Below are 72,089 nucleotides of genomic sequence, written 5' to 3' on the forward strand. Positions count from 1 at the left end.
TGCGGTGCCGGAAAGATGCAGACTCCGATCGATCTGGAGAGCAAGCCGGTTGTGTATTCCAACTTGGGTCCGATTCGCAAGTACTACATCACAGATATTGCAACTCTTCAAAATCGTGGCTATGATATGATGGTATATATATATATATATTATATATTTATTTTATCTTAATTTAAGTTCGTCAGACAATGAACTTGTGACTTTAAGATCATAAGTTTAACTCTCAGTTGGTGATTTGTTGCCAATTGACCTGCAGTTGTACGTGGCAATTATCGGCCATAACTAGTTAAAGCTGATTTACCTTCTTGGAGTCATTTGTTCACTAGAAGCATGGGCAGGTTTCACTCCATAGGCACCCTTGGTACTTGGTAGTGTCGTATTGGTTGTGGCCTTGTGGGCCTAACTTGATTTTGAAAAATCTCACAATCACTACACAAATGTGTGCTCTGGGTAAAATTCGCCTTATAGCAGTAGCCAACAAATTAAAGGGTAAATCAGCTTAGGTTGTCCCTATGTTATGTCTAACCAGCTCAAATAAAAAAGGTTAATAGGCAATTCTTCCAATGGCTAAACTTGTATTTTTATAATTACCAAGTAAACCGTGGACGAATGAGGTTAATTTTTCTTTCTTAAAATTTAATTAAGTTATTTATAATTTAATTCTTTAATAAACAGTGTTGATTTTATTTTATTTTTTAATTTGCTGTTATAAATGCAGTTAAGTTGGCCGCTTGGTCGTCAACGGTATATAAGTATAGATGGTATCAGATATTCTTTCAGACTGGTCCACTGGCACTCTCCCTCTGAACACGTTATCAATGGAACAAGGTGATACTATACGATGATCATATATTATCATATTACAACGTTATTAATTAAATAATTACATCTTACTTATTGGTTTTTGCGGTGGTCTAAGTACAGGTATGATTTGGAGGCTCATCTGGTTCATGTGAGCAATGATGGGCGGATTGCAGTGCTTGCAGTGCTGTATCAGATTGGAGAAACTCCTGACCGTATCTTGTCTCTGGTAAATTCATAAATGTTTTGATGTAATAATATATGATAGTATCAAATTAAAACTCGCTAACTTATTTAACGAGTATCTAAATTATAGATGACAATTTCTCCTAACTTTAAAGAATCTCTATTTCCTACCCCAATTGAAATGACAACTAAAATTCGAAGAACAAGGATTAAAATAGAGTTGTATCTATTGTCTGTCGGAACCAAAATATTTATCCCCGCCTCGCCTCTATATGTGTGTGTGAGGTTATAAATAATTAAAAACATAATACATATACTAATATTTAAATTTGACAGTTTAAAGTCAAAATTTTATATTTAAATATTAAACTAATAGTTTAACTATATAATTTACCATGATAGAAATTTTTCATCCCCAAATTTAGGGGCGGAGCTACAGTGAAGGCAGTTGGTAGGTAGCTGCCCCCATCCCTCATCCCCATATATAGTACCCCATGGGTCAAATTTTTCAAGAGGAACGAACACATGAACATGGTTAAATTTCGGGAATAGAGAAAGTATACTCTCCTCCCGGCCAGTTACTATCCTGAAGTCAATTGACTCCAAAACGTAACATTTCTTAATATTTGCATAGATTGAGGATGATCTTAAAGAACTTGCTGCGACACTAGGGGTAAAGAAAGATGTAGGGTATATTGACCCAAACCTACTTCAGGCCAGAGGCAGAAGGTACTATAGGTATATGGGCTCTCTTACAACGCCGCCATGCACGGAGGGTGTTGTCTGGACAGTTATGGGAACGGTAAAATTATAATTTTAATCAATTAATTACTTGTTTAGTTGTTTAGTTAACTAATTAATTAGCAATCAATTTATCTAATTAGCACATTATTATACTTTCTTTAATTACCAGATTAGATCTGTTACAAAGGAACAAGTGGCACTCATCCGCAACGCCATTCATGATGTGAGTTTCAATCTTCCTTTTATTTTTTGAATAACTAAGAAAAATTTCACAACTATTATTACTAAATAAACCTAGTATGAAAATCCTTTGTAATAGGTTCGATCTAAATGGTGCTAACAAAAAATGGACTTGTGACTTTTTAATATGAAAATCATGTTCTACCATTTTGATGACAAGCAAGTTTCAATATTTTTGACGTAATATTGTGATAAAATTCTTATTTATTTATTGGATTTACAGGACACAAAAACTAATGCTAGACCACTCCAGCCAGCCAATAAATGATCGTTGTGTGGAAGTTGATAGACCAGGAGAACACAGCGAAGATTGAAGAGAGATACTCCGATCCGCCTACTATTATATATCAAATTATGTTAACTCGCTAAAAATAAGTTACACGTCTAAAAACGTCAATTGATTTTTAGGAGTCATACATGAAATAAATAATGTCGACGTGTTGTATGTGTTGAAAATAATGTAAGTGTTTCACTGGGTGTGGCATATTGACCATCAATGATTTAAGTATGTTAGTTATGAGCAACTTAGGCTAAATAAAATCATAAGGTGGATTCATCTGATTCATACTTTCAGATAGTGATTACGGATTTCCTTTGTCATCCAAAATAATTTAAGTGTGTCGTACGTAATAATTAATGTAAGAGTGTTGTATGTATTTCAACGTAATGTGCAATGTATATCATTTGTTATATGGATTTTTGATTAGTTGTAATTTACATGGATCGTATTGAGTTTTCTTTATATACTTTTATAAATTTTACGAGAATTAAAATTAGAAATTATATATATATATATATATAGAGGAAGGGGTTCATGTGCATAATATCCCATAGGTGAGAAGTGAGATGCAATTACAGTCACAGATCTAATTCAATCCAACGTATAAAATTATCTTTTAGTTTCTAAAAGACATGCATCATTAAGAATAGTATCGTAATTACACTAGCATATATAGACCGTAATTTGTTAACTGACATATCCAATCAAATGCAAAACTTTCCTACATTCGATCAAATCAATTCTCGATCAACCTAATTCGCATAATCAATCTGCACATTCTTTACGCATAATCAGAGAAAACATAGTCGATCGATCAACACAATGGATGAAGGTAAACTCAATTCTAATTTCAATCGTTGATATGAAAATCAGAACTATATTGATGCATTCTTGCACAGTCTTTGCACATTCGTTGTTATGAATATAACAATTATAATGTTGAATCTTTTCGCATTCTTTATAAACATTCTTTACACATTTGATGACATGAAATAGCAATTTCATAATTTAGTTGATTAGCCACAAGAATGTGCACTGGTAGGCATAGACTTTTGCTCTGTATGGCATAAAAGCATGCACTACATAGCATAAAACTAACATAAAAGATGGATGATAGCCTGAACTCTACGACTGAACAACGTGCACTGTTAGTTAAGAAAATGTGCACTACTAGGCACAAAAATTTGCACTATACGGTTTAAAATTATGCACTGCAAGTATTTATGAAAAAATAGTGTGGTTTGTGCAATTTTATTTGATTAACCATAAGAATGTGCACTGGTAGGCAAAAACTTGTGCTTTGTATAACACAAAAACATGCACTACATAGCATAAAACTAAGCTATAAGATGGATGATAGCATGAACTCTACGACTGAACAACGTGCACTGTTAGTTGAGAAAATGTGCACTACTAGGCACAAACATTTGCACTATACGATTAAAAATTATGCACTGCAAGTATGTTTTTTTTTTTTGAATATAACTACTTTCTCAACCTACTGAAGTACAACGAGTCAACAGTTGCCTCCACTGAGGCTCGAACGCACTCCCATCATCCATGTAGGAGTGTTAATTAGGACACCGGATGCCACTTGACCACAAGGTCTTTGGCACTGGTAGGCACTGCAAGTATTTATGAAAAAATAGTATGTTTTGTGTAATTTTATTTAATTAACTATAAGAATGTGCACTGGTAGGCACAAACTTGTGCTCTGTATGGCACAAAAACATGCACTGTAGAGCATAAAACTAAGCTAAAAGATGGATGATAGACTGAACTTTACGATTGAACAACGTGCACTGTTAGTTGAGAAAATGTGCACTACTAGGCACAAATATTTGCACCATACGGTTGAAAAGTATGCACTGCATGTATTTATGAAAAAATAGTGTGTTTTGTGCAATTTTATTTGATTAACTATAAGAATGAGCACTGGTAAGCACCAACTTTTGCTCTGTATGGCACAACAACATGCATAACAGAGTATAAAAGTATTTTTATATCTTTGACTTTTTTCATTTTGCACTTACACCATATTTTATATCTTCCAGTTCTAGCATCATCTCTAAATGACGTCACATCAAGCACAAATTTGAATACTTCTGATGCAAATTCCAGTAACATTGAAGGTGGTTATAGTTTGGGTATATCTCCAGGGATGACTGAATATTGGATTCCTAATTCTGAATATGGGAGAAAACCTAAGATTGGTATGACATTCAGTAGTTTAGAGGCTGCTATATCCTTTTAGAAGAACTATGCTGCTAAAGTTGGCTTTGATATAAGGTCTAGTTCTATTATGAAGTCTAAGGATGGAGTGATTCTGACAAAGTGCATTCTTTGTAGTAGACAAGGGTATAAGAATGTTGCTGGTAGTTCTACATTGAATGTAGATGAAGCATCAAGTTCTTCAATTACAAAGATGAGACGAGTCTCAAATAGGATAGGTTGCAAAGCCAGAATTGTGTTTAAATTCATAAGAAGTCTTGGTTATGTTGTTAAACAATTTGAGGTAAGACATAACCACTGTATGTCATCTGTCCTAGCAAAACAGTTTCTAAGGTCAATAGGAACATTGATGTGGAACATCAAAAGTTCATTGCAAATTGTGCACGAACAAATATTGGGCCAACAAAATCATTTAATTTGTACAAGGAGATGGTGAGGGATTTTTCCAATATAGGTGCAACAAATGTTGACTTTAAGAACTTCAATAGGGATATTAGAGCATATATAATAGATGTTGATGGACAAATGATTGTGAATAATTTTTTTTAACAAAAATGAGGTGTGTGAAGCATTTTATTTTGCATATGACATTGATGAAGATGAGCACTTGTGCAAGCTTTTCTGGGCAGATCCAGTTTCAAGAAAGAATTTTGGCTGTTTTGGGGATGTAGTATCTTTTGATGCAACGCATCAAACTAACAGGTTAGTTTAACATCCTGCACATACATTGAATGTAATTATCCAACCTTCGGGCTCTAGATGAATGGAACAACGTCATCCTTTTGCTATCTCTTGCATGCATTTAATAACCAGGTCGACCCTTCTTTAGAATCACTCCTCCGACCCCTAGAGGCCTTTAGAGATCTTTCGACGCGTTCAAACTTCGGACAGGTCGACCCCAGGACCCAAGTTTGGTGGAGCCAAGTTCGACCCTTCCAGCTTCGCACCTTAATATGCTCTTCCAACCATGCTTCTAGTCCTTCAGACTCTTAGTCAGAAAACTCTACCCAACTCAAATTTAATACGGTCCAACCTTCAGATCGCATCAGGTCCGACATATCACGTGAAATCTCCCTTAGTCCCTCAGACCTTCAGTTTGGGGACTAGGCCAGGTTCTGCCTGATCCTCCCTTTTTCAAGGGATACTCGTAGCTCAGCCTTTGAGGTCCAACACATAATCTCTATATGGCTCACCTCTGTAGGTCGACTCGCGCCCACCTGTCATGACTGCGTAGAATCCTCCATTTTCGCCTTTTTCGTTTTTTTAATCTTTTTCATGATTACCGCCCTCATCATTACCTTTTCTGAACTGCCATGCGTGCATTAAATGCTTTCCCATACTAACGTATGCTAACCATTCCATCAGCATCGCATCGCTCGCCCGTCCGTCCGATCCAGTCCATGCGTCCTCATCTCCTTCTTCCTCCGACTCTATAAACAACTTGCCCACTCTCCTTCATCCTCTTTCGCTTTCTTCTTCCACAGTCCAGTTCCCTCTACTCCGGTCGTTTTGCAATTTTTCCACCGCTGTCGCCTGCCCCACATTGCATTTTTCCTCTCCAATTTAAAATTACTAATCGTAATATATAATACAATACATATATTTCTCTGCAACTTAATCTATACTATTAATTAAAAAAAAATCCTCCATTTTAACTTCCTGCCTAAAACACTCATATACTATTAAGGTTTGCGTAATATTGTAAATATGGTAATACAATCCCTATTCGTATTACAACTGTACATTAAAATGTAATAATACAATTCCTGGTAAAATATATTATTCCCTACTTTCCTATCCGTAATACAATTCTAGATTAAAATTACTAATCGTAATATATAATACATTACATATATTTCTCTACAATTTAATCTATACTATCAATAAAAATAAAATCCTCCATCTTATCTTCCCGCCCAAAACACTCATATACTATTAAGGTTTGCGTAATATTGTAAAATATGGTAATACAATTTCTAGCGTAATATTGTAAAATATGGTAATACAATTTCTATTCGTACTACAATTATACATAAAAATATGGAAATACAATTACCGATAAACTACTTTCTATTAAAATTACTAATCCTAACTACCGTATATCAAAAACCTGGCACCAATTTTCTTTTCTGAACGACATTCGTGCCCGTAGGTGCCAGCACACACCACGAGTTAAGCCTCTTCAGGCTCGTTTTAGGATTTGATTAGCACCCCCTCTTGTGCGCGAGAGAGAGCCTCTATGTTATACAATTCAATAAGTCTTAAAAAGTCTCTTGTATAAATAATAGTGTAAACCCACTTCCTAAACCAATGTGGGACAAAAGCTTCTTGAAAGCATTTTAACTCTATTTTTTCCAATTCAAATGGGTCAACTTTGAGAAACAATTTCTCATTCACCCATTATCTGCTTTGAGCGTACAATATATCAATCTCTTCGTCTAATTACGAAAAACCCGAATCCACTTTGACCCGACCCAAATCAGAAGTGGACCCCACATATATTTGTATCACAAAATAGCCACTAAAATGTCATTTATGCTATTTTTCCAATAGTTATTTGTCTAGAGAATATCAACGCTCTACTATCAACCAACAATCACTCAAGTGCTTATTCCATTACTTCCAGGTGAATTTTTCATTAATATAGTTATACTTACTGAATATCGAAATATAAGTGTACCTCAAGATCTTGCAATAACTGAACAATAAGTAATTAAATTAATGATATATAATGCAATGCAGATTATCTATATATTGCATTTATACACTTATTTTAGAACACTGAATTTTTGTGATATTTGTTGCATGCAAGGAAGACCCATACTATAGTTTATTTGTCGATTCTTATATGTTATAAATCATAATATCATAATAAATGGATACTTTGATGAAATATGAAGCATGAGCGCGCGGTCTGCAAATCAACGGTTATGGACATCGCATTTCAACAGTTTGGATGGGCATCATCCCAAAAAGCCATACACTCCATTTGGTAATCTGGAGTGAAGTTTGGATTAACAGTTTAAATATATGATTCATACATTCTGATATATTTTTGTTTCCCTGATGCCAATATGATGATTTCAATTTTGAAAGCATAGAAACAAGTTCGAAACATGCATATATGCTTGAATGGTCTTACCTCAAAGTTAACTACACACTATCACACAATGCTTTATGTTGTATGTTAGACTCAAGGTTACTAACTTCTCACAATGGCCAAAGACTTACTTTATATGTCTGAAATATTGACAAAAAAATTAGGTTTTAGAGGTGAGTTTTACTTATATATACCTGTGAATCTGAGTTATAGAGAACAAACATATTTGCCCAATTTATAAAAATAATAAACAATGATATATAAAATCTCTAAAGTTTCAGCACCACTTGCGTACATGCATCTACACATTAGCTATTAATTAAGCAATTATTTGCTCAAATTAAAACAAGAATAACATTAGAAAACATAATCGATCCAAAATATATCTTCAATTGCACTATATAATATTTGATCTTATAATTTATATAATTGTATATCGATACAAATATTTTTAGTATATTATAACAAATCCATTACGTGCATCGCACGGGTAAAAATACTAGTTTTTCATAATAAGTAAATGTTGACAAGTGTCCATTACTTATAAAGGAAAATATAATACTTTTGAGGAAAAATATAATATTTTTAAATCGAAATGTAAAAATATTGTATTTTCCGTTAAAAATATTACATTTACACTTTACAACGTAGTATCTATTCTGAGACTCAAACCTACTTTTTTTATGTAAGAGTGTAGATCAGGTGCCACTAGATCACAAGATCTTTGACATTTGAATAAAGTTTAATTAAATATATTAGAAGGAAAGGGAGTGTATTGTGTTGAAATATTCAAAGATATTAATCATCTTGTGTGGTGTTTCCATATGTCTCTTTGTTTTTCCAAAAGCATATATTTATTATCTCATAGTTTCAATATCTTAACCCAGTGGGGTAGCTCAAGTGGCAAGTGAGCTTTCTTTGTGGGGAGGAATTTCGGGAGAACCTGGGTTCAATTCTCATAAGTGACAATGGCCCTTGGGCCAGCTCCCCTCCCGGAGCGAACGTACCCCGGACCGTTGAACAAAAATAGTTTCAATATCTTGATGGCACTATATATGCAATACTTGTATTGAGATTTGCCAAGAATCATGGTGATTAAGAATTAAAATATTCCAAAGACACGAAGAAATGACAAAATTTGAAACCATCCAATATTCCAATTCATTCCAGACATCGTCCTGTCATTGTCGCCCCCCTCCCCACCCATCTAAATCTTATCAACAATCATTTCTTAGAGAATGTGCATCATGCGACGATGTTTATTTTATTTACCTCTTTTTAAATTAAGGAAACAACAAAGGTTTTAGGTACGTTGTTGATAAGATTGCATTCGTATATAATATAATCATGTTAACCACGAGGAGTTAATACCTCCATTTTCCTCCGAACATTAGGGTTTTACCAGTTGTGATCCTCCGAATTTAAAATGACTTTTGATGGTCCTCCAAGTTTTTAAAAAATGACCACCGGTAGTCCTTTTTAGGACATCTCGTTATCATTTTAAACTCGGGTTATTTTAAAAATTAGGACCACAGGTAGTTAATTTTTAAAACTCGAAAGACCATTGAAGGTCATTTTAAACTCAGAAGACCACAACTGGTAAAACCTTAATACTCGGAGAATCATTGGGGTATTTATATTACTCTAACCACGAGATTTTCCGTCTGCATATTAGCCACCAGTGCATGAATTTCATCGTCGTCAAACATACCAATTCTTGAAACCGTGGTTGAAAAATTATGTAATCACCTTTTTACTTGTAACCTGCTAATAGTTACAGGAAAAAAAGACTTAATTGTACAATCTCACTGAGTTTAAATATTTTAATTGCAACTTTTAAAATTTATGTATCTAATTACTTTTTCGTATAAAGTTCAGATGCCTATTGAACATTTATTTTCCTTTGATTTAAACATAATTTATATATAATTTGATTTTTTTTTATATCACTCTCACCAAAATTGTCCTAATCTCATTATCATCGCGTTAACTACATACTCCAACCTTATTATTCTCACAAATACACCTAAAAAAGGCTGCTTGTTTAATTTGAAGCTAAAACATTATAATATAGAACAAAATTGATGTTATGATACAAGTAACGTCATTTAACAAGAACTATACTCCGTATTAAATAAATACTAAATAGTATCTATCTTCTGTACGTGTAGTAAATTCATGTATATATTATATGGACAAAGGAAATGAATCAAATGAAAAAAGGCAAAACTATAGCTGTTAACATTTTTAAAACGATGGAAAAAATATCCCCATTTTATTTAAATGATTCACGTGACCAAAATTATGAGATAAATTTCATTTATTAAAAAAAAAAAAAAAAAAAAAAGACGTAACATAGCGAAACTCTTTCTTTCCTCTTCTATATAATACGGTCCAAGGCCTTACCAATTTGATTGCACAAGTGTAGAAGACATGGACATGCTTAGCAGCAGAGCTAAACTGTTCTCCATTGCCTTTCTTCTCCTTTCAGTTACACATGTCATCAAGTCTCAAGAAGTTGGTACGTCAATACGGAAATTCTTATTAAATATCATATGATATAATGCATGCATTATTATTATTATTATTATTTTTATATTTGGAATATGGTTTAAATTATTTCTTTGTTTTTTGGGAATTTATATATGCAAGATTGGGGGTTTAGTTACGACGAAAACAGCGAGAGAGGGCCGTCTCACTGGGGAGAGCTGCGGCCGGAGTGGTGGCAGTGCGGTGCCGGAAAGATGCAGACTCCGATCGATCTAGAGAGCAAGCCGGTTGTGTATTCCAACTTGGGTCCCATTCACAACTACTACACGACACATGTTGCTATTCTTGAAAATCGTGGCTATGATATGATGGTATATATATACATACATACATACATCATTCTATCTATCTATTTTCCTTTAATTTAAGTTAGTCAGATAATAAACTTATGACCATGAGATCACAATTAAGTTTAACTCTCAGTTAGTGGGGCCAATTGACCTCGCAGTTGAGATGATTGTCAAAACATATTAAGGTTGATTTACGTTCTTGAAGTCATTTGCCCACTAAGAGCTCATGGCCGGACAGGTTTCACTCCATAGGCACCCTGGGTGCTTGGTAGTGTCGTATTGGTTGTGGGCTCAACTTGATTTTTAAAAAATCTCACAGTGCGAATGTGCATTCTGAGTAAAGTTTGCCTGATAACGGTAACCAGCAAAAATCATAAAAAGGTAAATCAATTTAGATTGTCCATTCATATTTAACCAGCTCAAACCAAAAAGTTAATAGACAACTCCTAGAATAGCTAAACTTGAATCTTATAATTACCAAGTAAACTGTTTGGACCGACAAAGTTAATTTTTCTTTCTTAAAATTTAGTTAAGTTATTTATAATTTAATTCTTTAATGAACAGTGTTGATTTTATTATTATTATTATTTTTTTTTAATTTGCTGTTATAAATGCAGTTAAGTTGGCCGCTTGGTCGAGGGTTTCTGAGCATAAATGGTGTCTCATATTCTTTTAGACAGGTCCACTGGCACTCTCCCTCTGAACACGTTATCAATGGAACAAGGTGATACTATAAGATGATCATATATTATCATATTACAACGTTATTAATTAAATAATTACATCTTACTTATTGGTTTTTGCGATGGTCTATGGTCAGCTATGATTTGGAGGCTCATCTGGTTCATGTGAGCAATGATGGGCAGATTGCAGTGCTTGCAGTGCTGTATCAGATTGGAGAAACTCCTGATCCTATTTTGTCTGTGGTAAATTCATAAATGTTTTGTTGTAATAATATATGATGGTATCGAAACACGCTAACTTATTTAATGAATCTTTAAATTATAGACAACAATTTCTCTTAACTCTACCAAAATCTTCAATTCCTACTCCAATTGAAATGACAACTAAAATTCGAAGAACGAGGATCAAGATAGGGAGTTATATCTATTGTCTGTCGGAACCAAAATACCTATTCCCGCCCCTATATGTGTGTGTGAAGTTATAAATAATTAAAAACATAATATATATACTAATATTTAAATTTGACAGTTAAAAGTCAAAATTTTATATTTAAATATTAAAAATGGTATTAAACTAAGTAGTTTAACTAACTATATAATTGACAATGATAGAGATTTTTTATCCCCAAATTTAAGGGTGGAGCTACAGGAGGGAACAGTGGGACAGCTGCCCCCATCCCCACCCCCATATATAATACCCCTTTGGTCAAATTTTTCAAGAGGACAAGAGTAAAAAAAAAAAATTTGACGAAAACATTAACATGGTTAAATTTCGAGAGTAGAGACATAAATTAAAGTATATTCCCCTCCCCCCGTTACTATCTTGAACTCAATTGACTCCAAAATGTAACATTTCTTAATTTTTTTATAGATTGAGAATGATCTTAAAGAACTTGCTGAGACACTGGGTGTAGTGAAATATGTAGGGTATCTTGACCCAAACCTACTCCAGGCCAGAGGCAGAAGGTACTATAGGTACATGGGCTCTCTTACAACGCCGCCATGCACGGAGGGTGCTGTCTGGACAGTTATGGGAACGGTAAAATTATAACTCTAATCAATTAATTAATTGTTTAGTTAACTAACTAATTAGCAATCAATTTATCTAATTAGCACATTATTATACTTTCTTTAATTACCAGATTAGATCTGTTACAAAGGAACAAGTGGCACTCATCCGCAACGCCATTCATGATGTGAGTTTCAATCTTCCTTTTATTTTTTGAATAACTAAGAAAAATTTCACAACTATTATTACTAAATAAACCTAGTATGAAAATCCTTTGTAATAGGTTCCATCTAAATGGTGCTAACAAAAAATGGACTTGTGACTTTTTAGTATGAGAATCATGCTCTAGCATTTTGGTGACAAGTTTCAATATTTTTGACGTAATATTGTGATAAAATTCTTATTTATTTATTTGATTTACAGGACACAAAAACTAATGCTAGACCACTCCAGCCAATAAATGATCGTTTTGTGGAAGTTGATAGACCAGGAGAACACAGCGAAGATTGAAGAGAGATACTCCGCCTACTATTATATATCAAATTATGTTAACTCGTTAAAAATAAGTTACACGTCTAAAAATGTCATTTGATTTTTAGGCTGTACATGAAATAAATAATGTTGACATGTTGTATGTGTTGAAAATAATGTAAGTGTTTCAGTGGGAATGACCTATTGATCATCAATAATTCGAGTCAATACAAGATGGGTTCATCCAGTTCATATTTTCAAATAATGATTACGGATTTATTTTTTCATCCAAAATAATTGAAGTGTGTCGTACCTAATAATTAATGTAAGTGTGTTATATGTATTTCAACGTAATGTGCAATGTATATCGTCTGTTCTATGGATTTTTAGTTATAATTTACATGGATCGTATTGAGATTTCTATATACTTTTATAAATTTTTACGAGAATTAAAATTAGAGTTCGTCCAAATCAAGCATTTAGATTGAAAAGTTCTTTTATTTTTTTTTTATTTTATAAACGCGGTGACATTATGATAATTTTGTGTAAGTAAGTTCAGCTTTTTTTTTTTCGACGGGTGCATTATTTTTCTCTTCGAGTGCATATTGTTCCTTCTATGAGTGCATATTGTTTCTTAAGTTAATTACAGTTTTGGTCCCTCGACTATAGCGAAAGTACCACATTGGTCCTCGGCTTTCATTTTTCGTCGATTAAATCCTCAAGTATTGAATTTTTGACCGATGTGGTCCTCCGTCTGTTGGGGTGTTAAGTGATGATTGTCCACTTTGAGGGCATAAAAGTCATTTCAGTCTCCACATTCCAACTGGTCGTTAGTTATATACGCTTTCTTCCCGGTTTCTTCCCACCGCATCTCCCATCGCTAACCCTAATTTAATTTACCCATTTCGTGCAATCGATCTAGTCTTCAACAAAGAGAAGGAGTTATCATGCAATCTGTGGTGAATACCGATAGCGAGTGGAGTTAGAATTCATCAAGAAGTTATTCAACGACGATTCTCATTTGTCAATGAAGCCAATCGTTGCAGCTTTGAATGTCGTGGACAAACGACAACCCAGGCAGGAGGTTTTGGGTTTGTACGAAGGATAGGTTTAGTACCTCTCCCTTGTAATTATTTGATTTTTTTTTTGTTTGTTTTTATTATGAAGCGATTTTTGGTTCAGGGAATGAGTGCTGGTGGGTGTGGATTTGTAAGATGGTATGACCCACCAATGTGTTCAAGATCAAAGGCAATAATTCCCGGATTGTTACGGAGGTTAAATCGGAACGATGAAGAAATTGAAAGGCTTCAAACAAAATTAAGAGCTATTGCTACTAGGGATAAGAAATCTAAATTGAATTGTCTATGTAGAGTTGTAATGGTTTGGTTTCTGTTATCAATGATGGTTGTGATTTTGTATTATTTCAATTGTACATGTGTTGGCAGTGTAAAATTGGAAAAAAGGCTCCCTATTGCTTAGACAATTTCTGAAAAGAGCTAAAAATGTACTGCAATGGTGTTTGTAATGACAAATTATGTAATGGTGTTTGCTCGTTTAATGAAATGGTGTTTGGTTTTATTCATTTGATAGATTATATGCAAATAGCATAAAGAAAAGCAAATTCATTCACAAATAAACAAAGTAAATAAAACATTCTTGATTCCCAAATGACCACCAAAATTTGGCTATTAGGTTTTGTTTGTTTGCCACAAAATTAAAGCATTTGGTACCAAAAAATAAAAAACCAAAAATCATTGTTCACAAGATCTGTCAATCTAACTCAATTGCAGAGGACTTGTCATTTTTGAATTAACTTCATAATGTTGGAAGATCTTGTCATGTAAGTCTTTGCCACCGTAGTTCTTGACTTAGTGAGTCCAAGTGAGTTTTGTTCCTTTGATTTGTGCTTTTTTTTTTTTTTACTTTTGTTCCTGCTACTGTGATGTGTTATCAATTTCCTCAAACTGTAATTGACCTATACAAAGTAAATTATCAAATAATTGTAAGTAGGCTAAACAGACAATTCCTAAACATAAATAACCTATATAAATTTTAAACAAGTAACATGAAATACTTGATGGTGTGATCTCCATTTGACTAGTATTAGCTGGCATGTCCTGAACATTGGTTAGAGAATTTCCAATAATATGTTCCAACATTCAATTCAATAATGGATGAATTACACAGGAATACAGGAATCAATTAGTAAATATAATGGAAGTTTGATCACATATTTCCTAGTAAAATAGAACTATGTAATTACCTCAAACAGAATGATAACCTATATTTAGAATTCCTTTTTACAATGCAGTATCTGTTCATAACTACTTTCTCAACCTATTGAAGCACAAGAGTCAGTATTGACTCCACTGAGGCTCGAACCCACCACCTCCCGTATAAAGGGAAGGGTTTGATGCCACTGGACCACAAGGTCCTTGGCTATATTTAGAATTCCTAAGAGTTGACAGTCAAAGAGTCTAAGTAGCTCATCATCTGTAATTTCTTCAAATGGTTGAGTATTCACTGGAATTTCCTCTGCCACAATCTCTCTCTACAATGACATAGTTCAATAGAATGCATTATACATCTCTAACTGAACTTGTAAATCAATAATGAGTTAAGTATATTACCCTGTGCATCCCCAATTGGTTAAGTATTAACTTCAAACTGTTCTGCCACAACCTGTGCTGCCACAGCCTCTCCCTCTCCCTCTCCCTAGTATCACAATGAAAATAAGTAATTATAGATATCTATCTCAATTGCATATCTACATGAAATTATAAAATAATCATTAGTTAATTAAATTACCTGCAATCACTACTACAGAAAACACCTTTAACGTCGGTTTTTTAGCACTTTTAACGTCGGTTAAAAATCGACGTCAATCTGGCAGACGTTGTATATAAATGATACGACGTCGGTTTTAAAAACCGATGCCTTATGTATTTTTTTATTTTTAAAAATAAGATACGACGTCGGTTATTAAGGATAACCGACGTCGTTTATTTATTTTTTTTTTATAAAAGGATAACCGACGTCGTATCTAATTATTTAAAAATAAATAAATAAATAAATAAATGACGTCGGTTTTGCTTAAAAACCGACGTCGTTTGTTATTTAAAAAAATAAAAATACATACGGCGTCGGTTATCTTAAATAACCGACGTCGTATGTGGTTTTTATTTTTTTAAAATAATAAACGATGTCGGTTTTGCTTAAAAACCGACGTCGTTTATTTTATTTCTTTTTAATAATTGAATATATTTTACGAATTCACCTATAACTTATGCACTAATTTTTACAATTCACGTCAAGTTTCAGAACTGTACAGAAAATTAACAATTTATAATCTCACCATTGATCAAAATAATAAATTTCTTAATTAATTAAACTAACAAAAATCACAACTAATCAAACTAATAACTTTTACAATAACTAATAGGACTTTGAAATTAATACAACAGTGTATTACATAACCAATGATAAAACCCAAAGGTACAATAAATTTATTATAATAGACATCTAGGTTCAAATGATAAAAGAACAATATACAATACCCTTATTTCCCTTGATATTATTCTTAACAGTTTAAAGAAAACAGCTTTGATGATTTAAAAACAAATGTTTTGCCCATTTAGTCTCTTTTTTAATAATAAGAGCATCAAAGGAAAATTTTTTAATAATAAGAGCATAACTTACAACATATTTCCTCTTCCATTTCTTGTTGTTTTTGCAGAGAACTTATCGTCATAATACTTCTCTCCAACCTAGATCTCCCAGATTAACTTATAAAAGAAAAAGAACAAAAAAATATAAGAAAAACCAAGTTAAGAATATATATATATATATATATATATATATATACTCTGAACAGAAGTGTTAGCCCTCGATTTTGCGCTTAACTGGTGCGACCTCGCTGCTAAACGTCCATATCTAATCGAGGTTGATTCTTCTCTTTTGGTGAGATACGTCAACTCCGCATTGCCTCATGTTCCTTGGAATGTCCGTAATGCTATCCATCGAATCCAGTCCTTTCTTGCTTCTTGGTCATCTTCATTATCACACATTTATCGAGAAGCGAATCAAGTAGCAGACGCTCTAGCTTCCTCTTGCTTTAGCCAATCCTCTCCATCCTTGTTTTCTATTTTTCATCTTTGCCGGTTGCCGTGCAACTTGCTTTCTTGTATGACTTTAGCGGTTTTGCTTCGCACCGCTCTCTGTTTAATTAATAATACATGTTTTTTCAATATATATATATATATACTCTGAAAAGCATTTAAAAAATTAAAATGAACATAAAAAACTACGAATCATTGAAAACAATAAATCGAATACCCGTGGCCGCCGGCGGTTGGAGGCTCGTTGGAGGCGGAGCGCTGTCGCGGTGGCGATGGCGGAGGGATGCGTGCGGAGGCGGAGGCGGGATCCTTCACGGTGGCTGCGGTTGCGGTTGCGAAGAAGAAGAAGGCGTCGTTCCGTTGGCGTGCGGTGGCTGCGGTTGCGAAGAAGAAGGCGTCATTCTGGTGGCGTCCGGTGGCTTCATTCCAGTGGCGAAGAAGAAGGCTGCGGGAAGAGATCTGAAAGTTTTATGAATACTACTTTCGATCTGAATACTACTGCGTGAAGAGATCGAAGAAGAAGAAGACGACTATGTTGTGCCAAGAAGAAAGACGTAGGTTTATGACTACACGTAATACAGATCTGAAAGTTTAATTACAATTTTATAATGTTTATAAATACCCTAAGGCGTCGGTTGTTCAGACAACCGACGCTGTTGGGTCTTAAATAACTTTTTATTTTTATTTTTTAATGAAAACGGTGATGTATTGTTTATTCTAAAAATAATAATAAATCCTATAGAGCGTCGGTTCGAAAGAGAACCGACGTCGTATATAATATATATTTTTTTAATTTTTAAAATAGATCATTCGGCGTCGGTTATATGAAAAACCGACGCCTTATGATGTATTTAAAAAAAATATAAATACTATACGACGTCGGTTCAGAAGAGAACCGACGTCGTATAGTATTTATATATTTTTAAATTCTTTTATAAATTACATACGACGTCGGTTCAACATCAAACCGACGCCATATGGTTTTCGTAATTTTTTAAAAACTTTTTGACGTCGGTGTTTATCAAAACCGACGTCGTATCCGTTTTTTAAAAAATAAAATTTATAAATAATTTTTTGACGTCGGTTTTTTGAAAAACCGACGTTATTTCGGCGACGTTAAATGTGTTTTCTGTAGTAGTGAATGCATCTGCATTGTGTATTAGCTGAGGACACCTCCTAATATTATGACCTTTTTGTTTGCATTTTGAACAGTGAAGACTGACAAGCTTTATAGACAGATGTGTTTCTTGACTTTTTGATTCATCACCTGATTTCTTCCTAAGCTTCTTTGGCAGTGTATAAAGGTGGAAACGGTGGATGTCTATTACTAATTGGCCAATCATGAGACCCAGCCATTAGGTGAATACAACCAGCATATGTCTTCAAATATGTTTCAATCTTGTAACATGAATCTACATATTCATAAACTGGCAATTTCTTCATCCAAATGGCATATATGACATGCCTACATGGTATGCCTGTCAGTTCCCACTTTCTACAAGAACATGTTTTTGCATTGAGATCCACTTGGTGTTGGTCATCGGGTCCTTTTACCTCAAATAAGTGTTCATCACTTTGATAAGCCCAATATCCTCCTACTTGTTTTTCAAACACTTCTAATTTTTTTGCTATGACTGGACATACCATTCCTGACCAGTTACTAGCTTGACTTATGCACTCAAACAACCTAATCATCACTTGTTTTTTAGAATCTCAAGGCAGGTAATCAGTGGACTATCCCTTGCATCCAATATCATTGCATTGAAACATTCACATATGTTGTTTACAAGCATATCACACCTTGGAGTTGGGGAGAAATGAGACCTACTCCACTTTGTGGGGTGTTTGTCACCTAACCAGCCAAATGCATCAATATCTAATTTTTCAGCTCAATCATTGTTGTAGTGAAGTTGGTAACAATAGTGGTCCTTGATGCTTGCCAAAGTGCATCCTTTATTGCTTGCCCACCAAATCCAGCCACTTTCATGTTACCATGTAGGTGTCTAACACAATACCTATGGCTAACCAGGGTAACACCTCTTCAAAGGCTGTAATAAGCCATTTCTGCTTGTCAGACATGAATGTGTAATCTGTTTCAAAAGCTCCAATAATATCCCTTCTCAACAGCTCTAAAAACCACCACCAAGAGTCTTTAGTTTCTCCTTCTACAATGGCATAGACAATTGGAAATATGCCTTCATTACCATCAACACCTACTACAGTCATTAGCATCCCTTCAGCTTTACCCTTAAGATGAAAAATAACCATCCACCCCAATGATTGGTCTAGAATGCTTAAACCTTCCTTACATGCCTCCCAACATAAGTACATCCTCATGAATCTACTCTTACCCCATTCATAGGTCAAATCAGACAGCTTCACAACACAAGTAGTGTTTGGATTTGTTTTTTCAATTTCCATACAGTAACTCTAAATTTTGTTGAAATTTTCCTCTAACTCCCCCTTGATTTCACTCTTTGCCTTGGTCAATGCTTTGAAAGCTTGTCTTTTACTTAGGCCAATATGTTCTGTAGTGCACACCTTTTCCTAAACTCCCTTAGTGTCCAATTACTGTTCCCACTTACTTCATTTTTCCATCTTTTTGCTATCAAAGAGGAGGTCACAAACTTGTTGTCATGTACCCAAGGACAACCTTCATGGTTGTCATTAGAAGTAGTTATCTGTCAGTTATGTTCATCCTTATCAATTTTACAAGTAACCTGCCACTTGCAACCCTCTTGCATGCACTTAGCAACACACCTCACTTTGCCATTTTTCATGAATTTCAACTCCTTGCCATACTGGATTGCATATACCTTCATTGCATCTTTGAACTTCACTTTTTTACTAAATGTTTTACCCAACCATAGTGGAGATGGTAACTGAGGAATAGTAGTTTGAAATTCAGCCCCATCATTTGACCTAAGAAACTTAGAAAAAGAGATCAAGTAGAGAAGGAAACCAGCAAGTCCACAACAAAATTAGGGAAGAGAGGACAGAAAAAGAGGTGCTCAGTGTGTGCAAAAACAGGCCACAACAAATCCACTTGTAACAAAAACAAAACTTCTACAACATCGGTATAACATTTGTTAAGTTCTCAAACACTTTTTCTAGTGTACAATAAACTGACTTAATCTTTTAATGTTCATGTAGAGTTCTCAACAAGTTCAACAACAAATCAATAGAGATGAGAATTCAATTTCAATGGAAGCTCAACAATTTCATGGATATCAGAATTCAGTTCCAGTGGTAGTTCAGCAAGTTCAACAGCAATTCTATGGAGATTAGAACTTTCCATTGATGTAATATGGTCCCCAACATGAAGTAAGGTTACTTACCATTAGTAGAACTTTCAATATGATAACCTTTAATCTTTAGTTGAATTTGTTAAATATCAAGTTAACAATTTGCAGGTAATTAGTAGCTCTCAACCTCCACCTGTAGATAGCCAATGCAGCTATGCGCGTTCAATATCCGATCTTTGTCAGCAACCAAGGAGAATCAATAGGAAGCAACATAATCTTTCAGAAGTCATTAGAAAATAGAATATCTAATGAATGTATTTCGGATACAACTTTTTGATTGTATTTTGGTCATTTTTTTTGTCTGCACTTCTATTTTATATATTTTGACCTCAACTAGAAGTGCAAAATCAATGATATGCTTAGATGATATTTTGTTGTTATGATAGACAATAATGTGACTTGGAGGTTAGATACAAAGTCATGTAATCTTGGAGAAACTGGTAGTATAAGCAAGTAAATTTAGTAATGAGTTTGGTTTGTATTTATCCTAAATTATTTTTAACAAAAGGGAATGCAAAAATACACAGGTGAAAGAATGGATTATGGGCAAACTGCCTATTTTTTATTCTGTAAAAAAAATGAATACGCAGTGTGTAAAAAAAAAACGACCCTCCATCTCCATTAAATATTACTATTATTATTATTATTATAAGTGAAATGCCATATTTACCCTCATTTTTAACAGGCTAAACATATATTTAACAGAGAGGGGGGGAAATAGTCACTTTAGAAACAATTGAGGGGGATAAAGTGGTTACATAAATAAGATAGGGGGAAAATGTGCTATAAGTAAACAACTCAAGGGGGGAAAGTGTCATTTTCTCTATATTAAAAGTACATTATTTGTATATGTAAATTACATTATTTGAGTATTAAAAGTACATTATTTTATATACTATCAAATAATGTACATTCAATATATAAATAATATATTTTTAATATATTAAAAATATACCTTATATTCATGGTACACACAGTTATGTAAACCATAATTCATGCAATAATTTTGCCATTACTATGATCTTTTAAACTTTAGTAGTTCTATTGATCCATCAGGATTTTGGGTAATAAAACATATGGTGTTTCCTTGTTGAGGTTGAGCTTTTGGAGTGATTATAGAAGGATATTTCCATACTTTCGGTAGAGTAACATCACTCCATTGAATGGTTTTAAGTGCATTAAGGTTGACTTTATTAATTTTGGTATATTTTCCAAAATATGGTTTTGTCAAAAGGTTTATTGTGGTTGATGGCGGAGATAATCTTGTATTCATTACTCTGTAATTAAGCATATAAAAGACTTCATAAATATGTGATCCTATCAACATGCAGTCGTTATACTGTGGACCAATGGACCATGCACAATGGTTGATACAGCAATTGTGTTGAAAGAGAATTGCAGTTGCGCGGAACAGAGGTCGTTTCATTCGTCTAGAATTGCAGTCATGTTGAACTGATACTGCAGTTGTGTTGAATTGATACTGCAGTGTGTTTAACGGATGAAACGACCTCTGTTCCGCGCAATTGCAGTTCCCTTTCAATACAACTGCAATATCAGTTCAACACAACTGCAGTATCCGTTCAACACGCTGAAAATTAGCATAGTGGTCGGAAATGACCTTAATTAGGTCGGAGATGCCTGTAGCGACCACTTTTCCGACCAAATTGGGGGATTGGGAAAATCCTCTTCGCTATTTCCGACCACCGAGAAAGTGGTCGGAAATAGTGACCACTTTTCTAAGTACGTCGGAAAATACAGCCAGCAGAATAGTCTTGGGGTATAAAAACTAAAAAGTGGACACATTCAATAAAAAAAATTCATTTCACTACAGAGAGAATCCCTCTGTAGTGAAATGAGTATATATATATATATATTATATTATTGCAAGTTGGTAAGATATTTGTTGAAAAACATATACACATTTCAAATGTTTGAAGATAATTCATTCATGAATCATTAATATACAATTGAAAATTTAAAACAAGTTAAAATCTGGAATTCTGGAATTTAACTTCGGATTCAATCTCTAATCTCCTGAGCGGCCTGTAATATCTCACATATATAAGAATTGTGAAGAGGAAAGACAAAACATATTTAACTAAGCAATTAAACCACCAAGGGCAGGTGCTTGAAAGTTGAAAATGGAAGTCTGGGTTATCAATTTGGTGGGCACATAATTCTAAATTGTTTCCTATAACACATCCCCTAGAAAAAAGGAAAACAAGGAGGGAGAGAGGGGGCACAAGTTTCCAGAGGTCAGAACCACAACTGTTAAATCAGATCCTGAATTTTTATACCTTTAGACAACTGAAAACCAGACCAGCTGGTGCAATTTTAAACTTGCAGAGTTCTCCAATAAAACGAATATTCCTTATTTTGCTTTCAATGTTCATTTGATCCTGCACACGGCAAAAATATTAAAACATTCAAGATTCCGTGACTCTGGAAAGCAATTCACAACACTTTACCTTCTTATTTATCAAATTGTTGAACTCTTCCTCTAACAACTGTAAAAGCATGGAAGACACATCCTTCATGCAAGTAGAGAGTGTTACAACCATACGTGAATAGTATGGATACAATTCCAGAGAAGTCCTAGGAACATTGAACAGAGCCCTTACAAGCTTCTTCCTGTTAGATTTAGAATTCACGTAGCAAAATTCCACCTGTTAAAATTGAAGATCAATAAAAAATAGTAGTATTGTAAGAAGTTGGATTAAACCATCAAATAAAACCCAAAGATACAATCTACAAACAATAAAATGTGAACAAATTGTAACTTGAAATCATTACCTTGTCATTAGCATTGAGCAATTCTTTTCTAATCATTCTCAATCTCATTAGCCTCCTCTGAAAATCACAGGTTAATATGTAATTGGGAATTATCTAAGAAACAAAAGATCAGATGGAAGAAGTGTTCCGATAACAAGACTCCAACCTGGTTAACAAAAATAATAAGAGTATTAGAATTGCAGAGTTAATAATGAATCTTATTATCTTCTGCTTACTATTTCACATTCCACATTCCCATTTGGCCATTTGGAATCCAAACCACTAGAACATATTCCTATTTTTCCAGTATAGACTTTAGTCTCTCTCTGCATACTGCCTAATAGCTTCCATTATAAATAATGATTTTGATAAAAAAAAAAAATACTAAATGAAAAAGAAATGTTAATGATAGAATAAAGAGCATGCTTCTATTATAAACATAGACTTAATCAAAATACAATTTTAGAGGGGGAAAAAAAATCTGGGCATGAATTCACTCTCTGCAACTTCTCTAGCAAAGCTTAGGTAAGTTTCAGTACATATACAATGTTTGAACTTAACAGAATATATTCATGTCCTAGCATGACTTTAATCAAAGATAAGCCTATTGTCAGAAAAAGGAGTTAACTAAAATTTCACGATATATATAATTTGCGAGAATCAATTTCTTTTGACTAGACTGAAGCAGGGGCAATAATTGGAATTAAATTTTAGTTAGCAAATGATATCGAAAGGAGGTAAGAAAACAATGAAGGCTGGCAGGAATGCAGGATGCATCACAGTGAGTGAAATAAAAAACAAACCAGATTGGGTGGTTCTTGCGAGGGCTACACCAGACCACAGAGATGGTGGAACATAGAAGCAACTCTATCAGGAAAAAGAAAACATACAATAAGACATACTTTGTAAGCAGTGTAAGCACAAGCTTTGAAGTATCATTAGGAGGAAAATGCTTCCTTACAATTTCCCACTTTCGTAGATGGAAACCAATTGTGAAGCCTTCAAACACTCGTTTGCCTGGTTTGTCGCATGGAATGGCAAGTTCTACTATAGTTCTGGTCCAAAATTCATGAATAGAAACATAAGTTGAGAAATTGAACATAGAAAATAATATTTGGTTTTAAACCCCTCAAACTAATCTATCACGATTACAATGTTAGCTTCTTCAATAAGTGAAATCAACAAAAATAGCGCAACACCTTCCAAATCTCCCAGATCTAGGGTTTCATATGTAGAGAGCCTGAGACGTGAGAGAATGAGCGATTGAGACAATGAGTATGAGTCTTTGAAAGTGAGAGATGTCAAAGGGGACTTACCGAGTTACCAGGAGTGAGAGCCTGAGAGGGATGAGACCATTAGAGCCGAGAGCGTGGAGAGCCGCCAGAGTCATAGTCGGAATCGGAGTCCCACGAAGAGCACGAGAGCTGGAGAACAGTGGCTGTCGCCTGTCTGTGAGCGGCAGTATCCAGAGACACGATGGCTAGGTGGAGTCAGGGAGAGTTTGAACCTTTGAGGTGAGGAGTGGGAGAGGTAAGCCGCGCAAATGAGGGTTGAAGGTCTGAACTAACGTAAGCCTGCTGAACTTTACTATATACGTAAAAAACATTTCCGACCACCACTGTGGTCGGAAAAAATAAAAGTTAAAAAAATCAATTGATCTACCAAAAAACTCTCCGACCACTAAGTAAAAGTGGTCGAAAACTCCGACCTATTTCCGTCCACCGCGATTCTTCGACGGAAAATTGAAAAAAAATCATCTTTTCCCATTTGTTTGGGTGGTCGGAAATGTGGTCGGAAAATCTAAAATTTCCAGCAGTGGTAGTATCAGCCATGACCATGGTCCACAGTATAATTTGCGATCAACATGTTATAATTATGGGTTAAGATATCTTAAAATTCTCATAATATGGGGATCTAACAAGGATATTGTAAAATTTGGAGAACAATTAAAATATATTGGTTTGTTAGTTGAACTGGCTTCAATTTATCCAAGCACATAATTATCTTTATATAAATTATGTCTGCAATCTCTTAAAGAAATATGAATACGATAATTAATCCTTACGTGGTTGATTATAGGTTTTAAAACAACTTGTGCCATTCCTGTGTGCAAAAAATTATATCCATGGTTAATATATTTTAATAAGGATTTCTTTAGAAAATAAACTCATATATCGATTTTCTGAAAATAATGGTACTACTTGTTCTTTGGTTTTTATAGCTCTAGCTAATAGATTGAAAAACTAAAATTCCTTATTTATAAACTTCACTATACGCTAAGGATCCTGTGGGAACAATATCATAGGAGAGAAATAAGAATCAATCTTAGTCTTACATTTATAAAAATTTGACGGATCTTATCATATTTTTAAAAAATGCGGTGATATTTTCATAATTATCATCAACTTTACTATGCAAACTTGAACGCTTAAATATACAATCTTAAACAACTAAATATGCAAACCTGATAAATTTTATAAAATCAATGAAAAGGTTAAATTTTGGATCTAAATCTTAAATGCTAAAGCTTAAATAGTAAAACGTGAACTAGTAACCAAATAAAACCAATAACTCAATAATAAACTCTAAAATCAAAACCCTAAGTGCAATGCATTTTCGCATTTTTACAAGTGCAATCTATCTTTTAATACTAAATGTGCAAACCTTGTAGATTTCAGTATTCAAGTTTGCATAGTAAAATTGGTAATAATTATGAAAATGTCACCGCGTTTTTTTTAATTTGATTTGATATGTCCAATTTTTTCAGATGTAAGACTAAGATTGGTTCTTATATTTTTTCCTAAGGACTTGCTTTCATTTGATCCTATATATATATATATATATATATATATATAACCATGTCTATTATTTTCTCTTTATCAAATAATATTAATACTGATTTCAACAACATTTAATACAATGAGACATATTATACATGATTTTATCTGATATAAAAAGTAACACTGCAATAGTTCAACCAAGTCTTTGTTGAGAATGGGCTTAATCACATTGGGCCAATATGTAAACAATAATTGGGTTGGGCTTACATTTCCACTGCCTGCTTTTCTTTTCGAATTGTGGCCCATGACAAAAGCCTTCAATCATTATTACATGGACTAATGGACCATGATCCACATATACTAAAAGTGTATTATTTGTGTACGAAAAATACATTATTTAAAAGTGCATTATTTAAGTACTAAAAGTACGTACTCAAAAGTTTTCAAAAAAAAAAAAAAAGTACGTACTAAAAAAAAAGGACTAAAAGTACATTATCTTATATACTATCAAATAATATACATTCAGTATACAAATAATGTACTTTTAGTATATTAAAAAATATACCTTATATTCATGGTCCACACAGCTATGTCGACCGTGGTCCGTGGTCCATACAATAATTTGTCAAAAGCCTTGTGAGCGATATCAAACATGTAAATTATACCGTGGACCATGGTCCAAACAGTGTTGATTCTTTTAATGAAAAGAAACGGCACCCGTTCGCGCCATTATGTGTAAAGTAGCTCTATTTGTGTAACATATTCAGTTTCATTTCAACACAATCACAAATTCATTTCGATATAACTATAGTTTCATTAGACAATAAACACTCAAATATGTGAAACTGTTATTCAGTTTCATTTTCAACACAACTACGATTTTATTTCAATTCAACTATAATTTCATTTGATAATATAAAAACAAATGTGAAGCAGTTTCGTTTGAGATAAACCGTAGTTTCATTTAAGAGTTTCCGTTAAAATGTGACGACAGTTTTTGAACCATGGTCCACGATATAACAACTACATCAAACATTGCCCAATCAGTAATCACACAGCCCGACCCTTAGTTTCAATTGCTCTTACATAAAAATAACTCGACAAATAATAAGACGAATCATGGTCTACATTATTAATACATATTTATTTTAGTAAACTATAAGTTCATTTATAGTATATTATAAATTCATTTTTAAGTAAAACACTCAAAATAAACATGCAATATACTAAAAACAGACATGCATACATATATACTAAAAATAAACACACACATATATATATTCCACCTTACCATGTGTACTATAGTCTACATATGACAATTTAAATGACTCCTTGCTGAACTGAAAATAATGGTTAAAGTTACATTACCCTCAATCCATTGAAAGTTTGAAGCCCAACTATATCAAAGAGCAAAATACATTTATTACTTGGTCAAACTCGTTATACATAATTTTCTCAGTACGATTAATATCTCATACGTGATTTGTGAGTTATTACAACAATAGAATAATTTGTCTAGTGTATATATTCGTGTAATAATTACAAATTTCCCTCATCATTAAAACATCTTTTTCGACTAAATAAAAAATATTGGTCCAAGACATTAAACTCATTTGAAGAATTAAATATGCCTAACTTCCATTGAGAGAGAGAGATTGGGAGAGAGAGATACCCCTCATTTATGTTCGTTGTTTCCGTTAAGTTTTTTTTCTACATTATGCTATAAAAGTTGTACTACATAATATTTTGGGAAAATATACCCCTACCGTTATAACTTCCGTTATCTTTTCCACTATTGTTACTATTCACATGCATCCACCATATATTTTCTTATCTTCTTCAATAATAATAATAATAATAATATATACACATTAAATATTAGAGTTATATGTTAGTTAATTTTTAAAATATAAATATCCAATTTATAAAAATATTTTACATTATTATTGTTATTATTATTATTTACTATATTAAAATTTAAATAAATTTAAAATTTTAATATAAAATACTAATATTGGGCACCTATTTTTTGCGCATCGCGCATCAAAAAAATTAGTATAAAGAATAAGGGTCAAATAGGCTAACGAACTACACATGATAATGCAATTATATCACTGGACTTAAAAAACCTACAATTGAATCCCTAAAATAAGCAATTTCATGCAATTCGTTCAATTTATAGGTTTCTAATAGGTCGCCCTCAAAGTGAAGTTAGAAATGTGAGTGGTGCGACAATAAGAACCATAGTTAATGCATCATATCATCCGTATTTACAATTTGATTCACTCAAACATCCATACAAGAGAGCTCAGTCCAAACCTTAGTCCCTATATGAATATAACTACTCATACTTTGAATTTGGGGTAAATACTGTAATGGGATTGTTTCCCCAAAAAGTGACAGAAACAAGATGATTTTAAAAGCTTGACAAAAATAGAAAAAAAAAAAAAGCATTTGAGACTTGCGTTTGACATCAGAAACGCAAGTCTCAAATGCGTTTGTTAATTAATTAATTTTTTTTCAAAGGTTGACCACAAATGCAAGTCCAACTTGCGCTCTTAAAAAAAAAAAAGAAGAAAATGTCGCCTTCTCCGGCAATGGAAAAGGAAAAAAAATAAAAATAATAACAAACACATTTGGGACTTGTGTTTCTGACCTCAAACACAATTTCCAAATGCTCTTTTTTCATTTTTGTCCAGCTTTTAAAATCATCTTATTTTTGTCTCTTTTTGAGGAAACCATTCAATTACAGTCTTTAACCCTTGAATTGAAACACAAACACAAATTGAAATGAAAGTCATTACAAGAACAATTGGATAAAATAAAATGTAAATGATGCAAAGTAGACTTAACTTTGACCAAAAGAGAATTTGGAAATGCAATCTTGAAATTTGAAAATCTTCATTAAAGTATTTACATGGACAAATATTGTTCGAGATGTTTCCCCTCAAGTAAATATTAGAGATAGAAAGAAAAAATTGAGAAAGATATGAAAATATAGTATGTAACTTACAAATTTGATGAAATAGAAGTATATATTGCTTTTGAAAGTGAGAACGCTATCAAATTTTAATACAATTTTTTTTAAATTGTTTATTTTTATTTATAATTTACTACAAATTTTACTTATACATAAAAAAGAACAATTTAAGGTGTCATGGTATATACTTTGCCATTAATTGAAATGTATTATCCTTATTGTAAAACATATAATATATTGTATTAGAATATAAAAATATTTAGAGATTTGTAGGATAGGTAAGACATTAACAATTTTTTTTATTATTATCAATTTTCACAACAAAAGCAATAATGAACTTTAAATTTAAGTTCAAACTCATAATATGATTTATTGAAACTTACCTACTAAATCCTAAAAATCTATACTATTAATAAAAACAATATCCTAAGTTTTAACTTCCCGCCCAAAACAGACCTATAATATTATGGTTTGCGTAATATTGTAAAATATGGTAATACAATTCATATCGCTAATACAATTGTAAATTAAAATAGAATTCCTAATAAAATATATTCTTCCCTACGTTCCTATTCGTAATACAATTCTAGACTAGAATTACTAATGGTAATAATTCAGTATATATATTTCTCTGCAATGCAATCTATACTATTAATAAAAACAATATCCTAAGTTTTAACTTCACGCCCAATATTGTAAAAAATATGAAAATTTGGCATAATTCAACCCGCAAGCCCAACCAATTTTCTGAACGACATTCGTGCATGCAGGTGTCGGCGCACGAGTCAAGCCTTTTTAAGTTTATTTTGGGATTTCATTTGCACCCCCCCTGCGCGTGAGAGAGAGCCTCTATGCTATACAATTCAATAAGCCTTAGAAAAAGTCTTATATAAGTAGTGGTGCAAACCACTTCTCAAACCAATGTCGGACAAAAGGTTTTTCTCTATATTTTTCTAACTCAAATGGGTCAACTTTGAGAACCAATTTCTCATTCACCCATTATCAGTTTTGAGCGTACAATATATCAATCTTTTCGTCTAACTACGAAGAACACGAATCCACTTTGACCCGATCCAAATCGAAAGTGGACCACACATATATTTGTACCACAATATTGCCAGTAAAATGTCATTTTATGCTAATTTTTTTCCAACAGTTATTTGTCCAGAGAATATCAACGTGTTGAAAGAAGAAGATGATATATAGTGAAGGGCAATATCATCTTCACTATATATCATCTTCTTCCTCCAACACAACGCTCTACGGTCAACCAACAATTACTCAACTGATTATCCCATTCCTCCCATATAAATTTTTCTCTAATATAGTTATACTTACTGAATATCAAAATATAAGTGTTCCTCAAGATCATGCAATAACTATTCGAAAAGTAATTAAATTAATGAATATGATGCAATAATGTAAAGTATCTACCTATTGCATTTATACACTTATTTTAGAACACTGAATTTTTGTGATATTTGTTGCATGCAAGGAAGACTCATACTATAATTGCATTTATATACTTATTCATACTCATATTCGATGTTATAATTTATATAATTGTATATCCATTCAAATATTTCTTAAAATATTATAACAAATTCATTCCGTGCAACGCACGGGGTAAATACTAGATCTCAAAAATAACATTTTCTCATTCCAATTAACCTTAAATATACACTACACTGCTACAGTGTTAGCATTCACTAAAATCTAGTTGTTTGTCAATGTTGGGCAATTTATTTTTGGAAGTTAAATGGTTGATCTAAAAGAAGAGAGTTTGACTGTCCGAAGAGGGAGAAAGGAGACCAAAGAGAAAATTTTCATCTCTGTTACAGTATATATTTCTATATTTGAATTTCGATACAGTTCAGGAGCTTGAAATTAGGGTTGACATGCCCAAGATTTCGCGGAAATGTTCATTGTTTATTTTTTGAAGTAAGCAGCATTTTGCCCGAAATATAGGGTTTTCGCTTTGTCAGAAGAAGGTAAGTCACTGCATTTCATCTGAAATTCTTGGCTAAAGCCATAGCTTGATTCTTAGCTGTTTTTCAGCTCACGAATGCCAAAAAATGTATTTTTTTTGGGGGTTAATTTGGAATTTCTTCAATTATTTACTGTACTTATTTAAATGTGGGACTTAGTTGTAGAAAGTTGGCTAAAACTTAAAACCTTCTCCCTTAAGCGATGGATAGTTTCTGTATGTGTCATAAGAGTTAATGAAAGCTTTAAACTTGATGGAGGTATTAGCAATGGTGTGTTTAGTGGCATGCAGAATTACTAGTATTTTGTTGTAGTTGAGTTCACTTAGATGTTAATNATACTATTAATAAAAACAATATCCTAAGTTTTAACTTCCCGTCCAAAACAGACCTATAATATTATGGTTTGCGTAATATTGTAAAATATGGTATTACAATTCCTATCGCTAATACAATTGTAAATTAAAATAGAATTCCTAATAAAACATATTCTTCCCTACGTTCCTATTCGTAATACAATTCTAGACTAGAATTACTAATGGTAATAATTCAGTATATATATTTCTCTGCAATGCAATCTATACTATTAATAAAAACAATATCCTAAGTTTTAACTTCACGCCCAATATTGTAAAAAATATGAAAATTTGGCATAATTCAACCCGCAAGCCCAACCAATTTTCTGAACGACATTCGTGCATGCAGGTGTCGGCGCACGAGTCAAGCCTTTTTAAGTTTATTTTGGGATTTCATTTGCACCCCCCCTGCGCGTGAGAGAGAGCCTCTATGCTATACAATTCAATAAGCCTTAGAAAAAGTCTTATATAAGTAGTGGTGCAAACCACTTCTCAAACCAATGTCGGACAAAAGGTTTTTCTCTATATTTTTCTAACTCAAATGGGTCAACTTTGAGAACCAATTTCTCATTCACCCATTATCAGTTTTGAGCGTACAATATATCAATCTTTTCGTCTAACTACGAAGAACACGAATCCACTTTGACCCGATCCAAATCGAAAGTGGACCACACATATATTTGTACCACAATATTGCCAGTAAAATGTCATTTTATGCTAATTTTTTTCCAACAGTTATTTGTCCAGAGAATATCAACGTGTTGAAAGAAGAAGATGATATATAGTGAAGGGCAATATCATCTTCACTATATATCATCTTCTTCCTCCAACACAACGCTCTACGGTCAACCAACAATTACTCAACTGATTATCCCATTCCTCCCATATAAATTTTTCTCTAATATAGTTATACTTACTGAATATCAAAATATAAGTGTTCCTCAAGATCATGCAATAACTATTCGAAAAGTAATTAAATTAATGAATATGATGCAATAATGTAAAGTATCTACCTATTGCATTTATACACTTATTTTAGAACACTGAATTTTTGTGATATTTGTTGCATGCAAGGAAGACTCATACTATAATTGCATTTATATACTTATTCATACTCATATTCGATGTTATAATTTATATAATTGTATATCCATTCAAATATTTCTTAAAATATTATAACAAATTCATTCCGTGCAACGCACGGGGTAAATACTAGATCTCAAAAATAACATTTTCTCATTCCAATTAACCTTAAATATACACTACACTGCTACAGTGTTAGCATTCACTAAAATCTAGTTGTTTGTCAATGTTGGGCAATTTATTTTTGGAAGTTAAATGGTTGATCTAAAAGAAGAGAGTTTGACTGTCCGAAGAGGGAGAAAGGAGACCAAAGAGAAAATTTTCATCTCTGTTACAGTATATATTTCTATATTTGAATTTCGATACAGTTCAGGAGCTTGAAATTAGGGTTGACATGCCCAAGATTTCGCGGAAATGTTCATTGTTTATTTTTTGAAGTAAGCAGCATTTTGCCCGAAATATAGGGTTTTCGCTTTGTCAGAAGAAGGTAAGTCACTGCATTTCATCTGAAATTCTTGGCTAAAGCCATAGCTTGATTCTTAGCTGTTTTTCAGCTCACGAATGCCAAAAAATGTATTTTTTTTGGGGGTTAATTTGGAATTTCTTCAATTATTTACTGTACTTATTTAAATGTGGGACTTAGTTGTAGAAAGTTGGCTAAAACTTAAAACCTTCTCCCTTAAGCGATGGATAGTTTCTGTATGTGTCATAAGAGTTAATGAAAGCTTTAAACTTGATGGAGGTATTAGCAATGGTGTGTTTAGTGGCATGCAGAATTACTAGTATTTTGTTGTAGTTGAGTTCACTTAGATGTTAATGACTTAATGCAATATGTTATAATTTAACTGTTGCTGGGAAAAAGCATCAACCTTTAAAGTACTTGATATTTAGATGCTTATACCAAACAATAAATTTAGATGGTTAACTGTGCTTATGGATGCAAATTTTGTAAGCACACTCTTCCTATTAGTATTTCTTTGGTATTCTTGGGTATGCGGAAGAGTTATCTGAGAAGAATTTGGGCCGTATCATTTTGTTTAACAGTCAGAAGCATGGTTTATGAGACGCGATCAAGGAGTAAAGTGGGGGGTGATGAGGACAATACTTCAAAGAATAGAGTGGCTGATGGAGAAGGAACATCCATTTCAGGTTCTAGAGAGACTGATTGTTTAGACTTACGAAGGTCAGCTCGGAAAACCTCATCAAAACAGATTACCACAAGCCCATCAACTACACGGAAATCTGAGCGTCTTCAGAAGCAGACTCCACCTGTAACTCCTACCAAAGGAAAATCTGGTAAAAATGAAAAATTGAGCACTCCTAGTCCTAGTCCTTCAAGGAAGTCTGATAGAAGCAAAAGAAACCTTCTACCGAGTACTTCATTGTTAAATGTCTCAGAGGAAGAATCCAATTCATCTGGCATGAAGAGAAATAAAAAAAAACAAAAGAGCATGAAGCAACAAACTCTGGAATCTGAAAGCGTTAGCACTAGCAGTAGCCAGAGCTTGTCTTCTATTGGAAAGAAAAGGAGGAGAATGAAATCAATGAATGCCCATAGTTATGTACTTTTGCTCAAGATGCGACGAAAAAGGGGCACACCTTCAGGTAGATGATCTATGTTTTTTGATATCCGCTAAGCCTGTGGATGCTTTTTTCTGTTTCTTTTTTGTCTGTTAGGTTTCTTTTTCCAGGAGGATTGTAACCCGATCTCCTTTCAATCCATGAGAAAGCTGAAACTAGTCATCCTTAACAACAATTCTACTTAAATCAGAAAGCTGCAGTTATAATATTGTGATGTTTTGAAATGAAACGCCTAAAGATTGCATAGGTGATTCCTTATGCCATTTGTTTCATGTTTGAGGAAGTACTAATGCACATGTTTATTCTCCCCGTAGGAATTAATAAGTCAAAGAGACCACATAAATTTTCTGGAGCTGATGGTAGGGACACCAGGCGCGGGGAGTTTGTTGGGGATAAAGAAAACAGGGACAGTGAATGCCATATAAAGGTCGCAGATGAATTGACAGACCATCTTGCTGCACAAGTTGATGAAGGAGCCTCCAACAGTGTGCTAGAGGCTTGCCCTGATATGAAAAGTTTGAAGATCCCAAAATTTGTAGATTCTGGGTCTGCTTGGTCACCATCAGCCGGGCATGAGAAGCATTTCTTTGCTGGGTCTTGTGCTGCATGTTCAAAACAGCGAAGGTAATTTTCTTCATTTTTGTTTGCAAAATAGAATGTTTTGTATTTTAGCTAGTTAGCATTTTTCGTTAAAGGGTTTGGTCTGTGTCATCAGTAAAAAGGCTGAAAGTGTATGATTACGTGTTGTACTTTCACTTGTAAGTGCATTAATGTTCTATGCTAAAAGATTTATTTATAATTTACAAAAATGTTTTTAATCTGTCTCTCTCTCTCTCTCTCTCTCCCCCCACCCCCACCCCACCCCTTCACTGCTTCACATCTTGAATGAGCAGAAAGTAGAAAAAAAGGAAAAAGAAAAAGAAAAATAAGTGAAGGGGTTGATGTGAAATGGAAGTTGTTTTTCCTTTGTTATGTTTGGATGGTACAGTTTTATATGCTTTTCCTGGTTCTGATTGATACCTAAATATAGAGATTTAGTCATGTATTTGATTTGTAATTGTTTTTATTTTGCTTGTCAAGATTTAAAGTATGCCTTATTATTGTTTGTCTTTCTTTTAAATCTGCAGGGTGGGTCATGGTTTGCCCAAAGTAGAGCTCTGCTCATGTGTTGCAATATCCAATAAGGATTGTGATAAATTATCTAGTCCTAAGGTTGGTTTATGATGCCATCTGATATTTGAACTAAGAGAAGGGAAGAGGTTGCACAACAAAGTTTCTTAAGATCTGCAGATTGATGAGCTTTACACATACACATTTATATTTTTTGTCTGCATGAATATAGTATGGGACTTTATTAGTTCAGTGAAAGATACACTTAACTAAACACAGATACTATCAAATAAAAAAAAGGAGTAGCTTGTAGCATATCCAGATATAGAAGCTCTGTTATGTCACAGTTGGTATATCTTGTGCAGTTACTATTGATAAGTATTGGAATTGCTTATTGCTTAATACCCCTGTCATTGGAACCATGAAAGCCCTTAGTCAATTTGTCTAAGTTGAATTTGCTCCTTTTAGTATAATCACCAACATTTTCACCTTTTACTTGTCCATGGAAATGCCTTTTTAGTGCATTTTCATCACTATGCCTTCTTAGCCTTGCTTACATTTGATGGATTGAACTAATGATTTGAAACTCTCACAAAGAAATTGTTAGTTATATAGGCTGTCTCTTTGGAGGAAAGAACTTAAGGACAGTTTAGAGCATGGTTTTTCTTTACTTTGTGTACAGTAGTCAGTAGATGTTTTATACTTATTTCCTTGACACACTCCATATTAGGATGAAATTGGTGTTGAAGCTATTATTATCTCGGGATCTGCTGAAAAATTCAACAGTGGACAATCCAAAGGGGCTCCTTCAGATCCTCATATGGATAGGAATGACAATGTGTGTGCTGTGTGCAAACAAGGTGGAAAGGGCCTGTGAGTAAACTTTTATGTTTCTGCATTAAGATACATAGTGGTGAATAATAACTTTGAACATTAAGGATACATCAATACAAACTTTTATGTTTGTGCATTAATAATATTGGTTATCATCACAAAATTAACTAATATCTGTTAGAAAACTAAGAGGCCTTGCAGATTTTGTTGTTTATCACACGCTACAAATTTCAAGATCATGGTCTTAGTTGAAGTGTCATAGTTTCATAATTACACTTGTTGGAATATCAAGAGACTCCATAGCTACCTCTTAACTCTTAAGCCTATAAATATATGAGCTGTTGTAATCTTTCAATTAAGTTGTAAATAGTTGTTATTAAGTTAGTCATGAAATTATTTCCTCTCCTATTATTTTACTTGCTGAACGCATAAAGGTTCTACCCTACCAGTGAGTAGTGGCTCAGTGGCTCTATGCCACCCTCCAAGCTTTCAAATTCATGATTTCTTAACAAATTGCTTGTTTTCTCAATTGGAAACCAGGATGAAATATTGCTAGCCTTTAATCAAATTAGGTACTACAAACATGAAGTCATTTGAAATTTATTTGAGATTTGGGCCATTTTCGCTCTCTTTTCCTATGTTTGCATTTGTTGTTGTTGTTCTTATTTATTTATTTGTTATCATTTTGTTTACTAGTGTTCTTAACATACTCTTCAGACTATGCAGTGGAAAGGATTGCAAGAGATGCTCCCATCCCCCTTCTTTAGGTACTCCTGTACATGATGTTCCATCAGGAGTCTGGCATTGTCTCTGGTGTCTGAAGAAAAAGATTGAATCTGGTGTCCACTCAGTGACACAAGGAGTAGAGTCAATTTGGGATGCTAGAGAAGTGGGTGTATCAGGTGTGAAAGATTTGATTGACTAGCATTCCTTATGTACATTTAATTTGAAGCCAGAAGTTATGATAACTCTCATTACTTTTTCTTTTCTTTTGTTTTAGTGTAATCTATTGTTTTGTTCCTGATTTTTTTGTTACTTCTGCCTTCATATCAGGAACACATAGGCAGAAGCAGTATCTTGTAAAGTACACAGGTCTTGCACATGTTCACAACCATTGGGTATCAGAAGCACAGTTGCTTCATGAAGCACCATCTCTTGTTGCAAACTTTAATGATAAGAATCAGGTCAAGTTATTGTTTGCACATTGGAATCTATGCCTTAGTTGATTAGATAACATGTTTTCTGAAATTCTAGTTGGTGCTTTTAATCTTGAATTGTTTGAAAACCTAACAAACAGCATTTGTCTCAACATTCAGGTTATTAGATGGAACTCTGAGTGGACAGTGCCACATCGTTTGTTGAAGAAAAGGTTATTATCTTTCTCTGAACTGCAAGGTGGTTGTCATAATTTTGATGCTGGTGATAATTCAGAATGTCAATACGAATGGCTTGTTAAGTGGCGCGGTCTTGATTATGAAAATGCCACATGGGAATTGGAGAATGCTAATTTTCTATGCTCACCTCATGGACAAAGCCTTGTTAAGGAGTATGAGATACGGCAGGAAAAGGCAAAACAAGTAATCAACAAGGTGCTAGTTGGATCATTACATTATCAAATAATTATCATCCTTGCATTTTTTTCCCCAGTAATTAAAAGCTGCATGTTGATTATTAATCAATTGATACAGTTTAGATAGAGTTTCATCCATGTTTAAAAGTAATCATTTTCCTTGAAATGGTAGATCAAAGCTGAATAGTGCACATTCTTCCTTTTTTTTTTTTTTTTTTTTTTTTTTTTTTTTGGCTTTTGTGTTGGGAGAATAAGTAAATCTATTAACTTGAAGGCTTCAAACTCAATTTTTTGGTGACTTTGATAAGTTTGGTGTCAAGTACACTTGTCTATCTGGTTATTGGATGCAGATGTTTCACAAATCACAACCAGCACAAATTGAATCATAGTCTCACACTCTTCTTTAGAATGGGTGTAAACATACTGATGCATATGAGTGACTGGTACATAGAGGGCTGAACTTTTCTGTTGTTTAACTTGGGATTAGTACTCATCTTGGGATTTATGGACCCATTTTTTGTTGTTGAAAAATAATAGAAAATAGAGAGTCGTGCTTTGGTGTTGAAAGAAATGGTACTGACTTGTGAATGAGAATTAACCCTTTTTTTCATTTAACTAGTTTTGATTATTTTATTTTATTTATTTATTTATTTTAATATTGCTTGTATTTCTTTGCACATACCTGCAGAATAATAAGCAATCTCTTGTTGAACTTTCAAAGAATTGGGCAGGAAGTTCACTTGTAACTGATATTGATATACTAAATTCCATAAACAAACTACAAGATTGTTGGTGGAAATCACAGAATGCTGCTTTTTATGATGATCAGGTTGGTTGAATGCATACATTGTTTCTGTTATGTATATAAGTAATTCTGTATTGGGATCTAATATTCGGCAATTTTGTATGAAGCATAAGGACGAGCTGTATGGGACATGATTGTGTAATCTCAATCTTTTATTTCAAATGTCATACAATTAGAGGAACTTATAGCAATAGCTTTTATATGTGATTCTATAACTAAATGGAATTTTGTTGGCAAGTTGGCTGTTTAATTTGGATTATTTTCTTGATTGAATTTTATCTTCATTTTTTCCTGATTCTACCTGGTAATTAGAATATTCTATGTCAAAGTGAAGTGCTTCTTGAACATTTGAATGTATCTGTTATCAATTGGAAATAGATGTAGTTTTGGTTTAACTTGTTATCACATGGCATATATGAAATCACCTATTTTAGTTAGACATTTGAAGCCTTTTGGATTCTTATTACGAATTCATTTTTGAATAAGAGTTCTTTGATATGGAATTCCCCACAAAGCTATGTATATAGTAATATAGATGCAGGTTTGGTTTATGGAGATTAATGCCATATTGATTTTAGGGCAGATTCTTGTATTATTTCCCTTGCTTCCTTTCATCCACTCAAATACTCAATTTTTACTCTTATGGTTAATAGCACTTTTGGTCCTATCTTAGACATCAGGAGTCAGCAACATGTCCCCCCACACCTATTTCCTTCCATCTGAATACATCCTTTAATTGCTCTAGCTCTATCTGAAAACCTTTTGCACACACTATCGTATTCTTCTCAAGTACAACATCAATGTCACTTCATTCCTCAGGGTATTCAGTAATCACCTCCACAAGTTTTGTGATAAAGTGGCTTCTGCTGTTTCATAGTTGCATGCATTTGTAATAATTCTCTCTGTAATCTAGACATGCTGCGAAGTGTTAACACAGTGCTATTAGCTCCGGAATGGTGCCATTTTTGGTAGACCCTTAAATGAAAAATTGTTGTCTTATATAATTTGCAGGAACAAATAGTGAAGATAATTTTGTTTATCTTATCTCTGTCAACGGTCTGCTGGCCTGTCCTTATCATCACAACTTCCAATGCTATTTCTAAGTGGGAAGCTGAATTCATGAAATGGGCCCCATCTTTGGATTGTGTAGTTTACCATGGTAGCAGGGAATCCAGAAAGAGTATTGAGACATTGGAGTTTTATAGCCAAAGTGGATGCATAATGCTTCAAGTTCTTTTAACCTCTCTTGAAACTGTTGTTGAGGTACATCTTAATAATTTGATATTTTTAGTTTGTCTTTTAATATTAGCACTTCCAAACACATCTTGGTTAACAAATGTTTAGTGACTACTGACTAGCGAGTGAAAAGAACGCTGGTAATTCTGGTTTACATTACCTCATTGGATGTTACAGTATCTGCAGCATGTGGTCATGTTCTTCTGACATATCTTTAAATTTTCTGCAGGATATACATGTATTAAATAGCTTGAGTTGGGAGGTGGTTGTTATTGATCAGTGTCAACACTCTAACGTATCAACTCACATAGAGAAAATTAAGACACTTGCTGGGCTAAAGGTGCTTCTCTTCAATGGTCCAATTAAGGTATCTTCTGTATATTATGTTTTTTTTTTTAAAATAAATAATTTGTGTTTACTTTATAGACTTTCTCCTCATTGCTTACTAATTTTCACAGCATACTGCATTCGAGTACTCGAACTTACTGTCACTTGTTGATTCTGATGGTGATTTGGATAAAGTTGATCTCTTGAAATCTCACTCAAATGATACTCTTGGACAATTGAAAGAGAGGTTCCCATGGTTTACTTCATGCAGCAGCAAATGGACATCCAAGTTTCTTGAGTATTGGCTTCCTGTTCAAATTTCTGAACTACAGCTTGAACTGTACTGTGATACACTACTCTCAAACATCAACGCTCTATGCTCTTACTCAAAAAGTGATCCTGTCGGAGCCCTCAATGATATTTTTCTTAATGTTCGAAAGGTCTGGATCTTACTTTTCACCCCCACCCAGCCCCACTGCATGAATGCACCTGCATGAAAATCTGTACATATCCTTTCATAAGTGTAACTTATACATGCAGCATAACTGTTACATTACGTAGTGAACTTTTTACAGGATGTTTGGTTGAAGAATAGGCTAGGAATAGAATGGAATTATTCGGAATTGGCTTATTACGATGCTTGGTTCGTTGTCTATTACATGGAATGAGGAGGGAATAGCCATTTTTACCACCTCCTAGTATTGACTATTCTGCCCTTCTCAGAGATAGACAATATTTCAATAATACTAAAATACTCCCATTTCTAAACTCTATTCTATTTATAATATATATTTAAGTATTGCTGAAGTATCGTCTATTCCTTTTCCATTTCTTAAACCAACCAAATTATGAAATATTATCTTTTATGTATTCTTTTTGAACCAAATAATGCAATGGTTTTCCTATTTTATTCTTTGTCGTACAATTTTAATATTTTATTTTCAACATGTTTCATTCATGGAATTGGCCATGAATGAAATGAAATATCTTGGAATGGACTTATTTCAACAAATTTTTTTAATACTTTTTTTTTTTCCTCTCATAATGAGCTATTCCCTCTGTAATAGGAATAACCATTCCGGGAGTGCACCCTGGTATTAGCTATTTTTTACTTCTCAAGAATATCTAGGGGGGTGTATTCAATCAAGATTTTTATAAACTTTTAATGACTTTAAAAGTTTTCATAATACCAAAATGTCCTAGGAATAGCTAATTTTAATAATATAAAAAATGCCATTGGAATAGTTCATTTTTCTCAAAACCAAAAATGTCCTTTGGTATACACACATATATTATTCTGAGTATTTTTGTCATCTAACTATTATTTCTTTTCCATTCCTTAAACCAACAATTGACCTATACGCAGTACTATTTTTTGTGAACCAAACAATAGAATATTATTATTATTATTTTTATTCCTCCTTATTACATTCCTTTTGAAATTTTATCTTAAAAAAAAAATTCCGCAAACCAAATGTGCAGTTATGATATTATGTTCCTATTCCTTTTATTTTCATTTTGTGAACCAAATGGGTAGTTAGTGTTTCAGTTTATGGTGGTGGTGAGCAAACCAATAATTTTGAAAATAGCAAATATTCTAGAGTACTTTATTGTAGTTGTTGCCATATTGGAGTTGAGCTCCTTCTCAAACAAAACAAAAACTGTTGAAGTTTAGACCACCTAATGCTTGCAAATGAAACTTCATCCTTCCAACCATACCCCTTTGGCATTGGGACCCGAATTACAGTGTTGAATTAGTTTTCCCCTTGCCTTGAAACAATTTATCATAAAAAGTGGCACAATAACTGTGGCAATGACTCTTGAACTCTGGGTTTATGCAGATTGATGGTGTTTTTACATTTGGTGCTATTCATGTTACCAGCATTCTATATTCATCATCCATGCGATTTGATTCTTTTGTTGCAACTGCTGGGTACCATTAGTTTCTGAAGGATTTTCTTTTTCAGTGTTGTGATCATCCTTTCACTATTTGGGATCCATCCTTGAATCCCTTCAACAAGGGGCTTTCTCAGCCTGAGATCTTGGATATTGGAATAAAAGCAAGTGGGAAATTGCAACTTCTTGACAAGATGCTATCTGAGATGAAATGCCGGCAGCTAAGAACAATTGTCCTTTTTCAGGTATAAATTTATTTGTTTTGCCTGTAGACCAATATATTGATCTTTGGTAATTTTACATGCGAGATCCTTTTATGGGCCCCAAAAGCTCAGCTCCCCTCTATTTTTGGTCCATTTTTCTGCAGGAAGCAATAATATCCTTTATATTGGGGCTTAAATGAACTGTATTTGTTCAGAACCAAAATAGAAGTATAGTACCTTAAGTTATTATTTCAGAAAAGCTTCAAAAGGGAAAGTAATATTGCCAAACGTGGAATGACAGGGCTATAAAGAAGTTCTGCTAGATAAGGAACTTGTTCAAGCTTTATTTCAGGAAAATATTTGTTTATATTCTGGAAAAAAGTCTGTTTAAGTAGAAGTTGCTAATAACATAAATGAGAAAAGAATGTTTGTGCCCTATATAATAGGACAAGCCTCTCACAGGAGAATTATGGTCTGGTGCTATGAAATGTAGGTATCTTGCAGGAGAATTATGGTCTGGTGCTGCAAATGTTTGATGCTTTGACTCTCAAGATGATGTGTTGTGTGCAAAATAGGAACATAAGAAATGAGGAGAAAGAGACGGAATTCTAGAAACTTCATCTCCAGTTCGTATGAAAGAAACCCCATAAAAGCTATAAGACCTCAGGCTTACTTGAAACTTTGTTACTCCTTACACACAAATTTTCCAATATGCCTACCTTTTCAGAACAATCAAGTTTCATGTGCTTGTCTTGAGATATAGTATCTTGCACATACTATTATAGATGGGCAAGGCCATATTAGGATTTCTTCTTTTATATTTTTTTATTATTTTTAAATAAATGTCAAAACATATGCATACCTGATGGATACTTCACTAGTATTTGTACAAACATTTTGTTACTTATTTTGAATTTGTTTAAATTTATGTCTAAGTTACTGGGTGAGCACCTGTGTGACTAGGTTGTTCTAAGGCTGAATTGCTGCTGCAAGGTTCATTTTAGTGATGCAAAATATGTCAAATGTTTTGTTTATACGGAATGATTTTCTTAATATGTGTACCCAAAGCATGAAGGGTTTATAAGTTATAACTAGAAGGATGTTTGAGAGTTGAGACAAAATAAAGTGGAATAAGAGAAATCAATTAGAAAAGTGGAGTGAGAGAGAACAAGTTTAGGAATCTGTCTAGAATTCCTTTTGAAGCTCACCATGGACCAGAGGTGGGCCAATAATGCCCCTCTCTAGCCTTACCTACACCCCTAACCTGAATCTAAATTATGAAAGAGTGATAACCGCTGTTTAGGTATCTTCCTTCGCCTGTGGAAGGGTTTTTTTTTTTGGGGGGGGGGGTGGGAAGTTAAAATGGGGACATATTTGCTACTGTCATCGAGCATAAAAAAGTCAGGAATTACAGCATAAAAATCTGATTCAGAGGAGTTTGGGATGGAAATCATGGAATGAAATTAATTTATTTATGGATTTATTATTTTTGTTATTGTTAATGTTGTTGTGTCATTGTGTGAATGGTTGAAGAGTCTGTCTATGAATGAGCCCTGATTTAGTCAATTTGGCTAGTCAATAGAAATTCAGTGTTTGAACGAGGATATCCACCTTATAGTTGGAATGCATGTGCGGCTACACTAGTTGTTTAGGATTAACTCTAGCCAATATATTTCTGATAGCTTCTGAACTTGTATGGGCTGTAACCATTTCGTCAACTATAGATTTTAAACCTGCACCAAATGAAATTTGTGCATGTATAGAATTGTATCAGGATACGCATGTTTACAATTATTGCTTGCTTTGTCTGATCTTGTTTATTTATTCTTAATGTATTTTGGCAGTCCTTTGTTGGCACCATGCCTTCAATTGGTGACATATTGGATGATTTTTTGCGTCAAAGATTTGGTGAAAATTCTTATGAGCGTATTGATGCATTTCTGATACGGTCCAAGAAGGAATCTGCTCTTAATAGGTTCAACAAGTTGGAAAATGGGCGATTTGTATTTTTATTAGAAAACCGTGCGTGTAAAGCGACCCTTAAACTGTCATCAGTGGATAATGTTATCATATATGGCAGTGATACTAATCCATGGAATGACTTGAGACTTCTAGAAAAAATATCATTTGATTCAGACTCTAAACCAATCAAAGTTTTCCGGTTATATTCAAGTTTTACAGTGGAGGAACAAGCACTTGTGATTGCAAAGCAAGAACCAGATCACTTACATAGTCCAAACCGGAACCTGAATAACACTCTCATGTGGGGTGCAGCAGATTTGCTCAGTAGATTGGATGGGTACTATGCTGGAGACGGCCAGGCATCAGCTATGCATACATCAACTGGGCAGTTGCTTTTTAGTGATGTCATAAGGGAATTCTCCACCATAATTTCTGAAAGCTCTGAAAATGCTGGCATGCAACGTTCTGTTATTTCAAAAGTTCTACATAGTTCTTCACATTGCACTACAAATCTTTCACTATTTGGTGAGCAGAAAAATAAGTGTACAGGTGGAGAAGCACCTAGTGTCTTTTGGAAAAGTCTGTTGGGGGGAAGAAATCCTCAGTGGAGACATATAAGCTGTCCAAGTCCAAGTCCAAGGAGCAGAAAGAGAGTCCAATTCTTTGATGGATCATCACCAGAGATTAACGTAGCGAAGAAGTCTAGGAAGATGAACAGTGGTTTTGATGCAATCTCTGTTCAGCCTGAACATGAAGGAGGTCAACCTTCTGCTTCAAAGGAAGGTATGTCATTCTTATGCTGGTTGCCCTCTTACCGATCTTGTTGCAAAGGAAATCCATTTTCCTAGATGAATGAGCAGCTTAAATGGTTCTGATGTTAGTGCAGGGTCTTCTACAATTAGAGCTTCTAATGAGTCATTGCCAACATCTACTACTTGTGAAAATGAGGTTGATTTGGTTGAGCCTGCAGAAAGAAAAATAATATCCGATGAGCAGCTTAGTCTTCATATTTATCTTAAGGGAGAGATGGCAAAAATTTTTAAAGTGCTAAAACTTTCGGTACCTCTCTTGACTTTTCCTTGTTATAACTGTTAGTAGGATGCCTACATCGTCACCTACTAATATCACTGACATGTTTTCCTTTCTTTCAAGTGTCTCATATTTTATAGTTTGCACCACTGAGGGATTTAATATTTCCATGTTAGATTTGGAAAACAAAGTTCTAGTTTAGAAAACTTTATTTATGCATAGCTGTAGCTCAATAGTTCAAAGGAAATTGCTTATGAATTGAGGCTTGATAGTATAAGCATAACTGCATAACTAGCCAGAGCCATTTAATATTTCATTTTTGTTTGGCTTGTTAAACCTTAGATCTTTTTTTTTTTTTTTTTTTTTTAATAAGTAAATATGCCATTTATTCAATCACCCACAATACAGACAAGATACAAGTTCTCTACAGAAAATTTCAGCCCATCCATAAAATCTACTGAAGGTAGAGCATTGTTAGGCAATTCCCCTTCTGACCAAAAGGTAAGGGCAGACTCAAAGGTCTTGGGATTTATCTAAAAACATCTGTTGGTCTTCAGAGCAGTGTTATTTTCTTTTGTTCCAAACCAGCAAAATAAACATGAAGGTTGAAGGAGATGGAATCCATTCTTTGTTTCTCTTTCGTTTCCACTTGAGATTCCAACCTTTCAGAACATTAAACAGAGTGGGCATGGGATCTTTTAATGTCTATTAATTATGTTTTTCTTTTCCTATATGCTAACAAGAAGTACTTTGGCAAAGTGAATGCCATGTTGTCCAATATGGAACCCTGTTTTGTTAAGGATCAAAAGACATCTTTGTGATAGAGGATTTTGGTTCATTACCATGCTGGTCAAACTAAATAAACATGCAAAGTGGAATTGGTCTGGGGTATTTCATTGTACTCAAGGGTTCAGATCTTTATGTGTTCATTGCATCATCTATAGGTGCTTTGAAAAGAAAGAAACTGATGATGATTCAAGGGTATTTCTATTCCAATTCATAGCTTAAAATATCTTCTGCCTATAACCCTTGCTTTCTGGTGCGTAGATAAGCCTGTAAATGATGCTGATGATTTCATGAACTTTTAAAGCACTTCTCAGTGATTTCTTTTTTGTACTTATTTGTTTCGTGTGTGAACCTCATAGTTGCATTTATTGTGAATAAGATCTTATAATATAGGATCTTGATTTGTGCATTTAAGTTACTAATCTGTTTATATGGCTTCACATGCAGGAAGATGTCAAAAAAATGGCTGGAAGTTTCCTAGAATATGTCATGGAGAACCATCGCATTAGTAGGGAACCAGTCGGCATATTCCATGCTTTCCAAATTTCTCTGGTAATCAAATGATCAATGTGCCCTTGGATATTTCAGCTTACAAATTGTTATAAACTAAGATTGGGCTATAATGCACATGGGCCAAACCACACTAAAAAATTGAATCCAATCAATTGATTAGTCTAACCCATGACCTTATAAACCTATATATTCTCTCTTATTTTATCAATGTGGGACTCTTAACACCCCCTCGAGTGGACAACAGGGCCATTTTGGATCTAACCGGTTGACCGCTTGCAGCTCTGCCACTAGAGTGGACCGAACAAGCGGCTTACGAAAGCTTGGACGCCACCAATACCCATAACCGGGTGAACCCAAAGTGGACCGAACATGCTTTGATACCATGTTATAAACTAAGATTAGGCTAGAGTCACTCAATTGGGCTATAATGCACATGGGCCAAATCACACTAAAAGATTGAATACAACCAATTAGCTAGTCTAACCCATGATCTTATAAACCCATATATTCTCTCTTATTATGTTATGTGTTTGTATATATCTTTGAGATGTTATCTCTCACTCCCACATGCTGGAAGTACTTATAAATTCTGACTTCGTGCTTAGCTTTGAATATATTTCAGTTGTAGTCATTCTAATTTGATAAATGTTATGCTTTATGGTTTCTCAGTGCTGGACGGCAGCTTCATTCTTGAAGCAAAAAGTCGACAAAGAGGAGATGCTCGCATTAACAAAAGAGCATCTAAACTTCAAATGTACTAAAGATGAAGCGACTACTGTTTATCTGAGGTTGCGGGCATTAAAGAAAAATTTTTCGCAACACATGAAGAGAAACAAAAGCACGTCAAATTCATTAGAGCTTTCTGAAGCAAGTAAGAGTGGTGACACTTGCAAGGCTCCAGTTCAACCACCTTTGGAAGAACATACTGTTGATGAGGTCTTGTCAGTTGAACATGCTAAGGAAGTTTCAATGGAGTGCGATCATCGACCAAAAGTACATGATGATGCTCCTGATGTAGCTGCTGGGTATGAGCATACTGCAGAAGCAAATACTATAGCTGATGGATCTGCCGAAGAAAATGTTACACCTATAAATAGAACTGATTTGACAAGTACCACAGCGAACGAGAAAGAGGTCACTAGTAACTCTGGTGATGGAAACCAGACATTACAAGAAGTTACTTCTTCAGATGATGGTGGTTTGCTACCTCAAAACCAAGTATGTATCCTTGTCTTTCATAAAATGTTTTTGGTAAACATCTTCTATTCTTCTTACATTGTTATTATTCATTACCCCATTTGCATTGATCTGAACTATCTAGTTCTTGAAAGCAATTTATGATGCCTCAAATATAATGCTCACTGTTTCTGTGTACCTATGAATGTGTTGACAAATAATATTAACCTTTGAATCTTTGGTGCTTTGCAAAAAAAAAAAAAAAGCGTCTTATGATCTACAAACCTATATGCCTTGCAATTGTGATACTGCTATCTGGCTCTTGCGTTTTGTTTAGACATTTACATAAAGTCTAGGAAGTGGGAGTTGATCTTTGATTGTTGACTAACCGGTTTGTAATTTCTAATGAATCAGTGTAATGGGACACAAGTATCAGAAAGCCAGAGTACATCACAAACCGAAGCTGGACTTTCCGAACCCATTAATGCTGGACATAGAATGTCTGATTGTGAATCCGTATTGGCTGAAAATAGTGGAAACCAACCAGCTTCTGATGCTGGTGGTCGCTCTCCGCCTGGTGAAGTTGCAGACATGATCTGTAACCAGGAGGACAGTAGTTTACAAACCTCTAGACCTTCTCCCCAGTTGGTTGAGACAGGGACAGTAATACAACCTTCACCTGATGCTGATTCGCAAGGTGTGTTAAGTTTGGAACTGCGTTATTCAATTTATGCCCCTTGTATGGACATGATTGTCCTGATTTATGAGCAAGTCGAGTTGATTGCCAGCCCAGGGGTGAACTACTCTCCGTTTCTCAAATTACTGAGATGGAACCGTCTAACGTGGCCTTTATTCAAGGGCCTAATAACATATCCGTGCATCCAACCCACTTGATGTCTTATTGGAATTCACCATTTCCATTGCATGCAGATCCTCTTTACAATGAATTTGATAGGATGCGTAGAGAAATGGAGAATGCTGCCAAGAGCCATGAAGATCTGGTAATCTTCAAATTTTCTTCATGGCTCACTCTGTTCATTTTTATTGCCCGTGATTTATGCTTTATCTGTCTTTAAACAGAAATCACAGCTTAAATCTGATTGCGAAAAAGAAATAGAGGAAATAATTGCAGAAATTCGTAACAAATACAATGCCAGACTTCAGGAGGCCGACACAAGATATTCTCTGAGAAAGAATGAACTCGGTGGGAATCTGAAGAAAGTTCTTTTGAACAAGTTATTGGCTGATACTTTCAGATCTAAATGCAATGATATCAAACCTTCAAAGCTTCCAGGTATGCAGCAAGGTGTGATGTTTCTAATTGTTGTAAATGCTGCTTATTGCTTTGGGTAAATAAGTAAATTCCACTTTACCCCCTAACTACATCCTCGGGGACACTTTACCCTCTTAAAATATTTTTAGTTACACTTTTCTTGGACTGGTGGTCGAAGGTAGTTCCTATTCCAAAAAGCCAAAATAACCTTAGTAAAAATGAAAGGACGTATCTGTATAAATAATGATTCATTATTGTTGATCTCAAATAAACGAAAACGGTAAAGTGGAATTTACCTCGCAAAATGGTCAGACACAATCCTTCTCTGGTTGGGTTGCTGTCTCTGATGGAGAAGGCAACCCGTGATCATCACTGGTCGCTGGGGTCGCTGGAGCGTCATTGTCGATAGCTTGGAATCTCGTCGGAACCCTAGTGACCACCTAGGTGCCTATTACATGTTACTTTATTGGTTTCTAGGCTTCAAAGTACGAAAATTATATGTTGATGGACTTAATTGCAACTTTAAGAAGTTCAAGGGCTTAATTGACTTCCTCTATAAAGTTTAGAGGCCTATTTGACCATTTTCTCAAACAGCAAAGTGGAATTTCCCTCGCAAAATGGTCAAACACAGTCTTTCCCTTTTTAATGTATTGCTTTTTGTGACATAATAGAAGGGATTCAATCTATTCAGTGTAAAGAACTGGACAGAGATTTATTATTTATACATGTATTAACTATTAACTATTAACCTAATGGACCTATTCCTAAAAGGGTCTAGGGTTTAAACACTCCCCCTCAAGCTGGAGAGTATAAATCATATGCTCAAAGCTTGTTACAAATTATACCCAACTCTAGGAGCTCTAAGGGATTTTGTAAGGATATCGGCTAACTGATCTGTAAAACGCACCTTGGCACGATCTTTTCCCTTATGAAGTGGCAATCAACCTCAATGTGTTTGGTCTTTTCATGATAAACTGGATTTGAGGTGATGTGTAGAGCTGCTTGGTTGTCACATATCAGTGTCATTTGAGCAACATTGCCACATTGCAACTCTTGAAGTAAGTGCTTCAACCACATGAGCTCACACGTGGCAAGGGCCATAGCCTGGTATTCAACTTTAGCACTAGACCTGGCAACCACATCCTACTTCTTACTTTTCCAAGATATAAGATTGCCACCAATGAGTCAATAACCTGAAGTAGAGCGCCTGTCAAACGGACAACCGACCCAATCTGCGTTAGAATACCCAACAGCCTGAGCATGTCCTAAATCTTCATATAGTAAACCTTGCCTTGATGGTCTCTTGATATACCTTAGAACCCAAACATCAACATCCCTGTTAATAAACTAAATACAGTAGCTGAAACTCTCTTGTTTCCTTCATTTCAGTGTGTATTCATACATACATTGGTACACATATATATACTAAGGAGAAATCAGACAAGGGGCCTGAAAATCTGCCCATTATTCCTAATAATACTCCACTACTCCACTACACAGCTAATACTACATTATTTAGCTAATATTATAATGCTCCACCGCTGATAATGTTCCAGATAATGCTCCATTATGTCTCAACACTCCCCCTCAAGCTAGAGCATAGATATCAATCATGCCCAGCTTGTTACATATATATTCAATCCTGTCCCTGTTGAGTCCTTTGATGAACAAATCAGCTAGTTGATCGCCACTACGAACATGAGCCATAGAAAGTAATCCTTGTTGAACTTTTTCATGCACAAAATGACAATCCACCTCAATATGTTTGGTCCGTTCATGAAACACCGGATTATTTGAAATGTGTATAGCTGCTTGGTTATCACACCATAGACGTATGGGTTTGATTACTTCCACACCAATCTCCTTCAAAATATTGTGTACCCAAATTATCTCACATGTCACGTGAGCCATCGCCCTATATTCAGATTCTGCACTGGACCGAGCCACAACAGTTTGTTTCTTGCTCTTCTAGGAGACCAAATTACCTCCTACAAACACACAATATCCTGTCGTTGATCTCCTGTCATTCAAAGAACCTGCCCAATCTGCATCAGAAAAAGCCTCAACACTCTTGTGTCCATGATCAGCATATAGAATACCTTTCCCGGGTGCATTCTTGAGATATTTTACAATTCGAACTACTGCCTCCCAATGAGTTTGGGTTGGTGCTTGCATGAATTGACTTACCACACTTACTGGGAAAGCAATATCTGGGCGCGTAATGGTGAGATAGTTCAATTTCCCCACCAACCTCCTATATCTCTCAGGAGAATCAAGGGTTTCTCCCTCACCATCTGCAAGTCTAACACCTTGTTCCATAGGTGTCTCACATGGTTTTGATCCCCTATCAATCCAGTATCTTTAAGCAAATCCAACACATACTTCCTTTGGGACAGAAATATTCCTTTTCGAGAACGAGCAACTTCAATCCCTAGAAAATACTTCAGCACTCCCAAATCTTTCGTGTGAAACTTTTCCTTGAGGAAAGANCCATAGGTGTCTCACATGGTTTTGATCCTATCAATCCAGTATCTTTAAGCAAATCCAACACATACTTCCTTTGGGACAGAAATATTCCTTTTCGAGAACGAGCAACTTCAATCCCTAGAAAATACTTCAACACTCCCAAATCTTTCGTGTGAAACTTTTCCTTGAGGAAAGATTTAAGAGCTTCAATTCCTCCTGCATCATTGCCTGTGATCACTATATCATCAACATAAATAACCAAGAGAATGCACCCAACATTAGTATGCTTAAAAAAAACAGTGTGATCACACATATTCCTTTGCATGCCAAACTCAGAAATCACATTACTAAACCTCCCAAACCAAGCTCGTGGAGATTGTTTCAAGCCATATAGAGATTTCTTCAATTTACAAACCTTCCCAGACTCCCCCTGAGCAACAAACCCAGGAGGTTGCTCCATGTAAACTTCCTCAACCAGATCACCATGCAAAAAGGCATTTTTGACATCTAACTGATACAGGGGCCAATGATTAGAGGCAGCTAAGGAAATAAAAATGCGAATAGAAGCTAGCTTAGCTACAGGAGAGAAAGTTTCTGTATAATCAACACCATACGTCTGTGCATACCCCTTTGCTACTAGACGTGCTTTAAGTCTAGCCACCGACCCATCAGGGTTCATTTTCACAACATAAACCCACTTGCAACCAATTGCAGTCTTACCAGCTGGGAGGGGTACCAAATCCCAAGTCTGATTTTCCTCAAGAGCAGCCATCTCCTCCTCCATTGCATGTCTCCACCCATCATGAGCTATAGCTTGACTCAAAGTGTTTGGAACTGACACAGAATCTAAACGTGATACAAATGTGCGGGATGACATTGGCAAATGATTATAAGACACAAAAGAGGAAATAGGGTGTTGACAACTACGTTTACCTTTACGAAGGGCAATGGGAAGACTCTGATCATTTGACAAAGATTCTGGTAAGGAAGAAGTAGTCTCTTGTGGTTCGAGCGATGCCNTATAGCTTGACTCAAAGTGTTTGGAACTGACACAGAATCTAAACGTGATACAAATGTGCGGGATGACATTGGCAAATGATTATAAGACACAAAAGAGGAAATAGGGTGTTGACAACTACGTTTACCTTTACGAAGGGCAATGGGAAGACTCTGATCATTTGACAAAGATTCTGGTAAGGAAGAAGTAGTCTCTTGTGGTTCGAGCGATGCCACTTCAGTTCTCGGCCGTCGAGTATAAACATGTGTGACAGGGGGCCTAGAAACAGACTCGGTTGGTATGGTAATCGTGACAGGGGGCCTAGAAACAGACTCGGTTGGTATGGTAATCGTGTATGGGGGCCTAGAAACAGACTCGGTTGGTATGGTAATCGTGTATGTAAGGAAGTCATTTTCTAGATTTGGTATGGTAATCGTGTATGTAAGGAAGTCATTTTCTAGATTAGACTCACATTCATATGACCCAACACCCCTAGAAAACACCATGTTTTCAAAGAAGGTAACATCAGCTGACACTACATACCGCCCTAAGTCAGGTGAATAACATCTATATCCCTTTTGAGTACGTGAGTACTCCAGGAATATACACTTAAGTGATTTCGGATCAAGTTTCCCAACCTGAGGACGAACATCCTGGACAAAACAAGTACACCCAAATATTTTTGGAGGGAGATGAAAAAAGGGTTCTGTCGGATATACAAGAGAATAAGGGATTTGACCTTGAAGGACAGACGAAGGCATCCGATTGATAAGAAATCATGCAGTATGAACCGCATCAGACCAAAAAACCTTAGACACTCATGCAGTATGAACCGCATCAGACCAAAAAACCTTAGACACTCTCATTTGAAATAAAATAGCCCGAGCTACTTCTAACAAGTGACGATTCTTTCTTTCTGCCACTCCATTCTGCTGAGGGGTATACACACACGATGACTGATCCACTCCATTCTGCTGAGGGGTATACACACACGATGACTGATGAACTATCCCATTTTGACTCATGTAAGTGGAAAATGGTTTAGAGAAATACTCTTGGGCATTGTCACTTCGCACACACTTAATAACTTTATTAAACTGGGCATTGTCACTTCGCACACACTTAATAACTTTATTAAACTGGGTTTTGTCACTTCGCACACACTTAATAACTTTATTAAACTGGGTTTTGATCTCAGCACAAAAATTACAAAAGATGGTAAACAACTCATCTCTAGACTTCATAAGATATAACCATGTACATCTAGAGAAATCATCCACAAATGTTACGAAATATCTAAACCCATTCTTCCCTGTAACATGACAAGGACCCCAAAATCTAAACCCATTCTTCCCTGTAACATGACAAGGACCCCAAACATCAGAATGAACAAGTTCAAATAAAGATCGTACCCTGTTATCATCAGAATGAACAAGTTCAAATAAAGATCGTACCCTGTTATTGACACGAGGAGGGTAGGAAACCCTACAATGCTTAGCAAACTCACACGACTCACATTGCAAAGTAGACAATGACTCTAAACCAGGAAAGAGCTTCTTTAGGGTTGATAGTGGTGGATGACCATACCGACAGTGTAACTGGAAAGGAGAGGTATCACTCAACATGGCCTTGGACGGAGATATAGACTGCTCCAATACGTACAGGCCTCCGACTTCCTTCCCCTTACCAATAATCTTCTTTGTCAAAAGATCCTGAAATAGACAATAGCCCGGGAAGAAAGAGACAAAACAATTCAAAGTCCGTGTGATTTGGCTAATGGAAAGTAAATTAAACGGAAACTTTGGAAGGTATAATATAGATGATAGGGGTAATGATGAGGTTGCAACAGCACTACCCCTACCCAAAACTGGAACAAATGACCCATCTGCTAGAGTAACCGTATTTCCAGGTTTAGAAGGAAAATATGTGGAGAAAACGTTAGGATTACCTGTCATATGGTCACTAGCCCCTGAGTCAATAACCCACTGTGTAGATGAAGAAGACACACATGCAACAGGGTTACTTGTTTGCACAAAGGTTGCGGAAGAAGATGGTTGATTGGATGGAAACTGGGATGGAGACTGCATAGAAGTGGTCACCCTCAATTGATTGAATGCTGCTAATTCTTCATCTGTCATAACTACCGTATGTCCTTCAGATCCAGAAGTTGTGTTAGCAAATCTTTGATACCTGAGTGGTTTAGGACATTGGTTTCGGAAGTGGCCTGGTTCCCCACAATTAAAACATACTTTTGGTCTTCCACGACCTCCTCCACGACCTCTTCCAAAGCCACCATGTCCCCGATGTCGACTACCTCCACCTCGACTGTTATAACCTTCATAAGTATAACTCCCTTGCGACACAAATGTACCTCTTCCACCATTGTTTTCCTGTGATACAAAAACACTCTTCTCGGAAAGTTCATTATTGTCAATGTTTATTGCTGCATTCTGTATTTGAGAGAATACTTGGTCCAATGACCCTAACTCCTTATTTCCCAGTAATTGGGACCTAAGAATATCATATTCTTTGTTAAGCCCAGAAATCCAACTAAAGGTAATCAACTGATCACGTTGTGCTTTCATTTGCTTCACATCAGTTGTGATGGGTATTGCAGTACACAAGGCTTCACTCAAACATTTGAAATCATAATAGTAATCCCTCAGATTTCTATCTTTTTGATTAGGTCGATAGACATCTTGAGACAGCTGATACAATTTCCTCAAGTTACTTGACCCACTAAACTATTCTGACACTAACTCCCATACTTCTTTAACAGTAGTACAATGTTGCATTGATAATACTACTTTCCTATCAATACAATTAATTATCCGTGACAACAAAGCTTTATCATCTGCTTCCCATGCCTTTTTAGCTTCATTTCCAGAGGGACAATCTTTATCTAAATGGTCACTTTTACCCATTCCATCTAAATTAATTTTAACCAAAAATTTCCATTCAACAAAATTAGACCCATCAGCAGCTAGTATCACGTCAATTAATTTAGATGGCGTAGATATAACCGTAATATTCACGTCAATTAATTTAGATGGCGTAGATATAACCGTAATATTCCTTGCTTCAGCCATAATAAATAAGAAAAGAGACAGACCTGGAACAGCCCAACATTGCCACAGTTACGCACACTGCTTGATATAAATCTGGGAGAGTACCTCAACAAAACTTCTCACGCACACTGCCTATATGATAGTCCAGGTTCATCCTCCTCGTCAATCCGAGCGCACTGGTGTGATCGGCGACCGGAAAAAGTGGCCGAAAAGTGACTCACGCGCCGGCGCGTGAGTCGGCGAGCAGCTTCCAGCGGTGGCGCGTGACAGCTCCGGCGACGGCGCGGCTTCTCGACTGGGGTCGCCCTCCGACGGCGACAACCTCCCTTTGGAGCGTGTCGTGTTCTGGCTTCGCGACACCACGACCCAGTCGTCTCCCTCCTTGCAGTTGCGCTGCCACCCGACCAGCTTGCCCTCTCCCTCACTTTCCACTCTATGAGTGCTCTGATACCATGTTAATAAACTAAATACAGTAGTTGAAACTCTCTTGTTTCCTTCATTTCAGTGTGTATTCATACATACATTGGTACACATATATATACTAAGGAGAAATCAGACAAGGGGCCTGAAAATCTGCCCATTATTCCTAATAATACTCCACTACTCCACTACACAGCTAATACTACATTATCTAGCTAATATTATAATGCTCCACTGCTGATAATGTTCCAGATAATGCTCCATTATGTCTCAACAATCCCAATGAGTATCACAACTCACAAGGGTTTTCAAGAAACTGACTCAATACACTAACTGCAAAAGAGATATTTGGTCGTGTGTTTGTGGGATAATTCAATTTTCCAATTAATCTCTTGTATCGTTCTCAGTCAGGCAATGGATCCACCTGCCCTAGTAAAAGTTTAACATTTGGATCCATTGGATTATCCACAAGTCTACAATCCAACATACTAGTTTCTTCTAAAATATCTAAGGCATACTTTCTTTGAAAAATGACTATACCACTGCTAGACTGGGCCACCTTCACAGTATAAATTCACCTACATCCAACAACAGATTTACTAGAAGGGAGGGGGACCAACTCACATGTGCCACTAGATTGTAGGGCCTCCATTTTTGTTAACATGGCTTGGTGCCAACATGAATCTGAGAGGGCCTCACGAGTGGATTTAGGTATAGACACAGAAGAAAGGTGAGAAAGGACGGCAAAGGGGAAGATACATGATGATAACTCAAAAAGGTATATATAGGATGAGGGTTACGAGTAGAACGTGTACCTTTCAGGATAACAATGGGTGCCTCAGTTAATCATTGTTAGATTGCGGTGGAACTGCAACCGGAAGACAGGGTGGCACAGGCGAGTCAACAGGAGCCTTAGCAAACACAGGTCGAGGATGGCACTGATAGACTTGAAGAGGGCGGCCTGTAACAAATGGAGGTTCCTAGTCAAGAGAAAGTGGACCAAGATAAGGAAGTGGGAGAGATAAGGAAGTGGGAGAGCCTCTGAAATAGAAATCGTGTCAATTGGTGTAGATTGAAAAAACGGAGTGCTTTCAATAAAAGTGACATCCGCAGACACAAAACGACGCTTGAGTTCTGGAGAATAACACCGATACCCCTTTTAGAGTCTGGAGTAACAAGAAAACACACTTGACAACTTTAGGGGCCAATTTCGAATGCCCAGGAGTCATGTCATCAACATAAGGATACACAATGGAATATGTGGTATCATTGTTTAGCACTAAGGATGTCACCTGATTGATCAGGTAACAGGTAATAAGGATAGCATCAACCAAAAAATGAGGAGGAACATGAGAGTGTACTAACATAGTGCAAGCGATTTCAACTAAATGCCGATTTCTATGCTCAACCACCCCATTCTGTTGAGATGTGTAAACACACGACTGTTGGTGTAACATACCCCAAGAGGTCATATAGGACTGAAAAGGCTTAGAGTGATATTCCTTAGCATTGTTACTTCGCAAGACACGAATGAGTTTACCAAATTGAGTTAGTATTTCAGCACAAAAATTTTGAAAAATCTGGAATAATTTAGAACGATCTTTCATAAGGAAAATCCAAGTACACCTAGAATAATCATCAATGAAAGTGACAAAGTAACGAAACCCTAAAATAGAATCGATGCGACATAGACCCCAAATATCAGTATGAACTTAATCAAAGGGGTACACAACCCGATTATTGACTCTCCGTGGAAAGGACTTATGTGATATCTTTCCAAGATGACATGACTCACAGTCTAATGACGCAATAAAAAGACTTGGGACCATCCGTCGAAGTTTGGAGAGACTGGGATGGCCTAAACGACTATGGAGAAGCATAGGAGAATATGTGAAAGCATAGGCAACAAGATCGCCACCACGAAGGTAATAGAGGCCTTGTGACTCAATCCCGGTGCCAATCACCGTCCCTGTATGGCTGTATTGTGATCCTACACAACAACCAAATCAACACAAAAGTTTATGGAATAGTTAAGGATACAGGTAATTTTACTCACAGAGATAAGGTTGAAAGGACTATTAGGAACATATAAAATTGACTCTAGGGGGAAAGATGACATAGGAGAAGCCTAACCAACACCGACAGCTTGTGTTTGATGACCATTTGCTAAGGTAACCATGGGCAAGCCTTAGACTTTGATACATTAGTCATAAAGGATAGATTACCAGAAATATGATTAGAGGCACTTGAGTCCAGAATCCAAGTACTAGGGGTGGTACTAGTTTGAGAGAGACAAAAGAGAAAGGAGGTACCAGTGGTGGGAGATGAAGCCATAACACTATTCAGGAGAAGACAAGAACACTATCTCACGAGGTGCTCGGTCATCGGTGACATTGACCGGTTGAGATGATGGATCCGAGCACACTCCTAGGTGTATCTCTTCAAGGCGAGTTACACTTTGAACGGAGGTTTGGCCGGAAAATTGAAAGCTCGTCCGTTGGCGGTGGCGGTGGCGGTGGCTGGTGGTGGGTCTTCAGGCAAAGGCTCGTGACGAGGTTCCAAGGGGTCCAGTGGTGAAAGATTGGGAGAAAAACCACCAGACACGACGGAACAAAGAAAACAATCGCGGCGGCAGAAGAAAGGGATTTTGTTTTAGGGTTTGTTAGCTTCTGATACCATGTGACATAGTAGAAGGGATTCAATCTATTCAGTGTAGAGAACTGTACAGAGATCTACTATTTATACATGCATTAACTATTAACTTAATGGACCCATTTATAAAAGGGCCTAGGATTTCAACACTTTTTATTCTACCTGGTTACAACTTCCAAGAAGTTTGGATCATGATATATGGGGCTTTCATGGGAGCTTGGTAAACTTTGGAAATATTATATATTGCATAAATGGTTTGTTAGGAATATGCTTTACTGAAGGTTGCTGAAATGAATGATTTCTCATGTGTATTTTTTTCGTTCCACTGCAGCTGTGCCTACCAGTTATATACAGCATCTACGTCAACCATCAACACAGCCTACATCGCGATCTGCCTCTCTCACAGGCTCATCTCCAACTGGCAGGCAAACTTCAGCACCCGCTTGTATGAGACCACCAACTGCTTCACCTTCTGCTGGTGAGCAAACTTCAGCCCAAACTTCTACAAGGCCGCCATCTGTTGCTTTATCTTCCAGTGGACAAGTAGTGGGCCGGCAAACTTCAGCACCAGCTTGTACGAGACCTTGGATTGCTTCACCTTCTGCTGGCGAGCAAACTTCAGCCCAAACTTGTACGAGACTGCCATCTGATTCTTTGTCATCTTCCAGTGGACAACAAGTAGCTGGCCAGCAGACTTCTGCTCCATCAAAGTCCTCTCCCGTGGTTGGTGAATCTCCGAGAAGGCTAGCATCGATTTCTTTGGTTCCAGCTGGCATGCAAACTCCATCACCGGTGAGGATGAGATCGCCACCAATTGGTTTGTCTTCTGGGGGACAAACTGTAGTTGGGCAGCATACTCCTGCACCATCAAGACCTCCTTCCATGGTTGGTAAATCTCCAAGGATTCCTAGCAGACCACCACTTATCAGTTCCATTACTCCTTCCTCTGGTAATCCTCGACTATGGTGCGAGATTCGTGCCCCAGCACCCCACCTTCAATCTTTCAGGCCTTCTATGTCTGCATCTACAGCTGGTCCCTCGCCCATCCCGAGTGCTAGACCTAACTTGTCTTCATATTCATCCTCACTCAACCATGTTCCAATTCGACCTGGAGTGATGTCTTCTCAAAATCCACAACACAAGGAGCAGCCACTCTCTCTGCAACAACCTCCTGCAAGTATCTCTGACTCTCTATCTGCACTGGAGCTGCACACAAACCTTGATAATCAACCTAATCCAAACCGCCCAAGGCAGAGTGGTTGGCCAAGTCTTAGCACACCTGCTAACATGTCTTCTTCATCTTCACCCTCACTAAACCACTTTAAAACTGTACCATTAGTGTTAGACTCTTCCCAGCTTTTACAAAAAATGGACCATCCCCTGCCACATCCTCAGAATCAGCCTTCTGAACCCGATAACAGACCGCTATCTGCTGTCAACATTTTGCGTCTTTCTGCAACAGAGTTGCTCAAAAATCTTGATAACCACTGCAGAAATTTTGATAACCAAGCTAGCGCAACCCAGCCAAAGCAGAGCGGTGGACCAGGTAATTGCATTGCTGCTAACTCTTCTTCATCTTCGCCCTCGCTCAACCATGTCCCGAGCCAACAACCATCAGCGTTGGACAGTTCTAAACTTTCACAAGACCAGGAACAGCCACAGCCATTAGGTGCAAATGACTTCAACCCTCAAAACCAGCCTGCTGTTAATATTCTGCCATTTTCTGCCCTTGAGTTGCTCAGGAATGTTGATAACCAAGCTACTGCAAGTGCAAACCAGCCTAATGATTGAACTTTGTATTAGTTCTTGGCTTACTTGTTACCATTAACAATGCCGGGGCTGTATTTCCTCCTCAAATCCTTTGTTTTTAACGCATAACATTGTACTATTTTCACTTGAGAAGCCTGACTGGATAAATGAAGATTGTAGTTTATTTGATTTTCTGTAAAAGAATTGTCTTTCTATGACTTGTTGGTTTGTTTATCCAAATGATAAGTAAGAGCATCCCTAATAGGGGTGTTTATCAAGTCGGTTTTTGTAATTAAAAAAGAAAAAGGAAAATGCAGCACGCTCATGGAGTGCGTGAACCAGGGAAATTATACCGTGGACTATGATTCACATTGTAAGGTGAACCAGTGAAATGTTTATTTTTTATATATTGAAAGTTCATTTTTAGATAGTATACTAAAAATGAATGTACAATATATTAAAATTGAACATTTCAAAAATGAATATGTAATATACTAAAAATGAACTTTGTCAATGATTTACCTTTCAATGTGGATTATGATCCAGAATATAACAAATTAACAATTGATATCTTCCTCTCTTTGATTGTTGCTTGTTCAACAATATTCATTTCATTTTTGGTAAGTCTTTTTTTTTTTTTTTTTTTTTTTGTATTAAATTTTAATGATATATTATTTAAATTCAAACTTTATACTTTTTGATTAAATTATTCATTATAATTAAATTTATAATGATTTCTTTTTTTACGTTTGATGTTTTTAATTAAATTATAAATTCTAATAGTCATAGTTAATATTAGATATAAAGAATGATAATAAATTAACAAATAATAGTTGATGTGGAGTTGATAGACCATACAAAAAAATTAGGTACCATTGGAAAGAAAATATTTTAAAGATAGGGATATTGATGTGGAATGAATGGACCCACAAAGAATTATGAAAAATCACCAACCATGGGAGATTAGGAGATGAGAGATGCTCTAATCTCAATATCTATTTATACAATTTATAATTACAAGTCTAAAATTAATTACTACGGAGTATATTCATTCCATTCTATGTATTTGATTTGGTTAGAAGAGTTGCTCAAACTACTCACAAGTCACAACTAAAGTTCTACCAAATATTTTCTTTTTTAAAAATCAAAACTAAAAACTATAAGAAAATGTTAGGTAATGTGAGTAAATAAACATTAGCTTGATTATTGATTAGTAAACATAATTGGTAAAATTAGTTAGGAAAAGAGTGTTAAATAAGCCCCTAAGTCAGTCAAATAGTGTACTTAAGTCCTTTAAGTGAAAAAAGTTCTATTTAAACTCTTAAGTCAGTAACCTGTTTAGCGAGTTAGTGTTAACGTGGTTGACACATAGGTTTCTAATGTTGACAAGGATCCTGTGTACAATTTGTTTTTAAAAAATTTCGGGTACTTGAGTGGTACTTGTTTGAATTGTCCCCGTCTTGTTTGGTTAAAAAAAAAAAGTAAAAAAGAAATTAAAATTTTAAAAGTTGGGAAGAGTCTAACACTAATGTCTTGATTTTCTACTCCAATTTTCTGCTCCCTATGACATGACATGCCTTAATTGCTTAATTTAGTAGAGGGTCATGATGTTTATCTATTTCTCTTTTTTTTTCCTCTAATCAAATTTGAACAAGTGGGAGTAAAAGTTTGGAGTAGCAATTTTGGAGTCCATAAAGTATTTTTCTATCCAAATACAATTAAGTTACACATGCCCATTTGGACCTCAGACAACCATGGTTGTCCACATCAGAGATAGTCGTTGGTGGTTGTACACTTGGATTTATTATTTTTTTTTAATATATAAATTATAAAGAAATAATTATATATATAGGCTCTGTTAGCACACGCCTAACAGAAAAGCTAGTAGCTAATAAACTAACTAATTGAAATTAAAGTGTTTGGTAAAAACTAATTGTTAAATGAGATGATAAGTGTAAAATTACATAAAAATGATAATCTAGATATTATGATTTTGATTAATGATGGGTAGATTATGTCATTTTTATAAATTAATAAATTAATAAAGATAAAAAAAATAGTTAAAAAGTCAAAATAAACTATTATTTTAAACTCTCTATGTTTTACCAAACAGAACTTATAACGTTTTTTTTAAAGAAAACTTATAGCTTATTTGTAATTTAAAATAAGCTATAAGCTCTACCAAATAGAACTATAATTAGATCCACATAAACGCCACTTGTCTGCCACATCAACAATAACATATTGAATAAGTCATTTTGAATCTAATTGAACATTTTTACCAACTTATGGGATTTATTTAACACCCTTTATAGCTTATTTATTTCACGAAACGAATATACCCAAACAATGCAATCAATTTCAAAAAAAAAAAAAAAAACCATAAAGTTAGTATAAGGTGAATTTCAAATTTAAGACAACACACATCTCATATCCTAACCTGAGCTGAGTCTATTAGGGTTGAACATATCACTCTTCCAGTCCATGACGGATTTAAATGCATTACTGAATTAGGTTAGGTCTTATTGCTAGACTGAATTAGGTTAGGTCTTATTGTTAAACATCTCAACTACCAACGCTTGTTACCATAACATATTTTTTAATTTCTTTTAATGATAATTTTAATTAGGTTTTGTTTAGAATTTTTGTAATATTGATAATTTTAGAATTTTACTTTCAAACTTGTTTCACATATAGTTTTAAAAATTTTAATTTTTTTTACAAAAAAAAAATTGTACTATTTAAACAAATAAAATAAAATAATTATATAATTAAAATCTATGTAAACATCAACAGTCACTACAAGAATGTTAACATTTAGTGACGCTTTTTAAATGTCGGTAAAAATAAAAATACGTCGCCAAATGTCTTTACTGACGAAATAAAAACGTCACCCGGACCGTCGGGTTAGCGGCGTATGGAAAGGTATTACTGACGAAGTTAATTTTTCGTCACAAAATATTACAATTACTGACGTTTTTTCATGGTCTTGACAATGTCATGGAATACATACTTTTTGAAACGAAATATTAAAAAACGTCGGTAATAGTTTGCGACGAAGTAAAATATTCCGTCAGCAAATGTGTTTTTACTGACGTTTTACATACAATTATGTTTGTCATGAATAAATTTAATTGGTGACGAAAAATAAAATGCGTCAATAAAATAACATTTATTGACAAATGTGTACATTATTATGTTGTCATTAAAAAAATTAATTGATGACAAAATAATAATTTTCAATAAAAAGACATTTGCGGACGTTTTTCCGTATTCGTTGTCATCGCAAAAATTTTATATTTGCAGATATTTGTAATTTTTTTAATAATTGATGATATTTACATATACTTGTGTATAAAAAAGTTTACACAACAGTTTCATGTAATTGAAAATAAAATATTTTAGCATCAATTAAATGTTCAGAATAGAAGATTATTTTTCATAGTATAATATTGAATTACAAGGATATAATGTGATACAAATGATTCTTAAATAAGACCATACTAGACATGGGAATATATACAATTTCATCAAAACTATTGAGGTTGACACTTTGGAACTCCTTTGTCTTGGCAAGGTCTGATTTGATGAGTGCATCTAGGAATGCAATAATTCCCTGCCACTAAAAAACATAAATAATTTTCAAGCATAAGTAATAAATTATTCAAAACTATATATTCAACTCAAACAGTTAATTTACATCGCTTTTATACTTTGTTGTGATTATATTTAATTTCTAACCTAACTTGCTTGTAGCACATAATCCAATTCCATTCCAGCACTATACTCCCAAAACCAACATTTATATAACAAAGAAATGAAAATTAAAATTCTAAACTTTGGCTATACCTTCAAATGTATGCCCCTTGTAGTTCAAATTCATAATTTTAATTTCCTAAGAAACAAGAACACCATAATTGTGATCAAACAAAAATTAAGTAATAAAACTTAAAGCAAACCACATAAAAATATAAGAATACCATCAAAAGGAACTTTGTGTAGGCAACAAATCAGTAGACAGTGGAACAAATGGTAGAACAAATGCAGTTTGAACACCAAAATTACCTTGATAGACAGTGGAAAAATAAATGAAATTTGAAAACCAAAAACGATAGAACAAATGAAACAAAGAGAGAGAATCATATTGGTACATTGCAGCATAAATGAAATATATTTCACCATAAACGATGTTGATAGAAAAAAAAATGAGAATTCCTATCATCAGTAAAGTACCTTTTTCCTAGCTTCATTTGCCAAGATTTCATTATGTTAAAAAAAAAAAAAACAGCAAGCTCCTTATCTTCAACTGTCTCAGCTATAGCAGTAGCAAAAGCATTTTTCATGCCTTAGAGATATTCAGCTCTTGAACATTTTGTCCAGAACTCATGAAACAAAAGTACAGATTACAATACAATACAAATGAATTAAAAATAAAATACCATCTTAAATATGACAGAACTACTCTAAAGTGGCAATAAACTAATGTTTTGTGTACCTTCTTCGGAAAAAATTTAAGACATGCCTGATGAACAATTGGTTTCTCTGCAAAAATTTGAAGAGTATATAAATTAAAAAGTCATATTGAAATATAGAAAAAATATACTTACTCTAACAATACATATTCATTAGTATTAACTCTAGAAAGGTTCTTTTACCAGTTCATTTTCTTTATAAAAATAAAAAATAAAAATCAATGAGCCATAAAGCTCTGTTAGTTGTTCCATAAGTACTCTCTAAACTATCATCAAATCATTTTTTGCTTGTAGAGCTAGCTGCCTGCATTTAGTTCAAACTCACCTGCATACAAACAGAACATGGGACACGATGCTATCTCCTGTCAAGTAACAGAATAGATGAGGTACTATCAAACTAAAACAATCATTTAAAAAAAGGAAGCAAGAAATTAAAAGGGAATGAACAGGCTTGAGGCAAAAGAATCTACATTTTGCATTAGGAATTATAGATTTGTTGCTCAACTATTTTGGACAGGGCATTCTTTCATAACCGATAACCACCATATAAGTTGAGCTTTGAGAGCATATGCGTGAGAGAGAAACAAGGTTAAGCTTTGTGTGTTTTCTAGAGGTTTTGGGTGATTATATGATGAGAAGTGTGAACTAACACTCTAATCCTGCAATGCCACAATGTTTTATGCGAGTTATAGATAGCAAAGCAAATGTATGTTATGGACAGAAGCAGATCCTCCCAGTCAAAGCAAATGTATGTTATGGACAGAAGCAGATCCTCCCAGTAAGCTGACCAACAATTATTTTGCATGAGGGGCCGGGAAACAAACAAAATTAGAAAAGCAGATGAATGAAGTAGAGAAAAAACACTAAGAAAGTTTAAAACTCATTTTATCTAAAAGCATAAACTTGATATCACTCCTTAATTTTAGCAAAGTACTTTACCTTGTAATTCACAAATTTTCATCCATTGAATTAATTCTTAGAAGACAGTACAAGGTATTAGTATTGTTAAAAATTCAACTCATTAATTATTAAGTATAATTTAAGACATGTAATTACTAAATATATATTCACATACCAATTTTGGTTAGATCTCTCTAGTGCTAATGCAGTAGTTCTTCATTTTTGGTTAGATCTCTCTAGTGCTAATGCAGTAGTTCTTCATATTGTTGAAACTTCATTTTCAAATCAGCCACTCTTTAATATCACTATTGAAACTTCATTTTCAAATCAGCCACTCTTTAATATCACTAACTAAACTTCATTTTCAAATCAGCCACTCTTTAATATCACTAACTTAACTTCATTTTCAAATCAGCCACTCTTTAATATCACTAACTTTTGAATTCAAATCCGCTTCAGGAACTCAAATACTAACTAATTACCTTTTTTTTTTAAATATCAATTCTTATTTTAATTGCAAATAGCTTTTTTTTTTAAATATCAATTCTTATTTTAATTGCAAATAGCTATATCCATAATTTTTTCATATCAACTCGACATAATTATTAATATATCCATAATTTTTTCATATCAACTCGACATAATTATTAAATAACAAAACTATATATATATATATATATATATATATATATATATATATATATATGAATAAGGCTCATGTTATATATATATATATATATATATATATGAATAAGGCTCATGTCTCCTTGATTTTTGTATATAAATATATGAATAAGGCTCATGTCTCCTTGATTTTTGTATATAAAATCTAATGGATATTGGACATTGAAGAGTTCATTTGCTTGCAGGGCACCAGAACTACTATTGGGAGCCAAACAATATTCAACAGTAATTGACATGTGGTCATTGGATTGCATTATATATGGCTGAATTGTTATCTAGAGAACCATTATTCACTGGAAAATTAGAGATTGAACAACTCGATAAGTAACTATTGTTGTCTTTTTACTTTTCTTTTAGATGGAATTAGTTGTAGCTGTATTTTATTCCCACTTCACAGTTCTAATGTGCTTTGTATATCTTCAGAGATTGAGCAAAGATTACGAAGAAGTAGTAACAAAGTTTTGAGAAAAGTTCAAAACATATGAAAAGAAGAAATGACAGCAAAGTTTTGACAATGCAGCAGGAATTAGAAAGAAGCGACAAAATTATGAAGAAAAGAAAGCAACCACAGAATTTCGTAGAAGAAGAAAGAAGCAACAAAGTGTATCTACAAATAAAACCTCAGCTAAAAAAATAGTCAATGCCCATCAACATTATTAAAACAACCAAGCCTCTAATAGAAAGCCCTCTTTATTTCAGCAAAGTCTCCCACAGCCTATCTCCCTCAGCCCATCTCAACACCTTCCTCATAACCAATAATTCCTTCCCTCCTTTCATAAGCCAAATTCCTTCCTGTAAGCTACTGTAAATCACATCCAACCTCACAATCAAATCAACGCATAGCATAAACAACCAAACTAATGATACACGTCAAGCCATCTGCAAATTCCCAAATCTCACCCCGCTACATCCAACACACAACATAAACAACCAAACTAATGATACACCTCAAACTATCTGCAAAATCCCAAATCCCGAATCCCACCCCCAAATCTGATACATCCTACAGCCAAAACTGCAGGATGCATCAATACTCTATATTATTAATATTCTTATTTCTAGAAAGCTAACTTAAAGCTCTAATTCAAGGGAACTCTTAAATTTCTAAACCCCTCACCTACATATGAATAATTCATAATAAATTTAAATATATGTATAATAAAAAACAAATCACAACAACGTTTAAAAAAAAAAAAACTACAGAGAAAGCTATCATATTCTAACTAATGAGAGCAAAAAATCACCCAAATGATACAAAAAAAAAAAAAATAGAGTTTATATATGGATGCTTGGGTGGAGATTAGTTGATTAGGGTTTGTATCTACCTGGACATGAATCTTCTCTTGTAAGCTTGGGTACTTTGGAAGACTTCCACTGTGGTTTTGCAGAGATGAAGGCAGAGAAAATAGTGATGAGATGAGGGCAAATAGTGATATGAGGGAAAAATAGTGAAATTAGAAGTAGAGAATTTTATTATACTGTAGGGTAGTGAGATGAGGGGAAAACCAGATCAGAGATGTAGATTTTTAGGCCTCTTTAATCTATGAGAACAACAAAATACACATGTAATTATCAAAATTAAAAGGATCTAATCCATTCTAAACAACTAACCTTACTGGCAAGAAGAAATTAGTGAACCACTAGCTTAGAGGATGATCTTTAGTATCACCTTTCTTCCTTCTATAGTGCGGTGCCGCTGCGGAAACTACAGAAATCTTATTGCAGTGGAAATGGCGATGGTGTCATGGATCGGTGTTGATGAAGATTGTACTACCGTACTGCTGCTATGGTAGTGTAGAGAGGTGAAGTTGAGGATTGTACATTGTGTGATTGAAGATTTTTAGAATGTTTTTTTTTTTAATTTCTAAAGGATTGTTTCAGGCGCTAAATGATAAAAAGATTCCCGCCAAATGATTGTTTCAGGCGCTAAATGATAAAAAGATTCCCGCCAAATTTTTTTTTCAGGCGCTAAATGATAAAAAGATTCCCGCCAAATTTTTTCACTTTTCCTGACGTTTTAGGCTACAATTGATTCTTAAAATAAAACATTTAGAGACGTTTATAATAAAACGGATTCTTAAAATAAAACATTTAGAGACGTTTATAATAAAACGTCATTGATTCTATATCTTTACCGACAAAAAAATTATATTTCGTCAGCAAATATGAAAAAAGAAATTTATTGTCTCTACCAAAATATATAGTGACGTTATTTAATATAACGTCGCAAATTATTATCTTTAGCGACGTTTTCTAGAGCGTCGCTAAAATTTTCGTCGGAAAATGAAAGATTTCTTGTAGTGAGTAATACGTTGCATAGGTAAAATATGACCTAATAACACTATTTTGTTGATTTAGAGAGTCTTTTTTTCTTTCTTTCTTTCTTTCAATTAGAGGACATAATTGCACTATTTGTTGGCGTTAGGGGTCAATTTGACACTTTTATCTTCTTTTTATGATATAACAAGAGAAACAAACTAATAGCGTAAATTGGGTCGGGGGTCTTGTGACTACGCTACGAATACGAATGTGGTGAACAAGTAAAATGACGCTTAGTCAGTCAATCGGTCGGACTGGGTCTATCAATTTGCCGGATGGACAATTGGAAAGAGTAGTAGCAGATTACAAGTGGTGTAATTTTACAATGTAGTTAAATCTCCAACTTTGGGGAGGACCCTCCTATTTATACTAAGGAAGTCGGCTAGACATTTAATGCTTAAACGACGCAAGTGGCTTGACGTGGCATGCTCCAGTTGGTCTAGCCAGTCGGTCGTCCCGCAGCTACACGTAAGTTGACTACCCGAGGTAATCCGCTGGTCGAGTGATTCGGTAGACCGATCGGGTGGTCTTGACCTAGGTAATCTTGCAGGTAGTCCTAGTATGTATTTATCCATCCCAAACAATCTTGATATATGGGGTTATACTGTTATAGGGAAACCCAGGAGATCAGAGCAAGTCTAGAAGATAAATATCCTAGTGTGCATGACCGACCAAATATGATTAGGAAGTTATTGACTAGCAACCCGACTTGCATTGAGCATTCTATGTTAATTAAGTATGTTGATCTACACTTGTTACGATGCCAAAAGATTCCACCTCAGCTTCTTCTTGATAGACCTACTAAACCCTTGACTAACTTGAGTCATTACCTGACTAGCTGTCCACATCCAAATTCAACCAAAACACGCAACATTAGAGCCACTTACCTTCGATCATAATGACACTAACTATGAACTTAAGTGTAAATTAAATCAATACATCTTATATGTAGTAAACTAATTGAAACTATTTGGCCACTCTAGTCAAGCTTCCGATCACTTTATACTTACATATAATACATTCTCATCTTCTACTATTTATCTCGTAATATAATTGATGGACATATTATATCTGACCCAAGATTATAAGCCTAAAAAGCTTGGAACCCGGACCAAGGTTGTTGACCCTAAGGTAAGCTTATAATGATGAGTTGACATAAGAAGAGGAAGTTGCATCCGCAGTTCCCAAAAAAAAATAAAATTAGAATTAATCGATAATTGTTACGATTGTGAGAGCACTTGGATACCGAGAAATGTTATCAAAAGAGCCGATATAATTCTTCACAGGACGATTCTAGGCTTGTATGGACATCTTTTGTCTCATTCTCATGCTTCATATTCTTAAACTTAAGTAATCAAAAGCAAGACCAAGTACCTTGTGGTCTGATGGCATCACTGTTACCATTCCAAATGGAAGGTCTCAGGTTTAAGTCCCATATGATATAATATGTATATGTTAGATTGTAGTACTAAAAAAGTAATCAAAAGCAAGAAAATAAGATTCCATTGTCCTTTTGTGATCTTTATATTCCAATCATTTCTAATATATTATTAGAGTTAATTTTCTCCATTAATAACGTAAATCTTTGATTCTTAGGACAAAAAATCACATTAACTTGGACAAGCTAAGCAAGCAGCACGTACCAATCAAGTCGTCCAAAATTAAAAATGACAAGAAAATAGCATTGACTTCTTTTTATTGATATAATCATAATTTCACTTCAACTGTAATTATTAAATGTTTAACAGATCGATTAGTGTATTAAATACTGAGTATCTAAATAAAATTATACTCCGTAATAACTCAATAAATAAAGATCAAACAGTCAAACATCATCTTTTGCCGGGTGGGAATTGAGTAAAGACAAGAAAAGATCAAAGTAAAAAGTCATTCCTACCCCAAAGCGGAATACTGACTCAACACGTGGCAGAATATGGTAGCCCGAAGCCGTGGTGTTGCTCGAGAAAGCAGCTCAGCTTGCAGGTAGCAGCTCGGCTCATCGGGAATACCACCTGTCAGTCAGTCACGTGGCTTCTGCGGGCCCCAACAGCTCTGCTAATTCAATGCCAACGGCCCAGATGTAAGCTCCTTCAATGCAACGCTCCGCTCCCTCCTCCTCCTCTTCCGCTCTCTCTCGCGCCCTTTCTCTCTCTCTCTCTCTCTCTCTCTCTCTCTCTCTCTCAGTCTTAGAGTGACAGTTTACAGTTCAGCTCAGAGTTCAGTACTCGTTTGGCGCCATTCCTCCGCATTCTCGCCGAGTAGCTCGCTGATGCTCAATCCTTCCCCAACTAGTCCTCCGGTGACCTGGAAGTGAAGTTCAGAGCTCTCCTCCGATGTCGGAGGTACGCCGGTGTTTCTATTTTTCCGTTGAGCTTCTCTTTTTCGGTTTCTCCCAAATGAGTTATTGTCATTGTTAACGGTGTTATTTCCATTTCCATTAGTATATCAATGTAAATTTTACTAGGGTAAGTTTACACTCCTGTTTTTTCTTATTTTTTCTTCTTTCGGTGAGAAGTTGGTTAGATTACATTACGAGCTGAATATATTTACAATTTACTTTTTTAATAATATTTTATTTCCTATAAAATTTATATATTTAAAAATAATAACAATGGTAAATATTTATGGCAAAAACTTGTGTGAGACCGTCTCACCATGAGACGGGTCGGGTCAAGATGCAAATGTAATACTTATATGCACAAATGTCATACTTATATGCTCAAATGTAATACTAATCAGGAATAAATTTTTTGTTACTTATAAGGGTAAATGTAATACTTTTAAGGGAAAATACAATACTTTTACATTTTGATTTAAAAGTATTACATTTTTTCTCAAAAGTATTATATTTGCCCTTATAAGTAAGGGGCACTTGTCAACATTACTTATTATGAAAAATGTATTACTTTTTCTCTTATAAGTAACAAAAACTGTATTATTGATTAGTGTTATATTTGAGCATATAAGTATGACATTTGCACATATAAGTATGACATTTGCATGGTGCTTTGACTCGACCCGTCTCACGAACAAGGATCCGTGAGACGGTCTCACACAAGTGTGATCCAATATTTATTTACACTATCTGCACTTGTAGAAATTCAAAATTCTCTATAAAATTTAATCAATCTCAAATTATACAGTAGGACATGAAATTTCATTGAATTTCTCACCGAAATAAACGAAAGTGAAAAAAAGAGTAAAAATTCTGTATTGATAATTGTAATTATGGTGCATTAATGGTGGGGGATGGGAATGGAACCAAAATAGTAATGGTGACAATAACTCTTTTTCGAACTGTATTTGTCTTGGCTAACAAATCCGATAGTAAAGACGCGGCATTTAATTAAGGATAATTGTTAGTTAAACTTTGCTATTTGTCTATATTTATTTCATTTAAATAATATTTTTGATAACGTAAAAGCAAACAAAATTGAATTATAAAATTTGGTTCCTTTATTTGTCTACCGACACCAAAAATGCGGGCCCTTTCACTCAACCTACATAAAATATATTCTAAAAATATATATTGCGCGTCTTTTTCCGGCAAACATCGCTCTCCACCAAAGAGAGGACAGCCCTGTAGCGCAGCATCTTCTTCATGGCTTTCAAGCAAAGTCTTTTTACCATTCCAACCGTTGCCCAAATACGTATAATGTACGTACGTACGAACGAGCCATAACCATTTCAAACGTTTTGAATTCTTTGCCCTCTTTCATCAGCTACGTGGTGGGTCCATTTGACTAAAGATTCTTGCCACTTAATTACTTTGGAGCAGGAGCAGATTAGATATGCTACTATGATTAATTTGGTCTTTAATAATTGTGCTGTATTTGGTTGAATGTGTCTTTACTCTTTGATTTGTTGAGCGGTCCCCGTCGCATTCGAGATTGGGTAGCTTTCAAAAGTTTGATTAATGGACCTTTGAGCTTATAACTAAACATTTTCAAAATCATGTTTTTTTTTGTGGGTTTATCATTAATATTTGGTCCTTTTCTTACGTGTCTGCTGTCAGCTGACTGTTCTGCATTTCATTTTTGGCCTTTCTTTCAGGTTGATCTTGATGGTTATGCCCACATTTAAATTGGCAAAGTTG

General features: G+C 34.8%; 4 protein-coding genes and 1 pseudogene across 7 annotated transcripts in view; 4 read left to right on the forward strand and 1 right to left on the reverse strand.

Moving 5' to 3' along the window:
* The window catches only part of LOC116005204, a 2,986-nt pseudogene extending 302 nt beyond the window's left edge, over window positions 1-2,684 (forward strand).
* A 7,317-nt stretch (window positions 2,685-10,001) lies between these two features.
* On the forward strand, window positions 10,002-12,935 carry LOC116004273 (bifunctional monodehydroascorbate reductase and carbonic anhydrase nectarin-3-like). The gene is made up of 7 exons (XM_031244248.1): window positions 10,002-10,104; window positions 10,236-10,444; window positions 11,041-11,147; window positions 11,244-11,349; window positions 11,978-12,145; window positions 12,249-12,302; window positions 12,539-12,935. The coding sequence occupies exons 1-7, from the start codon at window positions 10,017-10,019 to the stop codon at window positions 12,623-12,625; spliced, it is 819 nt and encodes a 272-aa protein (XP_031100108.1). The 5' UTR covers window positions 10,002-10,016; the 3' UTR covers window positions 12,626-12,935.
* An 8,973-nt stretch (window positions 12,936-21,908) lies between these two features.
* Window positions 21,909-24,320, reverse strand: LOC116005079 (regulator of nonsense transcripts UPF2-like). 2 transcript variants are annotated; one of them, XM_031245312.1, is made up of 8 exons: window positions 24,098-24,320; window positions 23,981-24,021; window positions 23,743-23,836; window positions 23,585-23,648; window positions 22,803-22,947; window positions 22,478-22,675; window positions 22,307-22,408; window positions 21,909-22,052 (listed from the first exon to the last, which is right to left on the reverse strand). In XM_031245312.1, the coding sequence occupies exons 5-8, from the start codon at window positions 22,848-22,850 to the stop codon at window positions 22,029-22,031; spliced, it is 372 nt and encodes a 123-aa protein (XP_031101172.1). In that variant the 5' UTR covers window positions 22,851-22,947; window positions 23,585-23,648; window positions 23,743-23,836; window positions 23,981-24,021; window positions 24,098-24,320; the 3' UTR covers window positions 21,909-22,028. The 2 variants fall into 2 exon arrangements, with proteins under 2 accessions (XP_031101172.1, XP_031101173.1); XM_031245313.1 differs by lacking the exon at window positions 23,981-24,021.
* Window positions 24,321-32,221: 7,901 nt separating this feature from the next.
* LOC116005202 lies at window positions 32,222-59,838 on the forward strand. The gene is made up of 21 exons (XM_031245460.1): window positions 32,222-32,452; window positions 33,010-33,570; window positions 33,861-34,170; window positions 34,674-34,758; window positions 35,387-35,529; window positions 36,208-36,392; window positions 36,544-36,674; window positions 36,807-37,079; window positions 37,749-37,889; window positions 38,877-39,128; window positions 39,331-39,468; window positions 39,560-39,868; window positions 41,396-41,569; window positions 43,372-44,272; window positions 44,376-44,548; window positions 45,752-45,856; window positions 46,487-47,035; window positions 47,408-47,690; window positions 47,924-47,994; window positions 48,074-48,287; window positions 58,201-59,838. Exons 2-21 carry the CDS (start codon window positions 33,018-33,020, stop codon window positions 59,658-59,660), a joined length of 6,450 nt encoding a protein of 2,149 aa, XP_031101320.1. The 5' UTR covers window positions 32,222-32,452; window positions 33,010-33,017; the 3' UTR covers window positions 59,661-59,838.
* Window positions 59,839-70,099: 10,261 nt separating this feature from the next.
* LOC116003560 (receptor-like serine/threonine-protein kinase NCRK) overlaps window positions 70,100-72,089 on the forward strand; it is an 8,261-nt gene continuing 6,271 nt past the window's right edge. The window contains exons 1-2 of one of the 3 annotated variants that reach the window (XM_031243455.1): window positions 70,100-70,335; window positions 72,047-72,089. The exon at window positions 72,047-72,089 is cut by the window's right edge and continues 57 nt beyond it. The gene's annotated coding sequence lies outside the window, so the exon portion shown is untranslated. Of the gene's footprint in view, window positions 70,336-71,629; window positions 71,723-71,753; window positions 71,888-72,046 lie in introns of those variants that run through there. The other 2 variants (XM_031243456.1, XM_031243457.1) reach the window with 2 other exon arrangements.

Source organism: Ipomoea triloba, chromosome 14 (genome assembly GCF_003576645.1).
Source record: "Ipomoea triloba cultivar NCNSP0323 chromosome 14, ASM357664v1".
NCBI classification, from domain to species: Eukaryota; Viridiplantae; Streptophyta; class Magnoliopsida; order Solanales; family Convolvulaceae; genus Ipomoea; species Ipomoea triloba.

What these genes read in the sequence shown, in the direction of transcription:
- LOC116004273 (XM_031244248.1), top strand. Translation starts at nt 10,017, where the DNA reads ATGGACATGCTTAGCAGCAGAGCTAAACTGTTCTCCATTGCCTTTCTT. An exon ending in CACGTTATCAATGGAACAAG is followed by an intron (nt 11,148 to 11,243) that starts GTGATACTATAA and finishes GTCTATGGTCAG; the next exon opens with CTATGATTTGGAGGCTCATC. An exon ending in TCTGGACAGTTATGGGAACG is followed by an intron (nt 12,146 to 12,248) that starts GTAAAATTATAA and finishes TTTAATTACCAG; the next exon opens with ATTAGATCTGTTACAAAGGA.
- LOC116005079 (XM_031245313.1), bottom strand. Translation starts at nt 22,850, where the DNA reads ATGAGATTGAGAATGATTAGAAAAGAATTGCTCAATGCTAATGACAAG. An exon ending in TGCTCAATGCTAATGACAAG is followed by an intron (nt 22,676 to 22,802) that starts GTAATGATTTCA and finishes CAATTTTAACAG; the next exon opens with GTGGAATTTTGCTACGTGAA. An exon ending in TGGTTTTCAGTTGTCTAAAG is followed by an intron (nt 22,053 to 22,306) that starts GTATAAAAATTC and finishes GAGATATTACAG; the next exon opens with GCCGCTCAGGAGATTAGAGA.
- LOC116005202 (XM_031245460.1), top strand. Translation starts at nt 33,018, where the DNA reads ATGGTTTATGAGACGCGATCAAGGAGTAAAGTGGGGGGTGATGAGGAC. An exon ending in AAACAAGGTGGAAAGGGCCT is followed by an intron (nt 35,530 to 36,207) that starts GTGAGTAAACTT and finishes CATACTCTTCAG; the next exon opens with ACTATGCAGTGGAAAGGATT. An exon ending in TCTTCAATGGTCCAATTAAG is followed by an intron (nt 39,469 to 39,559) that starts GTATCTTCTGTA and finishes TAATTTTCACAG; the next exon opens with CATACTGCATTCGAGTACTC.